The sequence below is a fragment of the Sarcophilus harrisii genome, chromosome 2, assembly GCF_902635505.1.
Source record: "Sarcophilus harrisii chromosome 2, mSarHar1.11, whole genome shotgun sequence".
NCBI lineage: Eukaryota > Metazoa > Chordata > Mammalia > Dasyuromorphia > Dasyuridae > Sarcophilus > Sarcophilus harrisii.
In genome coordinates this window covers 594908818-594980906 of record NC_045427.1, presented here as the reverse complement: position 1 = coordinate 594980906, position 72089 = coordinate 594908818, and the positions used below count along the sequence as shown (strand labels likewise).

General features: G+C 36.0%; 1 protein-coding gene across 1 annotated transcript; it reads right to left on the bottom strand.

Moving 5' to 3' along the window:
* Positions 1–20816: 20816 nt before the first annotated feature.
* Positions 20817–67011, bottom strand: TMEM273 (transmembrane protein 273). The gene is made up of 6 exons (XM_012539677.3): positions 66882–67011; positions 43716–43769; positions 41659–41769; positions 36530–36560; positions 22943–22966; positions 20817–21774 (listed from the first exon to the last, which is right to left on the bottom strand). Exons 1-6 carry the CDS (start codon positions 66922–66924, stop codon positions 21750–21752), a joined length of 288 nt encoding a protein of 95 aa, XP_012395131.1. The 5' UTR covers positions 66925–67011; the 3' UTR covers positions 20817–21749.
* Positions 67012–72089: the final 5078 nt, after the last annotated feature.

Below are 72089 nucleotides of genomic sequence, written 5' to 3'. Positions count from 1 at the left end.
GCTGCATCAGTAGTTCTGATCTATCTCTAGTCACTGGATCTAGATGGCTCTGGAAAAGAAAATGAGACTGGTAAATTTTCAGAGCTCTTCCTCACTTGAATCCATCTCACTTGCTTCACATGGCTTCACTCCCTGATCTTCTTTGAGAAAGAAGGACAAACAATAACAATCTCCAAAATGACAAATCATCCCCACTTGACCCATTATTATTGAATAAGTACCATATTGAGCCTCAGGCTGTACAAACTTCCAGCTTCTACTTCTCTGGCTCGGTGAACTGGACTTATTATAACCTAATCTGAACCTAAACACTTGAAACAACAGCTTCAGAGACGTTATTTTAAAAAATCCGCTCTCCCATCTACTCCTAATAAACCCATATTTTGTTCCCAGATCACCTAGTAGATGCAAAGGTGTTCCATCTCTGGTTCTATGGAGTAGAGTAAAATGTTTCCCCACACATTACTATTTGAGATGGGACAGAGTGACTTAGAATGAACAAATATAGATGGATTTTAATCTATTTAGTTTATTTCTGCCCTCCACCCAAAGCTACCCCTTTTTCAACCTTTCCTATTACTGTCAAGACCACTACCCTTCTTCCATTCCCCAAGTTCAACCTCAGTGTCAGTTGGACTCCGAAACTTGGGTGGCTCAAATGACATAATAGATATAAAATACTTTGCAAAGTTTAAAAAGCTTTATAAATGCCAATTACTATCATCGTCACCACCACAATTATCATCACTATCAGTACTAGTATTTAGCCTAAAATCAGCATGCCTCCAATGATGACAATTCCTCAAGCCTTCTGCACTCTTGAATTCAAACAAAGTTTTTAGATCAACATGGGGAGGTGGGTGCCAGTAAATGTTAAACAACATGACTGTGGAAGGGTTGTCCTATGCACAAACACTTTTAAGCTTAGTCTGTATTAATAACACTTTTTAAAACCTAGATTTAAATCAACACAATTGTATATCAATCTTTGATTTGTATTCATTGTTGATTTCAAAGTGTGAAGGATGCATAAGCCAGTTCCAACAAACCTCTTCTTTCTCTCCTCACTTAGAGACTCTGTTGCCGAGCTTTCCTTTTCTGCTATATTTTTAACATCTGTCCTTTTCCTCTGAGCATACAACCACTGTCTTATAGTAGGTCATCATTACTTTTCTTCTAGACTATCACCTCCTAATTGGTCTCTGGGCTTCAAGTCTCTCTCCTTCCGATCCATCCTTGTCTGCCAGTGGGTTTTTTTTTTAAAGAGCACATCTAACAATGTTAACTCCTCTACTCAATAAATTCTAGTGGCTCCCTATTGATTGTAGAATCAGTTCTTCTTCCCTTTTAGTTCAACCTTTTAAAATATCTATTGGGGAAATATTTTATCAAGGATATAATTATTACAATGTACAATAATTAGTACAATTAGCACAATCAAGTATATAATACTTGTTAAATAGCTACCTACAAAGAGCTTCTTTTGGAGACAGAAATGGCAAGAATTGGCAAATTAATATATACACAGGATAAAAAGGGTGAAGAATGGAAGATAGTGCCATAGTCATGTACTTGGAACACTCCTAGAATGTGGTGGGTCACTCAGCAGAAGTAGGAATACTTGAAAGAGTTTTGAAAGAAAGATAGTAAGTTGTGTTTTGAATGTGTTAAATTTGCAATGTCTCCATTGTTTTCATTGAGATTTTTATATATGAAACTTTGTGCACAGTTATATTTAAATTGCATTGTCTTCTCATAGTGGATAGAAATCTGTCTCACCTTGAAGTTAGAAAGGATTGACTCAGAAGTACCCCACACAACTCTAATACCATGTTACAGATAAATAGCTACACTGTGATTTTGAGGAACAATTTGATATAGTTGATATATATGCAATCATGGAAGACATATTTCCATATTAATCAGAGTTGTGAAAGAAGAAACAGACCAAAAGAAAAAAAGCACATGCAAAAATAAAGTGAAGAAAGCATGCTTTGACCCACATTTAGAGTCCATTGGTTCTTTCTCTGGATGTGGAAAGCATTCTCCATCATGAGCTCTTTGTATTTGTCTTGGATCATTGGATTAATGAGAAGAGCTGAATCATATACTTGATCATCACACAATATTGCTGTTACATTGTACAATGTTCTCCTGGTTCTGCTCATTTCACTTTATATCAGTTCACATAAGTCCTTTCAGGATTTTTCTGAAATTTTCCTGCTCATCATTTTTTATTGCTCAACAGTATTCCAAATATTCATATAAAATAGTTTGTTCGATTATTCCCTATTTGATGGGCATCTCCTTAATTTCCAATTCTTTGTGACCACAAAAAGAAATGCTATAAATAGTTGTACATATAGGTCCTGTTTCCATTTTAATGATCTCTTCAAGATACAGACCTAGTAGTGGTATTGCTAAATCAAAATGTCTGCACAATTTGGTTGCCCTTTGGGCATAGTTCTAAATTCCCTTCTAAAATGGAGGAAAGAGAAGAAAACCATCTTCTTGTTTAAAATTTATGTAGAAAATATAAATAGCTGTTTATCTATAGTTAAATCATGCATTTGGAAAATTCTCTATGTATAATAGCTACCATTTATAGATGAATAAATTGGATTAAATTAGTTATGACAAATATACCAAGTGTATTATAGCCTTAATGAACTGTACTGTTGGTCTGAATATAAGTTGCAACTTTCCCCCAATTCCTGCTTGTTTAAAATGTCAGTAAAACTTATAATCAGTTACTCTGTGTGTCTGTATTGCTTTCAAAGAGATCTTATTTTATCTATCTACCAATATTAGGATCCATATTATAATTACTTCAAGTACCGATCTCTTCTTTTCTCTCCTTTCTTCTTTTCTTGTTCCTTTTTCATCACCCTGATCCTCCACTGCAATTGACTCCAATCTCCTCTCCTCTTCTCTTCTATTAACTTTTCTACTTTCTTGATGTTGTTATCAGTAATAAGAGAACATCATTCAAATGTTATTTGGAACATTCATTATTTTGTCAAGATTTTTAATTTCATTTAATTATTGTCAGCTTTTCTAAAATTCTTTTTCCATACTTTTATATTTATCAACATTTCATTCAATTTACAGCCAATCTATTTATCTTGTCTGAATCCAGTTTTTCTTTTATGATTTATAAGTCCTTGTGATGCTATAAAAATAAAAATGAAACTATAAGGATTTTGAAGTACCTTCTGAATCATCAAAGAGAGATCACATTGTGTTCAGCATAGTTTTGGTGTCAAATAACATTTTATTGTATTCTAATTATATATTTTTAATTATTAAATACTTACAGTAGTCAAATGTACTATGTTCAAATAACACCTTTTACAGCAAGCCTTTTCTGACTCCCTCTCCTGCTTTCTTTCTGAGATTACTTGGCTATGTAGTAACTACATGATTTGGGGTTTCTCTCTCAGTCATGCTGCCACATCTTCCTCTCAGGGTTCTAGAGTTACTCTGAAGATTTGGGGTGTTTCTTTTCTATTGATTTGAGCCTTCATTGATTGTGTTCTTCCCACTGTTAGCACCCTGTAACTAGTGACCTGGTTCTATTTAACCACATAATCTCAATTACCTTTTATCCAAAAAAGGGATATTTACATCAAAGATATAACAAGGACAAAAGTAGAAACATTTCCCCCCAATTCCCTGGGAGCATATTGTTCCCTATATCAAAGTTTCTTAAATTGTGGGTCATAACCCCATATGGGATCATATAACTGAATGTGGGGTCACAGATTTATCAGTAAATTGATAAATTTACTGTAAAATACAAATTGATTTGTATACCAATTTTATATACCTATATATTCAGGGTTATTGATTTCTCGACTAAAAAGAAGTTATAAGTAGAAAAAATTTGAGAAACCCTACCTGTAGCACCCAGTCTTTGAGAAGAACAGACTTAGAGTTAACACAATTTCTACAGAGCTTCAGTACCACAAACTTTCAGGTTCAAATGCATATTGAGGATAAATCCTCAACTAAGCTGCTGCTGGGATGGGTCCTGAAGGTTTAGCCCAACACTTCCAAAAAAAAAAATAATGCTGCTGGGAGGGCTTTTAAATCCCCAAATGGGTTAGACTCCTGGATTTCTGGCTGCTGAACACTAAGATGATTTAGCTTTTTTGCTAAATTCACAGGGTCACAATTTTTGATCCGTTCATGTGAAATGAAGGAACAAATAAAGGCAAAGAACCAAGACCCATGAATGGTGGTGGGATTAAGCCCACTCTCTTTATTTCATTGTCCTTCATTGGATACTGCCATCGAAACAAGAACAAAGGTCCCCAAGAGAAGCAAGACTACCTGCCTTTTGAAGGCATCTGGATTTCTGGATTTACAACTACAGTCAATCAAAGAAGCTTCTGTCCATCACTTGGTGAGTAGGCTGGAACCAGTTACAGAATGTCCACGCCTGGTCCCAATGACTCTCCAAGGTGCTTCCTTTAAGAGACACTAGGTGGCACCATAGTGCACAGAGAGCCAGTCCTAGAGTCAATCTGACCTCAGACCAGAACCAGAAATGTCACTCTAGGCAGGTTCCTTAATCTCTGTCTACCTCAGTTTTCTCATCAGTAAAATGGGGATAATAGCATCCACTTCCCAGGGTTGTTAAAAGGTTACAATGAGGCAGTATTTGGAAAGTGCTTAGCAAGCCCTAAAATGTTATATCAGAGTTGGCTATTATTCCATGACATTCATTATGGGATCTGTATCCCAAAGAGAGCATAAAAGGAAGAAAAGGACCCCCATGTGGAAGAATGTTTGTGGCAGCCCTTTTTGTAGTGGCCAGAAATTGGAAACTGAGTGGATGCCCATCAGTTAGAGAATGGCTGAATAAGTTGTGGTATATGAATGTCATGGAATATTATTGTTCTGTAAGAAACGAACAGCAGGATGAATACAGAGAGGCTTGGAGAGACTTACACGAACTGATGCTAAGTGAAATGAGCAGGACCAGAAAACATTGTATACAATAACAGCAAGATTATGTGATGATCAGCTATGATGGACGTGGCTCTTCTCAGCAATGCAGTGATCCAAGAAAATTCCAAAAGACTTGAGACAGAAAATATCATCAACATGCAGAGGGAGAACTATGGAGACCGAATGTAGACCAAAGCATACTATTTTCATCTTTTTTTGTTTGCGTTTTCTTTCTTGTGTTTTTTCTTTTTGTTCTGATTTTTCTTTCACAATATGATTAATATGGAAATATGTTTAAAATGATTGTACATGTGTAACCTATGTCAGATTGCTTGCTGTCTTGGGGGGAAAAAAACAATTTGGAACTCAAAATCTTACAAAAATGAATGTTGAAAACTATCTTTGAATGTTATTGGAATTATTCTACAACATCTCATCATATCTCTCTCAGAATCAGGGTCTGTGACGTCTTCCAAATAGGAATTAGTGTCAGAGGTGCTTGAACATGTGCCAGTCTCCATTACAGATGTAAATACTTGCATATTGTCCTCCCAGTTCCAAATCCTTTGGAGCAAGGAAGTTGGAGAGAGAAAATATTCTTACTTTGGCTCCAATCTTGTGGGCAAAGCTCACAGGGAAGTGTCCAACTCACAAAGCCAAGCCTTTGACACCCTTTTCTAAGACACCTTCTAAGTAGGACTGGAATATTGCTTTATTAAAATTTCTCATTGCTTGCTGCATTGGGGAATTAAAATTCAGTGGAAGTACCATGTCACATAAAAAAAGAAAGGACTGCTAGGAACTACCTGCCCAAAAGGACTTCCTGGAGCAAATTTAGATCCCCGACTTGCCCCAGTCCTTGGAGACTCTCCAGGAAGACATAGACGTAAGTCTAAATTCCAACAATCTTGTTTTAAGATTTAAGCCTGCTGGAGTAAATCCATGTTGCTTGGATTTACTATGAAATGTGGAATGGAAGAAAAAGAAAGGTTATGGTAGGAGAGCATGGCCACAAAGTTCATTATCACTTATCCAACATTAGCCACTGTGGCTTGATGAGTGAGAAGAGGCAGTTGTCAAACTAGTCCTGCTCAGGGTTTGGAGGCTCTCTAACACCCTCTACCATATCAGCACTCACTTTATTACTATTCTGCTCCAAGTCAACACCAGCATCAACACCTATTCTCCATCAATGAACCAGAGCTCAGAAATCCTTCTCTCTGAATACCGCTACTTATCCTTCCATCTTTCCCTTTTCTAAACCTGTTCTTTCTTACCACAGCTTCCCACCACTCCACTTCTTCCTGCTCCTCCAGCTCATCATCCCCACTTTGGCTCTTCTACAATACTCATCCCCACACACCCTTATCTTCAATCTTTCCTCATTTATTGACTCTTGTGTGTCACCTACAAACATTTTCATCTATAACCTTTTCATCTATAAAAGAAATACCTTCCCTTGAACCTATCATCCCTCCAAGTAATTATAACAAAATCATAGCTTTAGAACTGGGGGGAAGCTTAGAGGTTATTTGCAACCGTGTCCTGATTTTCTAGATAAAGAAACAGAATCCCATAAAAGGTTAAGGGACATTTCTAAGGTCACACTGGTACCAAGTTTCAGAGGTAGGACTTCAGCCAAAATCCTATGGTCCCAATCCCAGCATTCTTGATGGTTTTTTCCCTATAATTCTTCTTCCTTTTAAAAATTCCTATAATATGCCATCTCCTCTGTTTGCCTCTACTTTTCACTGCCCATTTATTTCTCAACTATTTTGTAATTTATTTTCTACTCTATAACTTACTCAAAACTACTCCCTCAAAGATCAACAATGATCTTTGATAGGTTTGATGACCTTATCACATTTCCTGATCTGTCTGTAATTTTGACATTTCTAACCCCACTCTACTTCCTGGATACTTTATCCTCCAGTCTTCGTGATAGTATTCTTCTCTGTTTCTCATCATCATCATCTGACTATTTCTTCTGTTTTCCCTGGAGGATCATCATTCATGTTCAAACTAAATATGGATGACCTCTAAATTTCTGCCCTATCATTTCTTCTCCTTCGCCTTTTCCTTCTCCTCTCCCCTCCTTTCCCCTCTTCTCTTTATCTCTTCTTCCTGCCCCCTCCTTCACTTCTTCTCCCTCCCTCCCTCCCTCTTTTTTTTCTACCTCCTTCTCTCTCTCTCTCTCTCTCTCTCTCTCTCTCTCTCTATGAGCTTTTATGAGTTCAATAATCATGTGAAGTAGAGGATTTCTAGATCTTTACATGTAGTGTAATCTTTTTCCTAAATCATATCACCGACTTTCTTTTAAATACCAATACCTTGATGCTTTGAGAGACCTCCCAAACTTAATGAAAATGAAATCATTGTCATGCCCTAAACATAGTTATCCCTCTTCCAAAGTTCCATATTTATCTTTTTTGCTCTACCACATTTTATTTTGTTTTAATTTTCAATAGTATTTTATTTTAAAAATACATGTAAAGAGTTTTTAATATTCATTTTTGTAAGACTTTGTGTTTCAAAATTTCTCTTCCAAAAAAGAAAATTAAAAAATTTTTCACTCCTTACCTCCTCCTTCCCCAAGACAGAGAGTAATTATATATAGGTTAAACACATGAGATTCTTTTAAAATATTTTTTATATTTGTCATGTTGAACAAAGAAAATCAAACCAAAAGAGAAAAAAAACATGAAAAACAAACAACAAAAAGTCAAAATACTATGCTTTGATCCATATTCAGGCTCCATAGTTCTCTCTCTAGATGGCATTTTCCATTCCAAATCTATTGGAATTTCCTTAAGTCACACTTTCAATACGAAAATCAACATCCATTACATTTGATCATCACCTAATCATATTATCACTGTGAATAATATTCTCTTGACTCTGCTCATTTCACTCAGCATCAGTTCCTGTAAGTCTCTCCAATCTGTTCTGAAATCAGCCTGCTCATCATTTCTTATAGAACAATATTCCATTACATTCATGTACCATAACTTATTCATTCAACCATTTCTCAGTTGATGGGCTTCCACTCAATTTCCAATTTCTCGTCACTATAGAAATGATTGCTACAAACATTTTTGGACATGCGGGTCCTTTTCCCTCTCAAATTTTCATATTTATAGAACAAAAGTTCATGACCAAACAAAAGCGAGGTTCACAAGAGGCAAAATAGATAATTCAGACTACATAAAATATGAAGTTTTTACACAAACAAAACCAATACAGCAAAAATACAAAGACAAGCAGGAAAATGTGAAAAATCTTTGCAGTAAGTTTCTCCAATAAAGGCCTCATTTCTAAAGAAATCAGTTATGTTTTCAAGAATAAAAGTCATCCCCAATGGCTAAGTAGTCAAAAAGCATGAATAAATAATTTTCAGATGAAGAAATCAAAACTACCAATAGCCATATTAAAATTTTCTAAATCATTACATAGAGAAGTGTAAATTAAGGCTACTCTGAGGTACCATTTTACATCTATTAGATTGGCTAAGATGGTAAAGGAAAAAGAAAAATAATGAAGAAGCTATAGGAAAACAGGAACAATCATGTATTGCTGGTGAAGCTATGAATCACTCCAACCATTCTGGAGAACAATTTGGAACTATGCCCAAAAAGCTATTAAACTGTGTAGTATACCCTTTGACCCAATAATAACTCTATTAGGGATATACCCTAAGGAGATCAAAGAAGGAGGAAACAGACCCATCTGCACAAAAATTGTTGTTCTTGTTGTTTATTTGTTTCAATAATGCCTGATTCTTTGTGATACCATTTGCTATCTTCTTGGCAAAGATACTGGAATGGTTTGTCATTTCTTTCTCCAGCTCATTTTATAGGTGAGGAAACTGAGGCAAACAGGGATAAGTGACTTGCCCAAGGTCACACAGCTAAGTGTCTGGGGCCCCACTTGAACTCAGGAAGATATCTTCCTGACTTCAGACCCACCACTATACCACCCACCTAAAAATATTTAAAGCAGCTCTTTTTGTGATGGCAAAGAATTGGAAGCTGGGAGTATGGGATACAATGCAGATTCCTCAGCTTAGCATTTAAAGTCCTTCAGAATCAGGCTCCCATTTATCTTTCCTGAATTTCCACTGGTATTCTTCATAATCTCAGTATTTTAGCCAAATAGCTGGCTTGCTTTTCCCAGAACTCAGCATTCCATTTCCCATCTCCATGATGTTGTCCAGGTTGCCCTGCATACCTAGAATATACACCCTTCTTGCCTCTATTTCTTAGTATCCTTAGCTTCCTTCAAGGTTCAACTCAGATGCTGCCATCCCTTCCATCACAAAGTGTGAAAAACACCAACATCATATATAAAATACCTAATTTTTTCTGGGCACTCCTTTGTTCATATCAATATCTACTTTATATTATATTTATATCCCTGCTGTGTATTCAGTAAAATACACTTCTCTACTTATCTCCTTGAGAAACATTTTTTGTCTTTGAATTCCCAGAACCTAACACAATGCCTTGAACACAGTAGGTGATTAATGATTGTTAAATTCAATTCAACTAATTGCATAAGTGCTATTCATATTCATAATCAAAATTTTCAGATCCTTTACCTGCTACTCACTGCCTACTAAACAAAGTTCAAACAATTTAGCTTAGCATTCAAAGACTTACTACTTCATTTCATCCAAACTTTATTTCACTACTACTAATAACTCACTACTAATAATTCACTACTACTACTACTACCAACTCACTACTACTACTCTACTAACTCACCTTTATCTAATGATCAGAAGTTTAAAAGCTCAGTAATGGAGATCATGCAAACATGGTACCCATTTTAAAGATGAGGAAATAGAGTTTTTAAAAATGTATTATTTCAACCTTTTAAAAGTATCAAAGGCAAGATTTGAAGCCTGGTCTTCTGGAGCTCACAGACAGTGGCCTTTGCCACATATGACATCTCTTCATGACTCCTTCGTGTACCCCATAGTCCTTCCAAATTATTCATCATTCCCAGTAGGAGTCATTGGAGGTGTGAACATAACCTGTACCTACAGCATTGATCTTACTTCCATAGCCTCTCAGTGGCTGCTATGATAGTACATAGATTTGCTCAGGAAAGAAAAATAATGAGGAAGAATGACCAAGTTATTTCCGAGCCCAGCTATTTCCCACGTGGTTATCAGTACACATATGGTGTTTGACTTGGCTAAAGGGCAGACCCCAGATCTAGCTGCTGAGTGACTAACAGTCACCACTGAGCTGTAATGTAAACTCTAGCTCTGTGTGTACAAATCATTTTCTAAACACCCTGCACTCACTTTCGACTTGACCAGGCTCAATGGCTTTACAAGGAAATGGAGGCAAGATGACTATCTCTTTTTAAAAAACAGCATGTGGTACATATTCTAAAATATACACACTATTATGTGGTCTAATTTGAGGGCAGGAGACTTTTCATTGAAAGTGAGTGATTTTTCCTGGTTATGGGTAATCACAACATTTGGCTTCTCAGCTGCAAATACCAACAATCAAAACACATGTTTGGGATAAAATATGGGAGCAGCTTTCTCCCTTGTGATCTGTTAGCATCGCTCCAACTGTGCATTCCTCCTATAAGAAATAACTCCAGCTTTCAACTCTGAAAAGTCCATAAAACCAGGACCATATTTAACATCCTGACTCATAGGCTGTATGAACTCATGAAAAGTGACATACAGGATTGAGCCAATTATCCATGAAATTCAGAACACATGAACACATTATCCTGAGCTATCCAGCTCATGGGATCATAGATTCAGCGCTGGAAGGAAACTTATAGATCACCTTTTACATCTCCTCATTTTGCAGATGAGGAAAGGAAGTGACCCAATTATTAGTGCTTGCCCTCCCTCAGCTCTTGAAAATTACTTTAGCGGGGCAGCGAGGTGGGACAGTAGATAGAGCACCAGGCCTGAAGTCAGGAGGACCTGAGTTCAAATCTGATCTCAGACACTTAATACTTATTAGCTGGGTGACCCTGGGCAAGTCATTTAACCCCAATTGCCTCAGGGGAAAAATATATATATATACATATATATATATATTGCATTTATTTATCTGTATACATGCTATATCTTCTCTAGGAATGAGAAGTCCTTGAGAGCAAAGCCTCTTTATACCTTTTTATTCCCCTTATATTTTGCCTTCCCCGATATACTGTAATTCAGCAATGTTAGCTCCCATCCTGTGTTCCTCATCATGATGCTCTCTCTCCCATCTTTGCACTGGCTGTTCCCCAGGTCTGGAATACTGTCTCTCTTCCTCTTGACTCCACTTTTTGATTTTCCAGATTAACTTTAAAGTTTAGCTCAATCTACCTAAGTGCCTCCCCCATCTACAATGTAAATATTTTGAATGAGCATCATTGTTGGCATGGTATCTCCCCATTAGATTGTGAGCTCCTCGAGAGCAGGGCAGACTGTATTTCTGACTTTCTTTGTAACCCATGGATGGGGCACAGTACCTGGAACATGATTAGAATTTAATAAAAGCTGGCTGGCTAACTGACTTTGTACCTCTAGGGCCCAGCACAAAACCTGTAAATTCCTCAGGACTTCTCAGACATGTCCCCCTGCCCTCAGTTTCCTTCAGTGTTCTTTTTCTATTATAGTATAAACACCTTGAAAGCAGGTATTGCCTTTCCTACTAGCACAGTGCCTGGCACATAATAGGTACTTAAATGTTTATTATCTAGTTGAATGATGGCTTTTGCTTGAGATGAACTGAGGAAATCAAAATCCAACAAGATTGAACAACTGGGCCAAAGTCAAGGACTAATAAATGATAGAATTGGAATTGAGGCAAATCTAACTTCAGATCCAATACTTTTTCCACTAAACCATACTAAAGAATTAAGGCAAAAAAAGAGAATTAAAGCAAAACGATGACCTTGTCATCTTGATGCTTATTTTAATCCCTGCCATTTCTCTGCTGGCACAGAGACATCCATAATTTTGCAGAGCTAAATGTTTCTGCCAATGTTATGCTTATGTAAATCTCTGTATATGTATAAATATATATTAGTAATTACCATTAAGCTAATACAAATGCTTGTTACACAATGAAATGTAAGCATCCTACTAATTAGAAACATCTGCTTAGCTTTATTAAAAAATGATGTTTCCCTGTGGGTGATAGTGTCTACACATTACAAAACAAAATGGAGATTTGACAATTATCTGCTGATTTTTTTGATCATGGTAGACAGCCCAAGTGAATTAATGTCTATTTCTGGTGTGATTGAAACCTCAATTTTATTAGAGGATATTTAAAATAGAATCTCTCCAGGTAGAAATGATAACTATGAAGGGAAGCTAGGTGATACAAGGGATAGAGTTATGGGCTGCAGTCAAGAAGACTTGTCTTCCTGAGTTCAAATCTGGCTTCAGACACTTACTAAGTGTGTGACCCTGGGCAAGTGACTTATTTTGGTTTGCCTCAGTTTCCTCATCTGTAAAATGAGCTGGAGAAGGAAAGTAAATACATTGGAAAGTAAAAATACTCTTTTTAAGGCAGAAACTCCAAGCAAAAGCCACTTCTTTTACAAGAACATGACTTGATACATACAGAAATAATGCATTGTATTCCCCTCTCATCTGGATTACTTAGAACAGTTGCACTAAGTCTATTATATATTTCTGACTCTGTGTCAGTGAGACATGAAGGAAGGAAAGCCGCAGAGACAGAAGAGACAGGAATATGACCAAAGTTTTGAGATGTCTAACCACTAGACCACACTCACTCCTTCTGGCAAGATGAAATGAAGTAAGTTGAAGGATGGTAATAGGCAGGTTTATAATCCTTCCTCTTGAAAATGACTACCTGAGGTGAACCACTAACTGTGGGTATCAACAATTAGCCTCTAGTTATATTGTTCTTTTAACAAATGAGTTTCCCAATGGAAAGAAAGCAGAATGTTTTTCTTTAAAAATGATAAATTAATCCAAGGGCCCACTGAGGAATGCTCTGCAATAATATCTCTCAAAACTCCTTCCCTTAGGCTTCTCACATCTTATAATTTCCACACACACAGTCCGCAACAATTCAGAAAAATGTTAAAAAATAAAAATCCATTTTGTTCTATCCCATATCCATGGTCTTTATTCTAGCATCTTCTATCCAGAAGTGGCTTTTCAGCCCAAGGAGGATAATTCATTTTGAGGATCTATGACGATCTGAATAGAAAATGTACAATGGCCACAAGGGAAAGAAAAAATTTGAAAAATATTAGTGTAGTAGAAGTTTGCTATAAAGAGCCGCCACCACATAGCATGGTTGTCTTAGATGCTATCCAAAACCCAGTACTGGAAGCAAAGCCATAACTAAGTCAGGGCAACTGAAGCTGTGACCCAGAGTATCAAAATTTACAGGCTTTCATTTCCACCTTGATGATCTGTCTTCCCAGTGTCTTAAAAGTCTTTTCTAAATCCTTCTGGAGCCACAGTGTATTCCCCACTCTTACTGGGGTAGAAGTGAATAAAATACTGTTTAAGTTCAATTCTGGCCTCAGATGATTATTAGCTATGTGATCCTGGGCAAGTCATGTAATTTTTTTCTTTTGCCTCAGTTTCCTCATGTGCAAAATGGGTATAATAACAAGACTTACTTCACAGGGTTATTGTGAGAATCAAATGAAGTAATAATTATAAAGCACTTAGCATAATGCCTAATAGTAAGCACTCTAAAAAATTTAACTGTTACTTTTATACTACTATCCTCTATTATAGCCAGTCCTTCTCCCAAGCCAGTGGCCCATTTTTGCAACTAGGTTAGGTTATGTTTTAGTTACTGATGTGACCCAGGAAGATGACCACTGTTGGCTGCCCATTGGGGGTCGGCTCCTGGGGTCTTATGGTTACCTTGGCTGAGTTCTTCCCCAGTTCTTCCCCAATTCCCTCCCTCTGCTGATGGAACACTCCTTAGGAGCAGCCTTTTACTATTCCCTGTTGTTCACTTTCTTCCACTCCTCCTACTTGATTCTAGGGACCAGAATGACACTTAGAGCTGTGATTAGAAGGAGCTGGGTAATGGTCTCCAACATCTCTGCCCCTATTCCACTACACAGACTTGAAGAAAATGCTAGAGTCTCTGTAAAATACCCCATGCACAGAACAAGACAGAACATCATGTTAAGACCTTCAGACCCAATAGCAGCTGTTCCTTGTTTTCAGGTTCCTCCTGCTGACTAATCTATTATCTCTTTCCATGTCATTTGTCATAATCTTTGATTCGTCAGGCAAATTAATCATTCTTCAGTAAGGAGAAATTTTTTAGAAAGATATCATCAAGGTATGACAAATGAGCAATAATAATTCAATTTCTCTAGGTCTATATGAACAAAGTGAAGGGGGAGAATTAAACAGTCATCTGAATAATCCATGAAAATGCTTTTAACCTCAATGATGTGCTGTGTGACTAAGGGCCTATCATTTAAACTCTCTGAGCCGCAGTTTGCTCATCTATAAAGTAGAAATGATAATCTCTGGAATATCTAAAGTATAGGATTTCTGGGAGGATCAGATGAGATAATGTATGTAAAAAAGTTTTGCAAACTTTAAAGTGCAATATAAATGTTAGCTAACATCATCATCCTCATCGCTAAAACATTTCAGGCTCAAGGCACTAAAATAAGACTTTGAATATTCCCACCATTGTCTCATTTTTCCAATTCTCTTTTCTGATACAAAACTGGATTAAAGAACAACTTCTACCATTAATGAACTCTCCCTTACTATTGTTGTTCAGTCATTTTCCAGTTGTGTTCAGCTCTTCATGCCCCCACTTGAGATTTTCTTGGCAAAGATCCTGGGAGGGATTAGAGGAGAAAGTGATGAAATGATTTGAAAGTTGACAAATAAAAATTTGGAATGATAACTGAACCTTTCCTCTCTTTCACCAGATTTCTGAAGCCCCAATTTGTGTCATTCAAGAGACAGAGACAGGTATGGAAAAACTGGGATATTAATACATTGTTGGTGGAGTTGTGAACTCATCCAACCATTCTGGAGAACAATATGGAACTATGCCCAAAAGGCTATAAAACTGAGCATACTCTTTGATCCAGCAGTCTCACTACCAGGCCTGCATCTCAAAGAGATCATAAAGAAGAGAAAGGGACCCACATGTGCAAAAATGTTTGTGGCAGCCCTTTTTATAGTGGCAAAGAAAGTGGGGGAATGGCTGAATAAGTTATGGTATATGAATGTAATAGAATATTATTGTTCTGTAAGAAATGATCAGCAGAATGATATCAGAGAGGCCTAGGGAGAATTATATGAACTGGTGCTGAGTCATATGAGCAGAACCAGGAAAACATTGTACATGGCAACAAGATTATGTGATGACCTATTCTGACGAACGTGACTCTTTCCAGCAATGAGGTGATTCAGGCCAATCCCAATAGACCTGTGATGGAGAGAGCCATCTACATCTAGAAAGAGGAATATGGGGACTGAATGTGGATCACAATATAATATTTTCACATTTTTGTTGTTTGCTTTTTGTTTTCTTTTTCATTTTTTTTCCTTTTTTCTTAAGCTCCATGATAATTTGGAAATATATATATATAAAAGAATTGCACATGTTTAACATATATTGGATTACTTGCCATCTAGGGAAGGTAGTAGGGGAGAAGGGAGGGAAAAAATTGGAACACAAGGTTTTGCAATGGTGAATGTTGAAAATTATCTATGCATATGTTTTGAAAATAAAAAGCTTTAATCAAAAAAAAGTCAGAGACAGAGAGCTAATATGGGCTTCTAGTCTAGGGCTATTGAAGAGCCAATGGTTTCTCCTTTGTCTGTCTCTGTCTTGGAGGGCAAATGTTTACTCAGAAACCCCAAAAAAATGATCTTGCCTTTATTTGGAAATAGAAACCATTATAAAGATATAGACAGAAAAGAAAACTTTTAAGAGAACAGAAATCCTGAGAGTAAACAATACCATTCACCTTATAACAATGAGGCAAGGGAGAGAGAAGTAGAAAAAGGATAAATTTATCACATCCCAGTACAATAGATTCTATCCAAGTACACTTCTTACACAGAAGATTGAGCTGGACAAGCCTTCAATTAATCATGGTTATATTTATTTGAGGTACCTTACCTGCAGATCCCTCTGACCGTAGGCACCTGTACCTGAAGGCCCCAGAGTACTCTGGCTTCTTCATCCTGTTTTCACCTCCCACAGTCCTTCTAAGTAGCAAAAGTCACACTTTTCATCACCTGATTTGCTGATAAGGGGCCACATATCCAAATTCTGAAAGCACTAGAGATCTCACAACATAAATCAATATAATTAGCCTTCTAAACATGTCCTCAAACATGTCTTCTGTGAACTAAAGAAACAAATTTAATACATATTTTCTCATACATTGTTCAAATGTACATAGATAGTATTGTAATAAACAAAATACATATTCATTTAAAATTAATTATTAAATTCATAGCACCATTTTATCATTGAGTGTTTTCTCAATCACACTGAATTGTGATTCCTGTGTGTCTTATAACACACATAAAAATAAAAAAATAGTTTGACATTAAATTTAAGATGGTTATAAATTCTTCAAAAGGAGACCTGCCTAGAGGTCCTTAAAAAATAGAAAGCTTTATTTTTGATTTCCTTCACAGATTACTTGTACATTATTTCTAAGTTCAATTCTTCTTGTGCAGCAAAATAATTGTATGGACATGTATACATATATTGTATTTAACATATACTTTAATATATTTAACATGTATTGGTCAACCTGCCATCTGGGGGAGGGGGTTGGGGGAAGGAGAGGAAAAATTGGAACAAAAGGTTTTGCAAGAGTCAGTGATGAAAAATTGCCCATCCATATATTTTGTAAATAAAAAGTTATTTTAAAAATAGATAGCTTTGAATCAAAGGGGGATTGTCAGGGAAATAATAAGAGCTGAAGCAATTTTTTCATTAGTGTATGTAGCTCTATAGTCAGTGGTTGCGGACCTTGGAAATGAAATTTTAAATACAGATGGTAGTGCTGAGATTGGAAATTCAGTGTTGGGCTTTCTGTAAAATGGGAATAATGACTTTCTGAGATAGTCTTTACCAGCCACAAAATGCTATATAAATTTTAACAATTATCATTATCATTATTGATATCGTGGATAGAGTGCTGGCTCTGAAGTCAGGAATACCTGCATCCAATTCCATATTCATTCACTTACCAGCTGTGTGACCCTGGATAAGTCACCTTAGCTATTTGCCTCAGTCATTCTGCAAAATGGGTACAATAATAACATCTACCTTTCATTATTGTGAGAATTACATAAAGTAATAATTATAAAAGCACTTAGCACAGTGCATGGCACACAGTAAGTATTATACAAATGTTATCCATTCTCATCTTTTAGACCAAAAGCATGATTTAATTGGTTAAAAACAAAAAGAAGGAAAATTCCTCCACCAATACAGAAGGTACCTGTTCTACAATTTTCAAGCTAAAGTCACCTATGGCACTAAAGATTACCTGCATTGCCTACGGTCACATAGTCATCATGTTCCAGAAGCAGGGCTCAACAGTCTCCTGTCCACAACTACATGCTTTCTCTTTTTTATTGTACATGGTGGGTGAGCCTCTCCACAATTCAGATGAAACAGTCATAGATGGTTCAGAATATAATTACAAATTGTTGTTACAGTCAAATAAAATAAACCAAATTACAAATTTCCAAGCATAATCTGTTTATTAGTAAAGTGTGAATTTATCAGTAAGTTGAATCTAAGCTTACTCAGAGAAGCTAAGACTCCAGAATGAGGGAGACAGCTTTCAGGAGACAGTTTTGGGGATTATAGAATAGAGAACAAGATTTTGTAGGTGGGGAATTGGTGATGAACTCAACATCGATCAGAAGCATGGGGTACAATGTTATTGGTTGGAAATTGGAAATGAGAGGCTAGCAACAAATCTCCGCCTCCTTCCACCAAGAAATGTGTTTTGGGGTTGTTTTTTAAAATCCATCTGCAAGATGAGAAATAGTAAATCAGACTTCTTTTGATAACAAAGCAGACATCCTTGAAGAACAACATGATGGTGTACCAGACTCCCTGGTGTTCACTGGCAACCCTCAAGGATAACGGATCTCCTTCGGTCAAGAATAAGATAGTAATCAGTAAAAGAACTGAACTTAATTTTGCTCATTTCAGGCCAGCTTAGTTTCTGAATAAAATTCAGAGCCAAGGGACTATGACTTAGGCTGTTACAGAATAAAGCCAATTAAGTGTAAATCAGATCAATTAAAAAAGACACAATCATTCTGGTCATTTTAATGTAAAAGAGTTATTAAATTTTTCAACAACCCTGAAGCAATGTGTGAATTAGTTCCTTAATCAATTAAAGGGCATTATAGGGGCTTAGCCTTTGGTGAAGATAATTGATATAAGAAACATTTTGTGATTGGTTAATTGAATCAGACATGCCCCTTGGGCCTGTACATGGCCTGTACACTAAATATCTTTGTCTTATTTTAAGATTCTTTAAAGTTGAATCTTTTGTCTTTTCCACCAGACTTCTAAAGTCCATCTTTGTGTCAAGCAAGAGAGATAAGAGAGGCTGAGAACACCTTAAGCTTTAAACTTAAAACTGTACTGACTTTTGGGATACTCTGCATTTAATTAAAAAATAAAACTTTCATTAGGCAAGGAGTTCAAGTTCTGAGCTTGGAGATAGTTAAGGAGGAGACTCCTTTATCCCTACCAGAAGTTACAAGACTCTAATATATTTTGGCTGTGTGGCTTTAGTCAATTCATTGTCTCCAATCAATTCCTTAAAGTATAAAGGCAATAGATCAAATATCAAATTTGTATTGACAGCTCCCTGATTGGGAGGTTTTGTATCAATGAAATACAAAATTTAGTTCAAAAATATTGTTTACATAGTAGTGCATTTTTACTGGTTTACCTTCCACTTGATGACCTTGGCATCCTTTGAAACATTCTCCTATCTCATCTCCCAAAGGAAAAACCACATAGGAGAGAAAAGTTCTTCACCCCTCGCCAGGAAGAACAAAGTGATTGAATAAATGTAGTTTGGGTAATTCTGCTCTTAGTTTGTGCTAAAACCAAGTCACCTGGCAGTTTTTGATATATGTAGATTTTTTAAAAATCCATTTTCCAAAAACAGTGAACATGTGTCCTCCTTTAAAAGTATACATCTCTTGCTCACAACCCAGAGATCTTAATTAAAATGCTGCTAAAGGAAGCAAATCAATTAACAGATATCTTACAAGATGGTTTATTTTATCTTACACGGAGAAAATTACTTATAAGTATCACATTACCGCTTTAGGTGATGCGTTAACAAAGGCTGCTGCCGAATTACATCGTTATCAAGTCAGATAAAAGACACCTTGGGAATCCCAGAGAATTATTATCATAGAACACTTTGCCTTGAAATACAGCTCATCTTTCATCCTTCATGAGGAGGACGTAGGCTCACAGAGGCAGGAACGCCCCATGGAGGATGGCTTTGTCCGTGTCGAAGTCTCCAGATTTCTCAGGCTGGTCGGGTAAGTAGGAGATTTGTAAGTTGTTGAACACACCAGAGTTAATGTCATGGGAAGAGGAAAAAATTCTGGCAGGAGACATTTTACAGTGAGAAGACCATGGTCAATAACCTTGGGTTCGGACTGGTTCTTCAAGCTCTTCTTTTTCTTTCCACATTCCACACTCAAATAAGTCCATGCATTTTGGGATGGAGCCTTCTGCCATTTTTGAAAGAAGATTGAAAAGACTCTCGTAATAGCTTTTATCTTTTTCCTATCATTGTCTGGTCACAGGGTACAGGAAAGAATATCAGATTTGAAGTCTGCGATGCTGGGTCTGCATCCTGGTTTTGTTAAATTGCCTCTAAGGTCCATTCTATCTCTATCTATAATTTTATGATCCTACTGTATGTATCATCCTTGGCAAGTCATTTCTCCTCTCTTGGGCCCTCTTTCCTTATCTGTAAAATGAGCAGGACTAATTAATTTATTAGACCTTCGTCAACTCTAATTCTGGGATACTACATTTCTCCTCCATTCATTTGCCTAGTACTTTTTTGGGTAAAATTTACCCCACTTCTAAGGCCCTTGCCACCTTCCTCTATTTCTCTTTTTTTCTTAAAATAATGGTCAAATATATTTCTACCGTGTTTAACGTGTATTGGACTTTATTTGCCATCTAGGGCAGGGTGTGGGGGAAGGAAGGGAAAAATTGGAACACAAGGTCTTTTCAAGGACTAATGTTGAAGAATTGTCCATACATATGTTTTGAAAAATTAAACGTTTTAATTAAAAGAAAATAATGATCAAGTGGGACAGCTAGATGGCACAATAGAGCTCCAGCCCTGAAGTCAGGAGGGCCTGAGTTCAAATCCAGCCTCAGACATTTAACACTTCTTTGCTCTATGACCCTGGGCAAGTCACTTAACCCCAACTGCCTCAGTAAAAAATTAAAAAAAAAAAAAAGGTCATACTTTTCAGTTCAATATCAATTACTTTCCATTCTGTCTTAGCCTCCATGTTCTGCAGGGTTAAGAACTCTGAATATGCCTGAAATATAGACATAGTATCCAGCAGGCTGCAAAAATTTTTTGAGCCAAAACTAGAATTGTTTGAAGTAAGGATTAGTTTCACAAACTGTGCTTTGGATAAACTGTGTGGAGCAAGGCTTCAGATGAGCAGGATGAAGAAGAGAACTGGATATCCTGTAGCTAAGGCATGAGGAAGTAGGGATAGGCAATAGGCAGAAGCTCACCTGCTCTCTCCCCTCTCTCACCTTCTGAGAGTTTTTCATTTATTCACTTCATATATTCACTTATTAATCTTACTAGCTTACTTACTTAGCTTAGTTATTAATCTAACTAGCTAGTTAATCTAACTAGCCTTGTTGTTTCAGTTATGCTAAAGAACTAAAAGATGTTGCAGTGCCCTCTAAATATATTTCCCTAAGGCACAACCCCTGTGCATCTCACCCTAGTTATATCTCTGGGGTTTTGTGAGAAGTATAATAGTATTGGAAGTGGCCAGCAATGCTGTATAGTAAAAAGAGGAGTAACTCTGTATTCAATGAACCCAGGTGCAAATCTCATCCCTAATACTATTTGTGTGAACTTAAGTAAGTCCATTAACTTCTCTGTGCCTGTTACCTCATCTGCAAATTGAGGAAATTAGACTATATGGTCTTAGAAGTCCCTTGCAGTTCTAGGTTAATAATCCAGTGGTCCCATGAAATATATGTACAGTGTCCAGAAGGCTGCAGGAATGAGGAAGGTGGCTGATGAGGCAAATGGGAATGCTATTAGTTAGACCCACAATGCTAATGAAGCTCAGCTCGCAGCTTCATACTTGAGAGAATTGGTTGATTTTTTTTTTAATGTTCCATAGCAATGGTCTGTAGTCCCCTGATCCACCTAGCAAATGTAAGCTGGTGGTTATAAAAGGAACTGAATATTATGTGCACAGGTCAGTGTAAATCCATCCCCATTAATAACAGAACAACTCAATCTCTTGCCCTGCTAAAAGTAGGCCACATCCTCATCTAGAAAAGAAAGTACTTCCTCTTTTTAAGAACAGATGCACTTAGGAATCTCTTCCTCTCTTCATTTGTTTCCATCAGTAAACAGGTTGTCTTTGATTCCTGGTGAATTAACAGCTTTGAATGTTAAACTTCTGTACGGATTCAGCAGCACCCCTGGGAATGGTCGTAGCATGTCTTGTCCAAGCCAATCGCACACCGTCGGAAACCAGCCACCAGTTAGAGTTCAATCACTTGAGCATCTCTGGAAAAGAAGAAAAGTATTCAGGGAATTTTTGCTTCATAATTCTTTGGCTGGTGGGGCAGAAAGAGGGGAGGGATGGGGAGTGGGAAGGACTCATCTCTGTGTAAACAGATTTTCTCAGGCATAAAAAGGGGAACTAAAATTCTGCAGCTGAAAATGCAAGGGAAGAATTCTGGACTCAGCCGTGAGTTAAAGAGGTTTGGTGTCTTTGCTGATAGGTCTGAAGGTGGTAGATTTTGTTCAGGCCAAATTCCCTCTGATTTTATTGGACTGCAGGCTCTGGGCTCTGTGTCATAACAGCAGCATGCATACTGAATACTCCTCATTACCCATTATTACTAAGGGATTCCCAATATCAATAAACCTGTAGCCAGTAAGAAAGAGACATAGAATGGCAATCAGTGAGTGAGATAATGGCCAATCCAGATAGCATACCCGTCACCTTCTTGGGAGGCAGACTTTTAATTCAGTACTTGTTAAGCTCCTATTCATTCCCATGGTTGACACAAAAGATAAAGGAAGGAGAATAATAATAAAGTGTTTGCTTTCAAGAGTCTTACAATCTGATTTTTACCTAATAGTAATGTTGACCATCTTCAAGTAAAATGAATTTTTGAACTCCTTGAGGGCAGCAACTATTTTTGCCTCCTTTTGTATACCCAACAATTACTATAGTGTAGGCAAATAGTAGGTGCTTAATAAATGTTTATTAATTGTATAGAAGGTTAAACCTGAGACACTTAACACTTCCTAGTTGTGTGACCCTGGGCAAGTCACTTAACCCCAACTGTCTCAGCAAAAAACAAAACAAAACAGAACAAAAAACCTTAAATATTAATTATCCCCTGAAGTGATCACAGGGTATTATTGCATGCCCTGAAGTGACTTTAGGCTGGATACTCTATCCACATTGCCACTTTGCTAATCAAATAGGAAAGGATCATAAACTTCCTAAAATAATCCAGGAAGCTTTTGACTCCTTATTCTAGCAACATTTTGGACCAAAAAGAGTTTCCAGCAAAATGGTCAAAAATGTTAGAAGTTTACATGGAGACTCTGAAAGTAGTTCATGAAAGCATGATGTGGCTGGAATCATCATTTATCCTTGGGATAACTCTTGCTTCCTTGAAATACATCACTGCTTTATTTTAACTGATGTCAGACTCACCTGTCAGAGGAATTCAAGTTGGATCTGCAAAGGAAAAGAAATAAGAATTGGAATTTGAACATTCATTGAGTAATGTATTAAGTATAGGAAATGCATTAAGAGTTTGGCCAATCTACAAAATTCCATTGCTTGCTCCTGGCTTTTTCTAATGAACTTTCTTTCTTATTGATCTTTCATTCAACTTTACTCCATCTAGTGTCAGTTCCTGGTACCTTGAATTATGCCTCCTTTCCCCTCAAGATCATTTCAGACATTAGTAGTTATGAAAGAGAACTTTGTGGCTTTAATTTTATTCATTCTTCCATTCACTCAAACACTCAAATGAGTATTTATTGTATTAAGGCAATTAATTCACTATGTGCAAAATAATTGGTGCTATGAAGAGACTCACAAGACTGCCACTACTTAGTATATATTGTTATCATTTTTAATAAGAATATTTTAACTTGATCATTTTAGAATCTTAATTGTTTCTTTTGGGTACCATCTGACCCATGACTCAGTTTTTCCACAAAAACTCTTCTTAGATTAACACAACACAATGTGCAAATTAAAAGTAGCATTCCTATTTTTGTTTAATCCAGTGATTTCAAAGCATTTTGTTATTAATAATGATGATTCTCATAATAACTTATTTTATATGGTACATTAAATTTTGGAAAGCATTTTACATAAACTATCTTATTTTATACTCAATCCTATGAAATAAGTGTTATTATTATCATCTTCTGTTTCACAGAATTATTAAAATTCAGTTGAGTTAAATGATTTGCCCATAGTAACACAAATAATAAAGGTCTAAGACAAGAGTCAAAATCAAGTTTGTCTGACTCAAGTCCAGAATATTAGCCATTATTCTGTCTACTTTTCAGTTGAGGAAAACACAGTAAATTTTATTATTCTTACTTTTCTAAAAAGAGTGTTGGCCCAGGAATGTCAGTGATAATATGCTTTCTTTTTATTTTACATCAGGGTTTCTTAACCCAGTAGTTCATGAACCTATCTTTTAAGAATATTTTAATAGCTATATATATTTATGAAATTAGTTTCCTTTGAAATCTATTTTTTTTCTGTACATAAAAGCATCATTCTGAAACCCCTCGGTTTCACCAGATTGTCAAAAGAATCCATGACACACACACACACAGAAAAAATTAAGAATGCTTAAAAAAACAAATAGGATGACTAGAAAAAGAATTATTTCAAAATTCTTCTAAAACATGTCCTTAGACAAAGAAACATGTGTTCCTTGAAACACTTTCTATAATACATGTTTCTGTTTTTTTTCTGTTATTGATGATTTCTTTCTAATGGCTACAACTGAAGCATTGTCTCTTCTTCCCTTTAATCTCTTCTCTTTCCTACCTTCTTCAGCCATCACCCACATAATTTTCTTTTTCTCTTCTCCTGCTCTCTGCAGGTAAATCCTGATAAATACCCTGATAAAATGAAGATATCCTGATAAATCTAGGAAAATTAGTGGACTTGGACTCTTCACTTGTTAATACTTTAAATGTGACTCTTTGAGTTAGACAATAATAAATCCTATCAGCCTCCTAGGAAGAGCAGAGGAGATAGCAGAGGAAGCAAAGACTTATCAGACACTGGGGAAGTCAGGAAGGAATCCAAGTTGATACTCAAACATTTTAACTGCAAAAGAAATCTCTCTCTGGAGTCTGCTGTTCTAGCTTTCCAGCTGCCAAGCTTTCTCCTGAAAGGAGAGAGCCATCAATTAGGACAAACTCTAAGGGACAGGACCAATTCTTTTCTTGTTAGGTCAACTATGACTTGAAATAAGTGGATGTCAGGCTAGAGCTCAAAAATTTCTTTGTTAATCAGAGACAGGATGGTAATCAGTTTTGTTGCAATGACATTTGAACTGTCCTTTTAAAAAACATTCATCATGGAAAGATAAACATTTCTGATGACAACCCATTAGAAGATGAAAGTGATGGAGCAGAAAAACAGACACTGAGAAAGCATGTCTATTCTGGTACATCATCTAACCCTAACCCTAACCCTAACCCTAAATTCGCACAGGATATGAAGCTAGAAGTCCTGGGTTTGAATCTCACCTTGGGCAGTGACCGAGAATCAAAATGACTTAAATTTATTTATCTATTCATTCATTTATTTTTGCTGAGAATTCATTAATTTTGGGATTAAGTGACTTGTCCAGGGTCACACAGCTAGGAAGTGTTAAGTGTCTAAGGTCAGATTTGAACTCAGGTCCTCCTCATTTCAGGGCTGGGTCTCAACTATAAAATTATCTCTGAAATCCTTTCTGACTCTAAAACTGATCATCTGCCTATTTTTATGTTTTTGTAATTACTTTGAACTCACATAATTTTTGCATTGGTTTTAGAGTATGTTTTCTCCAGTACACTTTCTTTGCCACAATGAAATCTTTTTTTTCTGTGTTTGTCTAGGATTTTCTTAGACTCATTGAATTCTGGAGTTAGAAAGGATCTGAGAGGTCATGTAATTCAACCTTTATCTGAAAAGGCATCCCCTCGCCAACATTTTTCCAAACCACCCACCTATCCTCTGTCTGAATGTCTTTATTAATATGAAACCCAATGTATTCTGAAGCCACCTATGCTTACTTTGGACAGTTTGAGTGATTTGGAAGCTTTTTCTTAACATTAGTCCAAAAATATCTCTTCTTTGTGCTCCCATTTCTGTCCTCTGAGGTTAACAGAAAAAACCTAACCTTTATCCTTTGACTATTATTGTTTCCCCCTCTTTCCCTTTCACATATAAAATTTTATGAAAAATTAGTTCATCTGGGTTTTTGTTCAAGGGTTGCCAGAATTTATAGACTCAGAACTGAAGACCTAGAAGACAGACCCGGAGACCATTTATCCAACAATAATATACAAACAACATCCTTTAAAAAAAAGGAAAAGAAAAAAATATAGGATTTGGGGGATAACCACTATAGGGGAGCAATGACCTCCAAATTCAGGGGAAAGTGGACATTTGTATAGATGGATTTATCTACTGTACATCCTGAAACGACCCTTTCTACTGGCTTCATTTATGTCTCAACTAAAATCCTATCTGCAAGAAGCTTTACCCAACTCCTCTTAATTCTAGTGTCTTCCCTGTTATTTCCTATTTATCCTATATATTTTGTTTGAATAGATGTCTTTGTCTGTTCTCTCCCATTGATTTTGAGCTCCTTGAAGTTAGTATTTTTTGCCTCTTTCTGTATTCCTAGCACTTAGCACAATTCCTGTAATATTATTGTTCAGCCATTTTTTTCAGTCACGTCCAACTCTTTTTGACCCCATTTGGGTTTTTGTTGGCAAAAGTACTGGAGTGATTTACCATTTCTTTCTCCTAGTCATTTTTACAGATGAGGAACTGAGGATTAAGTGGCTTGTCCAGGGTCACACAACCAGTAAGTATCTAAAGCTAGATATAAATTTATAAAGATGAGTATTCTTGATTTCAAGCCCAGTGCTCTATCCATTGTACTACCTAGCTGCTCCATCTGGCACATACTAGGTGTTTAATAAATGCTTGTTGATTTAAAATGATTGATGCAACAATTTGACCTCCACTTTCTTTTACCATATTTTGCCTTTGAAATAGCTATTCTATCTCTATAAAATATATTGTATATGATATGTTCATAGCTCATTTTTTAGTTTTTGGCAAAAATCAAACTAAGAACACTTAGTCCTATTTATTGAAAGATGAAGGGAGGTTAGAGAGATGGAAAAGGTCCAGACTTATGATTTCATGAGAATGCCTGTAGTCTTTGAAACTAAATTTACTATCTCCTAAGGTCATTGCTCACAAAATTCTTATAAATTCTCATAATTGTGGTAAGCATTTATGTATTATGCTTTAAAGTTTTCAAAACACTTCCCTTACATTATCTATTTTGATCTTCACAATAAAACCATGAGGTGGATAGTGTAGTCATTATTATTTTCCACTTTCAAGATAAAGAAACTCAAGTTCAAAAAAATCATAAATAAAAAGAAACTGAGATTTAATTTAATCTAATAAACATTTATAGGTTTATGGCCCCAAAATACATGGTGGCTCATTTACGGTCATATACATAGGGAGGATAAAAAGCAGAGCTCAAATCCAGCTCCTTTTTATTCTAAGACCAAAGCTTCATTCATTGTATTTTTTCTGTCTTCTATGAATATATCACCAGATAATTCTCAAGACTTTAGAAATATGACTTCAAGAAGTAGCTCCCATATCTCAATCTAATCCCCTAAGGACTCATTCACCAGTCTTGTAATATTCAACCAAAGTGCTCCTTCCCAGGCATCCCTCTCCTCAGGGTATTGCTTTGCCTTTTTAAAAAAGTAAGTTCCTTGAAGTCAGGGACTTTATTTTGATTTTTTTACTTGCATTCCACAGCACTTTGGACACTATGGTAGCTCATGGTAAGTGTTTAAAGAATATTGTTTTCTTTCATTTATTCATCTCCTTCATAACATTAAGCAATCTTGATTTTCCAACTCCTAGTTCAGGGCTATTTATTATGTACATCCTTTAAAAAATGTAAGTAGTTGCAAGAATTTGGAAAAGCAATTATTATTCTGGAGTAATCTCTGCAGAGAATTTTTAAACAAGTAAACCCAAAATGTGGAGAGAAAAATTTGGTACATGTCATGATGAAAAGTTCTCAGTAGAAGGAAACTATCTTTGTCTTGGAACTCTGGTTGTTAATCACAAAATAATTTTAAAAATACAAGTAACATTGACTTTAGCATATCTGTTAGTGTCGTTGGAGCCAAAAAATAATAGAACAATCTGCCTTTATGTCTTTATGTATTGAAGTCCTGGTCTTTAGTGAGAGGTGGGAAAGGTCAAGTCTCAGTTTGAATAGCTGGTCATCTTATTAATTTCCTCATCTAATTCACTTTATCAGGGAGTGAACCTGGGAAGTATAGTTTAAACCTATAAAAATATGAACTCTTAGAAATCTTAACTAACTGTGTGACCCTGTGTGGCCTCCACTTCTTTTTCTGTAAAATGACAGGATAAAATGAGATCATGCTTTTGTTCTCTAATATTCCATGTGTTTATTTAATAAGATGTTTCATCACTGTCTTCTAAAACTAATTTGACAAGCTCAAACCAAGCTAACATTTGATGAAATTGTTATCAGATACTTTTATACCTTGACAACAAGAAATTTTAATCAGCATTTTAGTGATTATATCATATGCAAATGTGTTACTACCAATTAATATTTATATAGTGTCCAATAAAGTAAATGCTTAATAAATGTGTTAATCTCTTCTATTATTATATATGATTTATTGAATGGGAAATTTATTGTTACATATTTTGAATCCTCTTTGATATTCTTCTGAGCACATGACAATGTTTTGTTTTGTTTCTTATTTTCCTTTTCTGTCTTTTTTTTATTCTGTTCTTTCATGTTTTGTATTTAGTTTAATATTAAATATGTGCATACATGTGTTTTTAAAAGTAAAAATAAATGTGTTGAATACAATTTAAAAGATAATTTTATATGAATAAACTTCTGAATAAGATAATCATCAGCAAATGGGCACTTCCTCATTTCTAACAGAAAGATAGAGAATAACAGAGTGGTAATGTGATGAAAAAAGCAGATACTGACAGATATTTGCAGAATAGCGTTGCATACATTATCTCATTTGCTAGAAGCCTAGCTTTAGATCTAGAATGAGTGTAACTAACTGATTCATTTAACTGAATCCCTTCATTTTACAGATGAGGAAAATGAGTCCCAGAGTTCCATGAGTTGCATAGAAAATGAGTTCTAACAACAGGATTGGAACCCAAGTCTTTTGACTCCATATCCAGACCTCCTTTCATTATAACATGCACTTCATTGCCTCCCCTTATTGTTATTTTTTTAAATCTTATCCCTCAGAAGGTATTCAAGTGTTCTCTTCTCATGTCCAACTCAGAGTCAAGCAGCTCTACTGAATCACTAGTTATCATTAGTAAATCATTCATCCTCCTTCTGGGTCAAGTATTTTAATGTTTCCTTCTCCCTGGAGAACTGGCCCCCTCTCCTTTCCTAGTACTTTACCTTTCTCCTGCCTCAGGATCTCCCTACAACAAGTATCTATCCCTTTCTCCTAGATAGCTAATTTGTATTTCATATCTGCTCATCACTGCTAAGCTTAATAAATAATAGAGGGAACTCTGGTGTCCGTCAGCCAAAAAAGCACTTATTAAACACCTACTATGTGCTGGGCATTGTGCTAAGTTCTGGGATGCAAAAAAGGCAAAAAAAGTTCCCTGATTTTAAATAGCTCACTATCTAATAAAGGAGACAGCATGTAAAGAGTTAAGCATAAACAGGCTACATACAGAGAGAGCTGGAGATAATTTCAGAGAGAAGGTAGTGAGATTAAGCAGAACTAGGGAAGATTTCTTGTAAAAGGTGTGATGCAAAAAGCTGTGGCCCAAAAATGAGGTGGGTATTTCAATTGGCTCTTGCTTTCGTGATTTCCTGTTCTGACTACTAACCCTCAGACTTTCAGATTCTCATCTGTACAATGTCGACAATAGCACTTGCCCTGCCTATGGCAGGAATGGGATGTATTTTATATGAGCCAATATAGAAAAAGCCACTTTTAATCTCTGAAGTGTTATTTGAAAATAAACTATAACTAAAGCTTTTGTATATAAAAGATTTAAGTATGATCTCTTCAGGAGGTATTTGTATTTTAAGAGAGGATTCTAAGACCCAAAGCCAAGTATAAGACTCTAAGATCCAAGCCAAGGTTGGGGAAACAGTCCCTATTCTCAAAGAAACTATAAAGTTGTAATGAAGGCAGAAGAGTTAGTGGTTGGAGCAAAAAGGATATGCTTAGAATCTCTAAAATCAAACACGGCTGTGTTGGAGACACTCAAGAACCTATTCTTCAATTTTCAGTGTGAATATTTATACCTCAGATCAGCAAATACTAGTACCAGGGGTTGATTTATTATTTTTCTGATGATTTAGACTCAAAAATGTGATGGAGAAAAATCTAGGTAATGCAGATTCAAATAAAAAATTTAAAAGTATCTATCCTGTTTCCCCCCCGACCAAGAAAGTCAGTTGTTTAACATTTACTATCATACTCCTGCATGCAGGCGACTGCCTGTCTGCACTTCTGGGTGGGTGTGAGGAATTTCCCTTCTCTTGGTGTTCTGTTTTGATATGAACATGCATTTCCAATGAATTAGGTTTTAAGCTGGAACCTTTCCACTTTGCTAACTATTCTGATTCACTGGGGAGGTAATTGGAGGAGAAAAGTTGAGTGTTCTGCCAGATCCTTTTGAAAAATTCAGATGAAGATTGTACTGATTGGTCATGAAATACTGTAGTAATGAGTAATATTTGAAGGTGCAACGATGAGATCAGCAGTAGTCATAGTTGTAGTAGCAGTTACTTATGTCTTTCTAGATCAAAGTTTGTAAAGTGTTTTAGACTCATTAGCTCATCTGAAGTTGGAAAATTTGTGAAAACTCCCTGCGGTGGGGTATTATGTCTGACTTCATCCTTGCCTTATTAATGCCAACTCAGAGCTTTGCACTTGATACATGCTTTATAAACAATGGTTGTTGAACTGAGCTGTATTATAACCCCTTTGCCAATGTACTAGAGCAGGAAAGGAATAAAGGGGGAATATAATGGGTGCTGTTTATCTTATCTATAAGATGGACACTGCAAGTCAAAGAATATGGTGTGAAAGTTTCAAGACCTGGCTTTCAACTCTCATGTATTTGAGTAGACACTGAGGAAGAAGATATTCCCTTAAAACTTTCCCTACAGGAAGCATTGAACTGATGATTAGGAGATCTGTATTAACACTTGGGTCTACCTTAATTTTTCTGGTTGACCTTGACTGAGCAACTCATTCAACCTTTGCTGATTTATTATCCTCATCTGCAAAATAAGGATAATAAAGAGCAAGATACTCATAGAAGATATTGAAAGGAGATCCTCCTTTTTCAGATGAGGAAATGGAAGCCCCCATGAGTTGCTTCCAATGACATAACTAATTTGTGGAAGCATGAGACTAGAAGCAATGCCCAAGCTGCCCATCTTACAAAGTTAAAATTTAAAAGCACTGGAGTTAAGGTTCTTTCTCGAATTAAGCTGCAGAGAGTGCAACTCCATTGGGCTGGCCATGTTGTTCAAATACCAAATGTATGCTTGCCAAAATGACTATTTTATGGAGAACTCACACAGGGCAAACTACTCATAAGATGATCAGAAAAAGTGATATAAGAACACTCTGAAGGTATCCCTTAAGAACTTTAAAATGATTATATGACACTGTAACCTCTTTAACATGTATAGGACTGCTTGCCATCTGGGGGAGGAAGTGGAGAGAGGGAGGGGAAAACTCGGAACAGAAGTGAGTGCAAGAGATAATGTAAAAAATTACCCTGGCATGGGTTCTGTCAATAAAAAGTGATTAAAAAAATGATTATATGATATAGGAGACACTACCTAACATGATGCTCCTTCATCAGAAAAGGTTCTGTGCTCTATGAACAAAGCAGAATTGAATTAGCTCAGAAGAAACACAAGGTGCACAAAGTTGTAGAATTCACCCCAAATGTTCATAGGGACTATTTGTCCCTGACCTGTGGCAGAGTGTCCCAAGCTCGTACTGGTCTGATCAGCCACAGTCAGACACACTAACTGGACTCTAACATAGGGATGTCATTTTGATCCTCTTTAAGAATGAAGGATATCAACGAAATCAAATCTAACATATTAACATGTCCCATAGACTTGACATATATTTGTCTAATTTGTGGAGAAGAAGCCTTCCATCCCTCTCAGGTCAACCAAATTCTCTCAACATTCTTAGCAACCTGAGGGAAGGGACAACCAATTTTCAGTACAATGTCAGAATGAGATCTACCATCATCATCATCATCAACAGCATTTATTAAGTACCCATTGTATGCCAAATACTGGAGAAATCAAAATAAAAATGGGCAAAACATGGTCTCTCCCTGGGGGCTCAGTCTAATAAAGGAAGCAACATCCAAACAATTATGTACATATAAGATGTGTACATTGTAAGTGGCAGGATGTCTAGCGGGGCATCCTGGAGCCATGTACCCTATAGCCATGAAGTAAATACATGAAGTAAATGATATAATCATGGATTTAGAACTGGATTAGACACTAGAAGCCATTAAAGTCAACTCTCTCATTTTATAAATGAGGCAAATTATGAACAGAAAAGTTGAGTGATTTGCTTGTGGTCACATGAAGTGAGATTTTAACTCATGTCCTTTGACTAAAAGCAGGTGTGTTTTCTTTTATTCCAGAAGTCATGTCTCTGAAGTGATAGCCAAATATAGCCTAATGACCAGGGGAAATATTCCCAGAGTGTAAGAGTGGGATGATGGAGTTCCCCTGTCAGAATCTGCAAAAAACATCAGTCTCATGTTGACATTTGCCTGAGGAAGCATGGGAGGCCTTCTGTCAGATGGTGGGGTCCCTTTTGATGTCGTGTTACCCCTGTGGAAGCTGTAGCCCAGTGCCTGGAGAATGTTAACAGCTGGCTGGCCAGGCAATGAGGAGGAGGGATGCCGTGCAGCTGGAAAGGGGAGAGAAGAGAAGGAACCCCAGAACCTGAACCCAGGACACAACATACTACAGGAAGAGTCCCACTGCTGCCCTCCCAGGAACTGTGAGAAACCTGCCCCCCACCTTCTGCCTCTCTGCGTTATTCAGGTATGTAAAGAGAAAATCCTCCTGGAGTTAGAATTATCCAAACAATTAATCTCCTAAATTCATTCCTGAGAACTTCTCTTCTGTCACCGATTTCTGTTGACAAGTAGAAATGCTGTTATTGAGCTCATGTGGACAAAGAATCAGAAATGAGGTGGACTTAATGACTGTCCTCTAAAGGGGAGTGATGTCTCCTCTCTCTTCTTCCCTATGTTAAATGAGGAAAATGAAGGGTTTGTCACTGTTCTATCAAGTGACTTCTCAAATTTAAGCCCCACTGATCTGCCCAGCAGAGAGCACAATCTTCAGAAAAAAAAAACATATATATTATTAAACTTGTTAAGTCATTTTCAATCCTGCCTCACTCTTCATGACCCCATTTGGGGGTTTTCTTGGCAAAGATACTGGAGTCGTTTGCCATTTCCTTCTGCAAATCATTTTGCAGATGAGGAACTGAGGCACATAGGATGAAGTGACTTGCTGAAGGTCACTTGGTATGTGTCTGAAGCCACATTTGAATACAAGAAGTCCTAACTTCAGGACCAGCTCTATCTACTGTGCCAAAAGTTTGTAAGCATATATGTGTATATTCCCAAAGAAGATTACTATATGATTACTTCTTAATATAAGATATTAATATAAGACATATAAGATTACTTCCTCTCTCTGTCTGTCTCTGTCTCTGTCTCTCTCCCTATCTCTCTCTCTCTCTCTCTCTCTCTCTCTCTCTCTCTCTCTCTCTCTGTGTGTGTGTGTGTGTGTGTGTGTGTGTGTCTCTTTCTCTCTGTCTGTCTCTCTCTGTGTCTCTCTACCTCTGTCTTTCTCTGTCTCTCTCTGTGTGTCTCTCTGTCTCTCTCTCTTTCTCTCTGTCTCTCTCTGTCTCTCTCTCTCTGCCCCTCTCTGTCTCTTTATCTTTGTCTCTCTCTGTGTCTCTGTCTCTGTCTGTCTCTCTGTCTCTCTCTCCATATATATATATATATATATATATATATATATATACACATACATACACAAATGTATATATGTGTGTGTGATTACATATGAGCATGCATAGATGCATACATACATATACTGTGTACATATGTACATAGATTGTATTATACACATATGTATTCACTTGCAGAAGAAAAACTAGGATGGGATAATCAGAGCTTTTCCTCAAGGCACCACAATTTAGAAGGTGCAAAAACATTAAAGAATTAGCATTTTAAAAGTTTATTGTGGCTACGTTTTGAAGCACTTTTGAGCCATCAGCAATATAGACATAACTGAGCTTTGCAGCTAGTGACCAAGAAAAAGTAAAGTCAGAAGCCTCCAAACTATGCGCTTTCTCCTCCCTACAGTCATAGTCTAGATGAGTTCTTCCCCAGACTCCCTCACTCTGCTTCTTCCCCTCAATTACAGTCTCACAGAGCCCTGGGATATCTCCCTCTAAGGCCTGGCATTGTTGTCACCACAAAACTCTGCCCATTAACTGAATTTCCTTAGTCACTTCTTGTATTATTTTGAGAACATGAATTATAAAACTGGTTTCAGGGCACTTTGCCCCAGGTGCTAAAATTGCCAGTTACCGTTCTGCTTATCTGATAAAGACGCCCTAGATCCTTAGAACCAAAAATTAGTTCAGGAAGAGAAGCCAATGAAAGAATTCCCAAGAACTATCATGGAGCCAACAGTACACACTGAGCACCATTGTAAGGCAGCAGGTGCCACCTGCAGCGTGGAAAGATATTTCCCTGGGCTTGCCACCGGGGAGCCATGGAGTTTTTGCTCAGAGTCAGACAGGAATATGGCCACAAATATTGGTTCTTCATGTCTAGGGAAGTGTTGCTTCCTGCAATATTGCCACAGTATTCCAGGAGGAAATTAGGTGAAATGAAAGAGAGAGTATGGTGGTAAGATTATCTATTGCATTTATACTGAAAAGTGGAGGTGCAGCTATGAATTTCTGAAACTTCTGAAAATTCCGTGAGATGCTGCCAAAATTGGTTCTTTGCCCATTTCCTAGCCCCGAATTACAGAACTGAACAATGAAGAGATGATTGAGGAGAGCTAGAAAGAAACTCGGAAGTCGCCAAGACTATATTCAACCCAAGACAAGAATTCTCTCAAGAATTATTTTCTTGTGTTATAAAATATCAAAGTTTAGTCAATAAACATTTATTGTATTTATTTTGTGTCTAGAAAGATGAGCATTGAGGATGGGTATAAGATAATGAATTTTAGAGGTCATCAATTTCACCCCTTCATTTTGCAATTTAGGGAAACAGATTTCTTCAGGGTGACACAGTATTTGATATAGGATTTTAACCCAGATTTTCTGGATTCCAAATCTAGTAACCAGTTCACTATGTCTTGCAAAAGAAATAGAGGAATCTTCACAGACAAGGTAATGGACAATGGAGGGATATAAGTTGATGAAAACTACAGGACTCCTTACCAGTGATGTGTCCTGTGCAGCCATACACCTTGCAAGTGTCTGATTACACCATCTTTGATGAAATGTCTTTATTGCTCTGGTTAGATTGGAGGAACAAGATCTTGGTTCCTGAATCTATCTTAGAAACAGCTTCCCTCTTCTGTTCTACTTGCTCAAGGGGTGACTTTTTTGGAGACTTACTGTAGCTGAAAAACTCATCCATTTTACAACCAATCCAGAACTGAGCCTCTTTAAACTTAGCTGGGCTATTCCTTAGATGGCAGGTGATAGACTAGTCATTGAGCCAGTATTTAAAGCCTTCCCAATATGTTAGGGAATATTTAATGCCCCGAATCTTTGACAACTCAGAATATATCAGTATCTCACTAACATGAGGATTGAATAGATCATTAGTGGAAGGGTTTGAGATTACAGGCAGGTAGATGGGCTATGGTCAGAGTGATGGAGTTTAAGTGGGGAAGACCAAAGTTTGAATCCTGTTTAGCCATGTGACCTGACTGAGTCACTTAATCTGTGTTGTCCTTAGTTTTTCCACCTATAAAATGGGAATAATATTACCTATTTCTTACATTCAAATGAGATAACAAAGAAAATGCTTCAAGTACCATATGAATGTTGGATATTTTTATCTTAGATCTGGAAGAGATATAAAGGCCATCTTGTCCAACCCTCTCATATAATGAGGAAAGTGAAGCCCCAGAATGCTGTGACTTGTGCAAGGTGAGACAAGGAGTAAGTATTAGAGGCACAACTGAACTGAGGTACCACAGGACCAAGTATACATTTCCCTTTACCTTGATACATTCAGGTCCAATTTCACATCAGATCAATAGCTAAAGGATTCCTAATTCCTCAGATAGGCCAAATGCACTGAGTGTCCCTCCTCTCCATCAAATCTTATCTCCTTGTTTATTACGTTGAAACTATTTACACTCGAATTATTTTTAATATACACAATGAAATTATGATTTTTCAATTATTCCCACTTTTTCCATATTTGTTTTTTAATTTTTAAAATTTTTCCTTTATAAGGTTGTTGTTAGTATGTAATTTCTCCTGCCAATCCTGATTTTTTTTTTACTTTACATTATATTCATATATTCATCCATACATTTATTAACTGCCAATGTCCCAGGCCCCATACTTAATGCTGGGAATATAAATGCATTCCTAAAAGTCTTTCCAGATTTCTTTGTTTCATATGCCTGCCAGTATTAATTACATGATAGAATCCTATTGTAATGTTTTACAATTTATAAAGTCAATTTATTGCATGGTCAACAATTTATTGTTGTACCAGTTGTTTTCCTACAGAGGACAACCTCCTTACCCCAGGAGAATTTAATCTGTAATTCCTTTGGTGTCAAATATAAGGATGAGGACAATAAATTAAGTGCTATAACCTAAAAGCAATCCTTACCTTGTGTTGCTCTTTCTTCGGATAGATGTGTCTAAAAAGAGGATTATAGGGCATTAGATAAGCAACATCTACAATTTGCATTACATTGCATTCTCAGTCTGCTGAGCCCCTTGTGTCTCTTGGGACCAGTGCTCACCATTATGGGAATATAAAGTATTATGGAACTCAATATGGATTTGGCGAATTCTGGGATTTAACACTTTGAAAAGGGTTGTTGGGGTGGGGAAGAAGAGGAAGCAAGTGTAGAGGCAAAAGAAACTATAAAAGGAATGAAGAATTCTGACTTTAAGGCAGCTTGCTATCTCCTGCCTGTTGGATTTGGTGATGACTAATTTCAGGATCTAAATTCCATAGCCTTGCTGGGTGGAATGATATTTTGGAATTTTAAAAAGCCAAGGTCATACTATTTGTTTTCTTTCTATTTTCCTTTCCAACTTTTCCCTCCCCTCTTTCATTTAAAATAGCTAATCTGGCTTGTGTGTGATGAAGAGGCTGTTTTGCTCTCCCCCTTATTTATGTGGATGCAAAATTAATAGTTAATTACCTGTGCAACTATGACAAATTATGTTCCACATGAATTTAGATATGCAAATGGATCAAGCAGATGCATCAAGGTAGCAGAGCATCCTAGGTCTGCTCAGGTATCTGTCTCCTCCTCTTTGCTTTTTATATGCAATAGTCTCATTTTCCAGAGATGTGAACATCTTTCATCAACATTTTCATGATTACATTTTTAAAAGATATATCATTATTTCATTATGTAATTGAATACAATAGAAGGAGAGTTTCATAGATTGTGATATTGATTGAAATTCTTTAAAAAGAAGTAAAAATCAATGTTTTCTCATCCTGTGAGAGTATAAACCTACTTAGAAGTATCTGGGATTATAAGACATAACATTTTACATGCACCAGATGAAATATAGTGTTATATGACTATTTATAGAGCTAGAGAGGGAGAGTGACAATGAATACAGAGCCCACTAGCTTTGGAATTAGAAAGACGGGGATTCAAGTTCTGTCTCCAATATAGACCAATTGTATGACTATAGATGAGTTAATTAATCTCTCAGTGCCTTAGAAAATCCTCTAAAATTATCAATTACAGAGCAGATATTGATCTGTATTAGTAGAGGGATTTTCCATACTAAAGGTTCGTTCATTGAAGAAATCATAGTGACAGACATGGACAAAGATGGAGATGGAGATATAGACATGGACATGGACATGGACATAGGCACAAATAGACACAGGCACAGACAAAGACAAAAAAGACAGATATAGATACAGACATAACTAAATCTATTTTTTTCTCTTCATTGCTTCTTACTGATTTATGAGACAATTCTGCCTTGTGATTTCCTATCACCCCTCTTCTGAAGGTATATATATATATATATATATATATAGTTATATTCTAAAATCAGTTTTGTCTTTGGCCATAGTATCTTTCCACTTATCAAGAATATAAAATATTTGCTGACTGAGGTAACTTCTAAGCTCTTTTGATTTCCTTTTTGTGAAACTGACTTTAGATTCTCCCTGATATATTTTCCTATATAAGAAAATATGTTAAAGCAAGAGGTAAAATACCTCCTCCTTCCAAATATTTTCATATATATACATGCATATTTATCTATAGCTAGACACATATATTATGTATGTATATATCTTTTGTACATATATGTAATGCATATATGTATATGTGTATGCATCTATATACATGTACATATAGAAAGTATGTATAATATTTACATGCTACTTATTTAGAGAAACAAAATTTTTGACTGATACTGTTACTTCCTCAGTACAGAAAGCTCCTGTTGAACTTTTCTTTACTAATACAGACTAGCACCTTCTCTGCAATGTAGATTCTTGCCAAATTGCCTGAGGGAGGTATTAAGAGATTGAGTGATTTGCCCAGTGGAAAGGAATGGAGGATAAAAAGTAGATTTGCAGAAAGTTTACATTTAAGCAAGATTATCCAAAAGCAATTAAAGATGAAACTGAATAAAGAACAACAAACACCCCCTCCCCAAAAAAGATGAAAAAAAATTATCAATATTTTACAGCTAATGTTTTTCTCTCTTATTGACAGCTGGGCCACTAATGTTTTGATTTTAATGTTAGAGTCTTTCATGTGCTATTGAGTGAGAAAAGGCAATAGAGAAAAGAATGATGGGAAGCGCATCTAGACCAAACAAAGAATATACTGAAGAGGTCTGTGCTCAAGGTATTAACAGATTTTTACATTTAGAGGGCTCCTTCATCAGATACCTGAAAGGAAGAAAAAACACTGAACCATAAATGTTCTCAATATTGAAAGAGGAATTTGGGATACATCAAGAACTACTATTTTATGTTTACTATGTGCCGAGGAGAGTGATAAAAGAGACAGAGAGCCAGTCTCTAGTCCTAAATTTAAGTTATTCCTCTATCATGAACTGGCCCTGGGAAAGTAATTTAATATCTCTTTGTGTCATACTAAGGTTAGGACTATGAGATGCTATAGCAATAAAACATAGGTCTAGTGCCTATTGCTGCCATGTGATAGACACTGTGGCTACAAAATAAAACAAAACAAAAAAAAGCAAAAACAGTCCCTGCCCTCAAAGAGCTTATATGTAAAGCAGATTCTGAAGATGGTCACTGAACCAAACCCAAAAATAAACAGAAGGAAAGGAAAATGGACTGGAAAATCCCACAGCCTTTTCGATGAATTCTATGCTTCTGATGTTGTTACATAGCTATACATCACTGAATACCACTTCTGCATAACTGTAATTGTGGGTGGCCCAAAGGGCAATAGGGTAATACATCCTGAGTTTAAATAGGCTGGTGATATTAACAATGAATTATCCAAACAAATAGAGTAAAAATTATCAAGAAGCTGAGGAGGAAAAAAGAGAAGGAAGAGAATTTAGAAGAACAAGAACAAGAACAAGAAAAACAAGGCCAAGAAGAACAAGAACAAGAAAAACAAGTATAAGAACAAGAACAAAGAGGAGAAGGAGAAGGAAGTGGAGGAGGAGAAAGAGAAAGAGAAGGAGAAGAAGGAAGAGGAGGAGAAAAAAAAGGAGGAGAAGAAAGAGGAGAAGGAGGAGGAGGAGGACAAGAAGGATGAGGAGGACAAAGAGGACAAGGAGGAGGAGGAGAAGGAAGAAGAAGAGGAGAATAACAATAGCAAGAACAAGAAGGTAAAGAAGAAAAAAGAAGAATAAGGAAGAACAAGAAGAAGAAGAGGGAAGAGAGAAAGGAAGGAACAAAGCAAGGAAGCAAGGAAGGAAAGGGAGGAGGGAGGGAAGATGGGAGAAAGGGAGGAAAAGAATTTTATTGAAATATTTTTAAAGTGTATAGAAGAAAAGAGAAGGAAATTCAGAGGGAGGCAAAAAGAGGATGCAAGATAGTTTTAAAACTAATATGTTAAATGTATTAGTTTATAAAAGCAAACTATATTTAATAGAGACTCATGATTTCGTGTACAATCAGTCTTTTCTGTTCTTTATATGTGATAATGTCTCCACGTATTTTTTGGTGTTTTTCAAAATCAAAATGACAAAAAAATTTAACTTGTTTTAAATAATATTTAAACCTTAAGAAAAATAAATCACCACAGAGATATACAAATAACAAAGTTCTGTCAGTCATATAACAAAAGCAAAGCAAACAGATATGGTAGCATATGTTCCACTGATACCCATTCAAGATTAAAAGAATCTGAGGCAAGAAATCACATCCAAAGTCTACCTTCTCCATCTTCTATACTGAGTGTACTTGCTGTAAAGGATCTGTGAAATGGCATGGATGATACTGTAAGAGTGATTTTAGTGTGTGGTACTCAATTTAGGATACTTCATTTTAAGAAGGGCATTGATAAACTGAAGCACATCCAGGTAAATGAATGGATTAATGAATGAAAGTATAAAAGATCATTGATTAAATGCTTAGTATCTGCCAAGCGCCAAATTCTAGGGTACAAATAGAAAAAGCTAGAAAATTTCTACTATTAAGGATTTCACAGTTTAAGGGATCAAGCATAATAAAAAAGGTAGATAGAAAAGCCTCAAGTTTTTAAAAAGTTATACAAAGGAGCAGATGGTTAAGGACCTTCAAATGGTTAAGGGTCTTCAAATTGCTCAACTAAGTCCAAAGACAGTGGAAGAGGAGTCTGTAGGGCATAAAAGGAAGGTGGTAAATCTTTGAAGACCTTATGGGTCAGTGACAAAGCAGACTGTAAAGTTTACTAGTCCTTAGGTTAATCATTAGATGCAATTGTGGGAGTGGGGAAAGATCTTCAGGAAAGATAAAGTTTTTTGGTTCCACATCCCACAGGAAAGAATTGAGGATTTGACTTTTATCTCATCTAAGCTATATGAGCAATCAAGTAGCCTTAGGGGTGCAGAGATGGTCTGTGACTGGGTGAAAGTGGGGAGAAAAGGTTGCTACTTGGTGGTGATGGGTAGATGACAAGCAGAGTGCTGGTAACTTTTTAACTTTATCATATGAGGATGATTAGAATATGGCATGGGAATGTTTAACCTAAAAAAAGAAAAGATTTGGGAAGAGGGGGAGGATATCTATCTTATAGTGTTTGAAAGACTGTCATGTGGAAAAGATATTAACTTTAATCTGTTTGACCTCAGCAAATAGAGCTAGAACCATTGGAGAAAATTATTAGGAAGACCGATTTCCACTCAAAATAAGGAAAATGACTGAATGATTATAAATGGAGGGAAAAGTAAACTGTCTTGTAAGGTAGTGAATTCTACACACTGGAGCTTTATTTAAGCAGAATGAATGGGTCCTTGACATGGATATTCTAAAACAATGCCATGCTTCATGGAGGGATTGGATCTCAAAGAAGAAATACTCTGATTTTCACTCAAGATTCAACCCTGAAGAGAACAATATTGTGTCCCCAGAAGACTTTGGGAGACATGGCACCAAAATGTTTTTGAAATAGGGAAAGCCTCTTTAAAAGGAAGCTTGGAGGAAAATATTTCCTTAAAACCAAATGGTTCCCATATTCTCTTCTTATAAATACAGTTATAGAACCTACAGTGGTTCTCTGTAGGCATGCAACAGAGAAACTCCCCCTTGAGTAAAACAAAATCTTGTATTTTTCCTACCTGAGGAATCATTATCAAACATATGTTTTCGGATCATACAGATCTTCAGTGCTAGAAAACCAGCCGAGATAATGATTCCCAGTATAATTCCAATGATGGCATATTTGATTTCTGAAAATAGAAAATAAAAAGATTGCTCAGAATTGCTATTAACACATTAACCCCTGCCCAAAATTCTTCAGTGGTTCCCATCAGTTAAAGACTAAGTCTTTAAATCTTAGTCTTTAAACTAAACTGTTAAAGGTCTTAGTCTTTAAACCTGAACCTTAAAATCCTTAGTATGGCATCTTCAAGACCCTCCATAGTCTAGTCCCAACATACCCTAAAATTTTTTCAATTGATATGTGTCCACTATATGACAGCCACTCCACTTAGTAATGAGAATACAAGGGCAAAAGCTAAAGCAATTCTAATTTTCATGGACTGCAATTCTGTTAATGGAAATTATGTATATATTTATGTAGATGTAGATGTTGATACACATATATGTACATATAGATATACCCATATGTATCTATCTACACATATTTTAATTGAAAATCTATAAAAATACAATATATAATTTACATATACAAATATATGCATGTGCATATATGCTTGTATACAACATATATAATATATAATTTAGATATACATTTTTATTTATATATACACAGACAAGTTGTCTCCCTTGGCAGAATTTGTATTGCTTACTCCCTCTAATATTAGAATACCAGTGGAATTGGACTACTGTCCCATTTATCATCCCTCCCCCTTGTCATATGACCAGTACATCTCTTTCTATCATGAGAAGGCAAGGAGGTAGCTAGTGTAGTAGATAAAATGTTATTCTTGGAATCAGAAAAGCTTCAGTTCAGATTTTGACTTTAATGCTTACTAGCTGTGTGACTCTTGTCTAACGATCTAATGTGTCTCAGCCTCAGTTTTTCCCTATCTGTAGAATAGAGACAATAACATCTACTTTGTAGAATTGTTGGGAAGATCAAATGAGAAACAATATTAAGGCATTTTATAGATGTTAACTATTTTTTATTATTCGTTTTAATCTTTTCAAGCAAACTTAGAAACAGGTTAGTAATTTTCCCTTGGTTCTTTGATATCCTTATGACTTATAATTATTATTTAGTACTTTTTCTACATATATCCTTTATTTTCTGCATTCCCTTCATCTATTGTCTAGGCCTAGTGCTAGCTGGGGAAAAAAAATCTGTTCCACTAAGAATAAGGAATAGTATGGTACATGGTTCTTTTAAAAGATGTTAAAACAAAAAGATATCTTCTTAAATTCAAAATAAACATGTATTTTATATCTACTACCTACAAAACATTATTAGGCCCTAGGGAACACAAAGTTTAAAAACAAAAGTTTACAATTTAGTAAGGGAGATGAGACTTGTATACAAATAATCATGTTCAAAGGAGAGGTTCAGAGAGAGGGTTATTAAAAATCTGAAGAAAGAGGGAATCACTTACAGATGAGAGCAGGGGACATACAGAAAGACTTTAAGGAGAAAGTGACTTCTAGACAAGATCCTCAAGGATCTTGGTTCAATAAGGGAAGGAAGGGTTCAATAAATAGAGATGTAAGAAGCCAATATATTAATAAGGACATGGAAAAGGGTAAGCAAAGGCATAGATTCAATTCAATTAAGCAAGCATATTGAGCAAAAAAAGAAGAAAAGTCTTATTGGATGGTTACAAAGAAAAGAGCTATTCCCTGCCCCCAAAGAGCTCACATTTTGACTCACTGCTGAAGAAGATAGGATAAGGGCAGACACAGTGATACCTTCTCAGAAGCAACTTTCCCCTTCTTTGCTTCAACTTTATCTAAATTTCTAGTATCATTCCCAATAACATTTCCCCAAATCTTTTCTACATATATTTCAGATCACAGATTGCATCCTTAAATTCATAACATTTTGTGTCCTTGTTTGAGAGAAACAAGCCCCAAATCACTCCACTGTGTTTGTTTCACAATGATTTCAGTGTTTGTTTACTTTAATTTTTCCTATTCTTGTTTTCCACTGATAACAAAAACACCTGGGTCAGGGACCTACCTATTTCCACACCAGTAGATTTTCCTTTTGCCAGCACCTGAACTCCACCAAAATCTGCAAAAGAAGATAGTAATTTAATCTAATTATTTTATGGATTTTTAGAATATAGTTTTGGACAGATTCTAGGGCAAACCACCTTAAAACCAGTCCTACCCATATTTATTATAAATATCTGATACAATATGGTGAGCTGGTTTTATGGATATTAGTCTTGTCTCCTGTTTCCCTTGATTCTCCATCCTGGATGTTAATGTTATAAATAGGTTTCACTATTTACACAGTGGAGAAGATTGTATATTATATGGCTAACTCAAATTGAAGTATTCTCATAAAAGAAAAACAAGAAGCCCAGTGAATCAATTCATTTTAAAATTCATTCAAGATGCATGTCAGACATCCTAAAGCCCAAACAACTTGCTGGTTAAATAAATTTTTCTTTCCTTTCAACTGGTTGTTTTGACATTTTATTAATTAATCCACTGGGAATGGGTTCTTTGCTTGCATAATTTCTCCATTATAATCATTAATTCAATAGCCTAAGGCTTTCCTATTTTTCTTTTCTGGCCACCATGATTTTCCACAATTTTTGATATATGAAGATAATGGAATACAATACTGTCATTAGAATTTATGAAAGAAATGATTTGAAATAAACCTAGGAAGATTTGTATGAAATGATGCAATTAAGGGAACAGGAGTAGGAAAATAATTATATCAATAGCTACAACATTGTAGACTTTAGCTTTGAAAGACTTAAAGAAATCTGATTAGCATAATATCCAAGCAAAATTCCAGAAGACCCTTAATGAGCTATACAATATGTCAGCCTTCCTAAAGCTCAGTCCTAATCCCTGTGCTCTCCAAATTAAGTGTGTGACTTCCCACAAGCCATCCCACTGTCCTAAACTCCTGTTTCTTCCCTTATAAGATGGAAAAGGAGACTAACAGATCTCTGAGGTTCTTTCCAGCTCTAAAACCTATGATCCTATATCTCTTAATAGGAGGTAATAGCATCTAGCAGTATAACATACATTACCACTTGCTACTGCCTTCTAAAGAACAATGTAAGGAGTATTTATTAAACACTTCCTCAGAAGTGAGAGAGTAATAGTAGATTTAGCATTGGCCATGGAATCAAAAGAACATGAGATTAAATCCAACCCCAGATACTTATTAGTTGTTTAACTGGAATTAATTGCCTCCGAAAAATAAACAAAACAAACCAACCAACCATCATGCAAAGCCTTGGGTTTGGTCCTGGAAATGTGAAAGGAACTAAAAAAAAAAAAAAAAAAAAAAAAAGATAGTTTCTTTCTTCAAAAATGTGCACAATTAATTGTATCCTCCTAAGAAATTTGAAGAGAGAGAAAATACTGTTGTAGGAAGAATGGAGAGAATCCTAGATGGAAATGACATTTCCGAGCTAAAATATGAAGGAAGAAAAATTACTAAGAAATGAGACAAGAGTTATGTTTCAAGTACTAAGATTGACTTCTATGAATGCAAGGGAGTGGAAGGTATGTACTATTGTACCCTGATTATTTCATGTCTTATTTCTCTAGCTGGATTGTAGAGTTCTAGAAAGTAGAGACAGCAATATCTTTTGCTGATTTTGTGTTTTCAACATACCTAGCACATAGTAGGTGCTCGATTGAATACAGTAATTGTTTCAGTCAATCAACAAGTATTTATTCAGCAACTTCTCAGTGCCAGGTACTATACTTGGCACCGGAAATATAAGTTCGGTTGATTGATTGACTGATGGCAGAGAATCATAACCTTCCACAATAAAACTTAGATCAGCATTTCTCAAAGTCTAGACCAGAAGGATACCTGAGATTCTTTCAGGGAATCTGTAAAATCAAAAGTATTTCATAATAATACTAATGTGCTTCAGTTCAAATAAGAAAATATTAACACATGTAACCCAATTAAACAAAAGCTCTTTTGAAACCTGAGACCAAAAGAGTTGGGAATCACTGACTTAGTCACTGATTCATAAATTTAAAACTGGAAAGGATTTCAAAAACCACTAATTTCAGTCCTCTCATTTTACAGATGAGGAAACTGATAAACTGATAAAAGAAAAGGGGACATTAGAAAGATATTTTAGGCTCTATATCATGGGGTCTGATTCAATAAAGCAGTTGCTTTCTTCTTATGTAGAAAGTTGGGGGAAAATATTTTCATTACTACTTGTTCAATTGTACATAGAGATATTGCTCATTCTTGTAATTCCACCATTAGTCCAGTAACACCATCCATTAAGACATCCTTTCTCCTCCTCTGGGAGGGAAATCCCCAAATGCAACTGTCCTCATAACCTTCTTTTTAAAAATCTGGGTTCAGAAAATCTGACCCCTGGAGTTGTAATGAGACTCTGGATAACAATCAATTATGCAGATACTAGAGCCATCCTCACAACCCCAGGTCATTCTATTTGGATTCATTAGTTGTGTGGGAGTCCCTTCTGTGCTATATAACCCAAGGCACTTATTTCCCCTGGCACCGCAAAGTAGTAGCAAAATGTATAGGCACTAACAAATTGGTCAGCAGAACATACAACATGCTGTCCCCCAAACAGTCCAGGAGTTAAAGTCCTTATAAATGCTGCCGAATTTTGGCATTGGTGCAGAAGATGTGAGTGTGATTCCAAGTCCAAAACTTAATAATGTTTTATGATCCTAACTCTCTGAGCTGTAGTTTACTCAAATGTAAAATGGACATGATAATATTCATGTTCATTCCCTCTTTCTTCTTTCATTCAATATTTATGGAATGAGCAAGACATTGTAGGTAAAGTAGACAGGTGTTGTGTTGCAATGAAAACATGGTAGACTTGGAGCCAGGAAGACCTGCATTCCAATTGTGTTTCAGCCATTTACTAGCTATATAATCCTGCATTTCATATCTGCCAGTCTCTGTTTCCATATCTGTAAAATAAGGAGATTAGATTTGATGAACTTTAAATTCAGTACTAAATTTGTGATTTTATAATGTGACCATAAAAACACTAAAGGTAAAGGGATTCAAGAATTATGGCAAAAACAAATTAACACTACATGGTGACTAATTAAATGAGGGGAGAAAGAAAGGGTTAGAGTCAAAGTTGAGTTTGAGGCTATCAAGATGGATTCCCAAAAAAGGGTGGAAATGCAATTGGAAACAGGGAAGTAAGCAAAAGAAGTAGCTTTCAGAGAAAAGGTTTTGTTGTTTGTTTGTTTGTTTTAGATCTACTAAGCTTGGAGTGGAATTGACCTAAAATGATGTAAAGTCATTTATTGATCTGGCAAAGCTGAAGACTTTTCTTACTTATTTAATTGACTATTTAATGAGGGAAGAATGAGAATTATTATCTGGAAGAAGGAGAGAATGAAATGCAAATCTGTATGACAAGTGGCTGGATTCAACCATGTTGGTTGTTCAAGATATTATTATGGATTTTTTTTTCTGGAGGAAAGGCAAGCTAAAAATCCAAATTTCTTTTCCTGGTATTTAAAACTTTCCATGTATGGTTTCTATCTTACTGACTTACTTCATATTGTATACTTTATGTTATAGCCAATCTTTCTTAGCAACTTCACATAGATAGGAAGCCTTTATAAGCAATGTTCCATATATGGACTACCAACTCACTACATTTATACAAACACATACACACACACACACCCTTGCCTCTTAGAATAATTAATTTTCTTAAGGCCCACCTCAGGTATCATCCTCTATTTAATGTCTTTCCTAATTTCCCCTATTCTTTTACCTCTTTCTCCCCAGTGCAATTTAAATTTTATTTTTACTCTCCTTTACAATTCATCTTGTCTTTTTTCAACCCTTATCAAGAAAACCTGGTGAGGTATCCAAAAAAACCCTGGTGCAAACAAACAATGCTTTGTGCACATGGAGTAAAGGGTAGTCCGAGAATGTACATAGGAACTTTTGGTCACAATTCACTAATGTTGGAAGGAATCCTATCTTAGTAATAGAAAAAAGAAGTGTGAATTAAAAAGACAAAGATATTCTATTCAGAAATTATAACTATAGAATTAGAGATGGAAAGGACTTCAGAGAACATCTATTCCAAAGGGTTCTGTGACACTAAAAAGTCTTTGGCAATCTACTGAAACCTATAGATGCTTTATCAAACTATCTTTAAATGCATTTTATACATATGTATTACTTTATTTATATACATATATATGTCACATATATAAAAATACATAAGCACAAATACACAAATAATATATATATTAGTATGAAAAAAAAACAATGACTGATATACAGATTATAAATATAAAGAAGAAGATTGTGAGCATGTGTTATCTAGTCAAAACAATAAGCATAACAATTTCTAGGTAGTAATGACCACAAAAAAATATTTCAAGATAAGTACAGCAACGGAAGTGTGATAAGAAAATAGCTGCAACTTCTATCACAAGAAATTCACCAATCCTGCCAACACCTTTGTAATTTGTTGCCTACATTCATAATTGAAGGAAAGACTAAATTTCAGTTAGAGGTTAGTGAAAATAGAAATGCAATTTTCTTCCCCATCCAATTTCATGGACGTCCTGAAATTTATCATATGTTAAGAGTTTATGATTTAATCTGACCTCATTTCACAGATGAAGAAATCGAAAATATCTAGGTGATTTGTTCAAGGTTATGCAATTAATAAACAATATTGGCAGAATTTGGATTCAGAGTCTCTGATTCCAAATCCAGCATTTTTTCCAATACACCCAATTGGCTTCTATTATAATGCAATAACAAATGATACCTAGCCAATAGCTCAGGTCCTCCTGAGTTCAAATCGAGTGTCAGTCATTTATTAGCTACATGACTCTGGGCAAGTCACTTAACCCTATTTGCCTCAGTTTCCTCATCTGCAAAATCAGCTGGAGAAAGAAATGGTAAATCGCTCCAGTATCTTTGCCAAGAAAATCCCGAATGGGGCCACACAGTCAGACATGAGTAAACAATATCAAAGGAAGAAAGAAGTGGGTTACAACGTTACAATGTCAATCATTTGACAGCAACACTCGATGATAAATGGGAATCATTCATGTTTGAAATTTTCCCCACATATATAGTGAACATATGCTTAGTTTAGTATCTACTGCCTACCCTTTGTTTATCCTTATTTGGTTGAAATCAGAATGAGATTCAGATACATAAAGAAGGATGTACTCGCAGAAATATATTTCTATAAATATCCTAGCTAAAAACTATTGTTTTTAAAAGTCTATAACTGAGCAATTTACATCCAGCCAGGATGAATTTAAAAGAAAACACTTAAGAAAGTGAATTCTAAATATTAGATTACAAACATTTCCAACTTCTAAATTTCAAACAAAATAGTTTTGAGAATCCAGGATTAGTCCAAAGGGCTACAATTAGTATTTCTTTTTATTATAGTCATAGGATAGTAGATTTGGAGATGGAAACCCCCTTTTTTTACAGATGAAGAAACTGAAGCCCAGAGAATTTTAAGTGATGTGCCCAAAATTACACAGATAGTAAAATGAAGGTGGAATTTAAATACAAGGCCGCTAACTCCAAATCCAGAATTCTTCCCCCTACATTTTTCCATGGTAGTCAAGCCAGCATTTATTTAATTATTAAGTAATTACCATTTGTTCACATTAGATTAGATCATGTAAAAAAATAGAAAAAAATTGGAAAATGAGGTTTTTGCTATTAAGGAACTTACAACTTGTTTGGGGAGATAAGGCATATAACTAGAGAATAATAGAAGGAAGTAAAAAAAAAATCACATTTTCGATGGTGTGGCTCTGCCTTAGGCCTTTGGAGAAAGGAGAGGTCATTTAGATCAGAATAGTGAGGGAATGCTTTATGGAGATTTGTGTATAGGTTTTGAATAGGTTGAAATGGAGGATGGGAAAATTTCTAGACACAGCAACACACAAGAAAGCACTGATGTACTAATGGCCATAGTGTGTTCGAGGCAGTATAAATAAACAATACAGGAAATGGCCTGATGAGAGTGGAGAGTTAATGGTAGGGAATCCAGAATGTGAGGTTAAAGATGTCAGATGAGACAATGAATTAAGGGCCTTAAGCATTATGTATGGCCTTCAGCTTTATGTATACCACAGTACACAAATTCATAGTATTAGTCAAATAGATTAAAACTAAGGAATTAAAGTGATTACTTATATTTGATTTTGTTTGAAATATTCAGTTTATTTGTGTGTGTTCATAGGACACACCAACATCAATGATAGAAAAACAAACAAACAAAAAAAAAACAAAGACCTCAAACTCTTGGCTCTAAAAAATAGAGTTCTTTGAGTTTATTTATTTATATTTTTAATCTGAATTAATCCAAAGAAATCCTATTGAAGACAGCAATCTGGGAGACACATTCTTACTTTGTTTTTGCTGTTCTATCAAAAAAAAAGCATAGTACCACACGCTTAGAGCTGGAAAGGACCTTTGAAGCCACAAAGACAACCTTCTCTTTTCCCAATGAGGAATCTGAGGCTCAGGGAGAGTAAGATCACTTGCCCAGGAGCACAAAGGAGGTAAGTGACAGAAGTAAGATTCAACCTACTCCTCTAATGTGAGCTCCAATGTTCTTGCCACTATCCCTTATTTCCCAAATCCTTCTCTCAAACTTAAGTGCACAGGCATACAAAGAAACAGAATTAGTTTTACCTGCCCCTGTTTTCTTTCATTACTCAGTTTCTTCATCTGTCCAATAAAGGGATTAGACTAGATGGCCTCTCTGGTCCTTTCTAACTTCATCTCTAAAATTCTATATGACTAATCACACAAGAACCAAGTTGCCCTTACTAGAGCAAGTTTCTTAGAAACAGGGATCACACCTTAAAATTACTACAATTTTTTTACCAGGCATTGGTCACAGTAGACACTCAGTAAATTAATAAATAAATCCCTATCAAAGTCTATGATACAAGACAGTGCTTAGCACAGAGTAGTCATTTAATAAATGTTTTTAATCTAGTATTCTCACTTACCTACAGTTTAGAGGATTAATCATTCAATCAATCACAAGCATTTATTAGGTGCATGTTACATATTAGGAATTTTGGTAGGTGCTAGGAATAAAAAGACAAAAAAAGAAGCTGTGCCTTTGAAAAGCTTATATTCTCTCAAGGAAAACAATAGGTCCTGGGCCAAGCCTCAGTTGGTCATTATTTGGACCCTTATTGACTCAGAATGAATGCAAATAGCAGTTATTTCTATGTTGGCCAAAAACCTTTCCATATGGATTTTTTTCTTTTTGACTAAATAAAACAGATCATTCTTTGCCTCAATCCTTCCCTAGTCTTCACCACTAAATGTGCCTTGGTGAAACTGAAATCTGTTAAAGACCTTAGCTTAAAAAGACCAGATCTTCCATTGAATCCAGGGCCATCTCCAGTTTTCCTGAGCTATATCTGGCCACTGTGCCCAGCTAGTTTTGAAAGAGAAACTGAGGCTGGTGACTTTGTACAGCTCATCTTCACTTAAATACTTTCAAGTCATGGCTCACTTCCCTGATGTCATGGTCCTCTTTGAGAATAAAGAACAGACAACAACAACAACAACAAAAAAACAAGATGTACTGAGACTTTTGGGACACCCAATATAAAAACATATACAAAACAATGGAAGGAAAATTTTTAAGGAAAGTCACTAGTAGTTGGGAGGATTGGGGAGATCCTCCTGGAAAATGTGGAAGTTGAGATGAACTTTTGAGGAAACTAAATATAAGAAGAAAATACAGTTAATGTGGGACAATGTGAGCAAAGACTGGAATGCTTGCTATGCAAAAGGGAGCAATGTGACAGTGCCTATAAAGACAGCTGAGCAGGCTGTGAAGGCTTTTAAATGCCAACATATATCTTCCTCTATCTATGCTCTATTTTTGAGGATGATATTATAACCGAAAAACAACAAGAAGACATTGAAACTTTTTGAGCAAGAGTGAGATGGAATTATATATTTAGAATTGGAATAACTTTTAACATGTTATCTAATCCAACTCCCTTATTTTAACTGGTGGGAAAATGAATGACTCTTAGAAAATCCCTCCAATAATATGGAAGGGTTACAGATCAAATTTGTACTCAGGTCCTCCAACTTCAATCCCACTATTATCTACCATGCTGAAGGATGGAAGCATCATTAATCAGTAATTCAAGAAGGAAAGGCCAAAATACTGGAAATGAAATGAAAACCTTCCACCAATTTCTCTCCTTAGTCCTCAAGTCTCCAGTGTTACCATTAAGAGAATGCTGATACAGCTAGTTGAAGGGAACTGAAAACGCAGTAAAACTCAGATCTTGCCAGAAGAGCGAAGAATAGATATGAAAGGATAAATAAACTAGTTCCTAATAGGGAGCTCAGCAGTCCTCTTACAGAATAGTCAGATAAGAAGCTTAAGTAAGGAGAAGTTGAAAGAGGAAGGTCAAAGAGGTGGGGTTTTTTGCCTTCTTTGAGACCTCTCCCATATATGTATGCTATTTTAGGCATCTTTTCATAAGGGCATTTGTTCTTTTTCCAAGTTTGAATTTGCCAGAAGCTAAAAACAATTTTAAAAGAAAATCACAGAGCAAGTAAAGAGGTGTCTATGGCATGTAACTCCCTGGCACCAACATGGCTGGCCAATCCTGCAGGTTTTGAAATAAGAAATGCATCTCTACTTCCTAAGTGAAAGGCTGGAGAACTCTGCAGGATCTCATTAATAATGAAAATGTTCTCCCATCCAAAGCCTGTCTGGTTTTCATGGTGTTCTCTCAGTGGTTGAGGACTGCTTTTCTCTTTATATTGTTTCCATCTGTAATGACCACACAGCCAAGTGGGCCAAAGGGCCCCAAGAAGTGCTACTCATTGACTTTTCTCCTTAGCTCACATGACTACAAAGAGATAGTTTAAATTTCAGAATTCCAAGGCAATAGGATATTGTGTTAACTATGTTCAGAAATTTCTTCTTATTATTCTTCTTTTCTTTCTTCTTCTTCTTCTTCTTCTTCTTCTTCTTTTCTTTCTTCTTCTTCTTCTTCTTCTTCTTCTTCTTTTTCTTCTTCTTCTTTCTTTTCTTCCTTAGTTGTGTAACTCTGGGCCAGACCTAGCTCTTTAAAATTAAAATTAGGATAATAAGCATATTTCTTTCACAAGATTGTTCAAGGACATCAAATGAGATAACATATATCAAGTGCTTTGCAAACTTTGAACTTTCTTATAAATAATAGTTATTATTATTACATACATTATCTCATTTGATCCTAATAACAACCCTATAAGTAAGTGTTAAAACAGGCTAATGCCAGGTTAATACCTGGGAACAATAAACTTGTTTTTAAAACATTTTGATAACTTTAAATATTGCTATATTCTTGTATTATTGTACATAACTGTTACTTTCCTGAGAAAAGATCCATCAGCTTCATCAGATTGCTGAAGAGGTCCCTAGCATAACAAAAATTAAAAATAATTATGGCAAACATTTATATTTACAAAAAAACTTTTAAAATATTATTTTATTTTATCCTCATAACAATCCTGGATAGTAGGTGTTCCATTTTCTAGATGAGGAAAATAAAACAAGTAAGAATTAAATGACTTAGAGTCATACAGCTACTAAATATCTGAAGGCAGATTTAAACTTGGGGCTTCCTGAATCCAGGCCCTGTACTCTATCTATTGAGGTACCTTGGTCTCTGAGGCAGAGAATCACAGAATCTCAGTTTTAGAAAGGTCCTCAAAGGATGTCTAGTCCAATTTACTCATGAATAAGGTTCTCCTGTATAATATATCTAGCAAATGATTATCCAGGGTTTGCTTGAAATTCTTCAATAAGGAGGTTTCCTGTGGCAGCCCATTTCCCTTCTGGAGAGCTCTAATTGTTAAAATGTTTTTCTCCCAGCAGCTAGATGGCACAATGGAAAGAACAATTGGACCTTTAATCAGGAAAACCTGAGTTCAAATCCAGCTTCAGACACTTACTAGCCATGTGACCCTGGGCAAGTCACTTAACCCCAATTGCCTCCCTTGTCCCCCACCAAAAAAATCCTTCTCAAATCAAGCTTAAATTTGTTACTTTACAACTTGCAACCATAATTCCTTGTACTTCTCTACAATATGAACCAACAATGTGATAAGGCAGCCCAATAGGCTAATGTGATCTTAGGCTAGAAGTATCATTATAGAATAGATTAAAAAAAAAAAAAAAGCTAAGTGATTTGCTCAAGACTATACAACTAATAGATTATAGGTAGGATTTAAACTCATATCTTCTTGCAAAGACCAAACTCACTGTAACTATACAGATCTGAGAAAGGGAAAAGATTAGAACAGATTTTATCAACTGTTCTTATCCAAATTTAGAAAAGTCACTTTTTTATTAGATTGTGATAAAAATTTGTTGTATCCAGCATGTCAATGAATCAATAAATCCATGATCAAGTATTTGTTAAGTTTGTATTATGTTCCAGACACTGTCCTAAGCCCTAAAAACCAAGACAAAGTGAAAATTCTGACAACTCCTGCCCTCAAGAAACATATTCTAATGAATAATGCTAGAAATATATTTATATATATGTAAATTTGTATACAAATTATTAGAAAGAGAATAGAGATGAATATATATATATATATATATATACACACACACATGCCATACTTACATATATAAGATATATGAGACAAAATGGAAGGCACTGTAGTTGGAATGGGACAGGAAAAGATCTCATATAAAAGAAAACACTTCAGATGAGTCTTGAAAGAAGCCAGGAATTTTAGAAGATGAAAGGCATAGAAGGCATTCCTGTGATGGGATACAGCCTGTGCAAAAGCATGGAAGAAAGAGGTAGAGCATTGTATGAGGAAAAGCAAAAAGTATGAATAGATCATAGAATATGTGAAGGGCAATAATGTGTAAGAACCTTGGAAAGATAGGAAGGGAATAGTTCTGTGAAGAGTTTTAAATATCAAATAGAAATTTATCTAGTTCTCGTCTCTTCTTTGAGTTTTTTAGAGAGTCTCTATTTGGTTTCATTTAACTGATATTCAATCTTTAATATTTAAAATTTATAAAACTTAAAATTTAATTATTTTAAAAGCATTTAAGCTATTCTATAGTATGAAAAGGATAAGATACAAACATGAAGGGTTCTTTTCTTCAGAGGGTTTATATTCCATCACATTGAACATATAACCATTCTGAAGTAGGCAAAACATGAGCTCCAAAGGCTATTTCAGTGTTCTGAAATACTGGACAGAAGAGTCTTAGCCTAGGAGCATCTAGATGGCACCGGCTCTGAAGTTAGAAGGACCTGAGTTCAAATCTGATCTCAGACACTTAATACTTCCTAGCTGTGACCCTGGGCAATAGCTTAACCCCAACTGCCTCAGGAAAAAAAATTCTTAGCCCAAACTCAACAATAATTTTCAACCTCCTGGTCATCCTACCTTCACCAAGAATATCTAAAACTTAAGCTTGGGAAGAGAGAAGAAGTATTTTCTTATAGCAGCACTGGAAAGGCCAATCTAGTGGAAGAAGTATCTTCTAAAGTTATTAGTCACTAAGAAAAATAAAGGACTACATCAATTAGAGAATGGCTGAATAAGTTATGGTGTATATGAATGCAATGGAATATCACTGTTCTGTAAAAAACAATCGGCAGGATGACTTTAGAGAGGCCTGGAGAGACTCACATGAACTGATACTGAGTGAAATGAGCAGAACCAGGAGATTATTATACACGGCAACATGAAGATACACAATGATCAGTTCTGACAGATGTGGCTCTCTTCAACAATGTGATGATTCAGGCCAGTTCCAATGGTCTTGTGATGAAGAGAGCCATCTGTCCCCAGAGAGAGGATGGTGGGAACTGAGTGTGGATCACAGCATGGCATTTTCACTCTTTTTGTTGTTGTTTGCTTGCAGTTTTTTTTTCTGATTTTTTTCCCTTTTTGATCTGATTTTTCTTATGCTGCAAAATAATTGTATAACCATGTATACATATATAAAATTTAACATATATTTTAACATATATTATATTACTTGCCATCTAGGGGGAGGAGACGGGGAAAGGGGGGAAATTTGGAACACAGAGTTTTGCAAGAGATAATGTTGAAAAATTATCCATGCATGTGTTTTGAAAATAAAAAGCTTTAATAAAAAAAAGAAAAAGAAAAAAAGGGGACTAGAAATCTCACCCTTCCCAGTATTCTCTCCTAGTCTGTATTTAGGCCAATGATAGGAAAATCTGTTTTATCATCCACGATACTTTGAAAATGTGTTGGTATATAACCCGTCAATATCTGCCAAGGAGCTAACATGGCAAAGGGGATTGTTCAAGGCGTCTTGTGTGCCAGACTCCACTAACTCTGGAGCCCTTAGAATGCCGGCCTGAGATTTCAGTCCGAAGTGCATAAGATAAGCATCCCTAGGGGTCTGGAGCACATTGAATTGTTATTTTCACCATAACATATAAATGAGGCTCAGAGAGATAAGTTAAGGGATTTGACTAAGGTCCCTGATAGTAAGCAATGAAAGCATTTATTAAATACCATTCATGTGTCAGTCATTACAATAGGCATTGGAGATACAAATATAAACATGAGACAGACCTTGCCTTCAAGGAGTTTATGTTTTACTGGAGGAAAGATAATGTATGCAAATAATTCAAAATCTATATTTTGGTGGTGGGAATCCGGATTTCAACTTTTGGAAACTTTTGGAAAAAAAAATCTTGATCAAAATGGGCCATTTAGATCAGATCCAGTCCAGAGAGGCAAATTTAAAAATATCTCTTTGGAAGCTACATAGAGACCAAGCCAAGTTTCGACTTCTCTATCATGTAGCTAATGGTAGAGGTTTATACACACACACACATACATGTGCATGTGTACACACACATATATATGTATATATATATGTATGTATGTATATTTATGTATATACCCTGGCAGGGTTGAGGCTTGATCCATCTGGAGTCTCCACTGCTTGGTTTAACTCTGAAAGTTAGCCTTGAGGTTATTAGGAATTCCATCTCATTAATCACGGGCCAAACAGGAAGATCTTAAAACAAACCCCTCACTTTTAATTAACATTAAAACATTCTGTCTCTTTTTCCTACCTGACCCCCAACATTACAGGTTTTTTTGTAGCCTCCTTCTTCATTAGTCATAGTTTAAAAAAAGAAATAGGAGGGTATAGTAGGTACTTCGGTTCTAATGAATCATGGTGGGTGCCTCGGGATGAATAAGGGTTTGGGTGAGCTTTACAAACTGCAAAGCAAGTAGTTTACTTTAGGTGGCAGGAGCTATCAAGGAGAAGACTCTTAAATTGACTAGGGAGACACAATGTGACAAGGAAGAATGGAAGCCTGTGCTAAACAAGGAAAAGGAGAATTTAAAATTAGGAAGAAAAAGTCCCAGAGTCAGGCTGGAAAATTTACAGTGTTTGCAAACCAAAGAGAACATGGCCATGAACCAGCCAGTCAGGGTGTTTTAGGACAAATGTAATGCGATCATTTTTTGATTTGGGGCCTAAAAAACAAACATGACTTCACACAAAGAGGGAAAGGGGATAAGAAAAGAAATTGAAGTTTTTACTTGTATTTATGTTCCCAGTTGCAACATGAGCATAATAGAGTGGTAAAAGAGCACTAAATATGGAGTAAAAAGAGCTTTAGTACAATCCTGGCTGTTATTTGCTACTCATATGACCCACCTCTCTGGGCCTCAGTTTCCCTATCTGTAAAATGAGTAGACTGAATTTGGTGATAGTCAGTATCTCTTCCTTTTTTAAATTCACTTGTAATCCTTTGATCTAGCTTCATTTCTCTGAGTTCCTCGTCCTCTTCTGTCAAAAAGCTCTCTTACACTGACAGGTTGCACTGAACATAAAAGAATAAGAAGTTCCTTAATTTTTTCCTTAAAGAGTGATGCAAATAACAGGGATCCTTCAGTATGCAATGGCCCTCAGGAAATTCAGGCGGGTTCTGAAGTTTAAGAAAGTTGAAAATCCAGATTGGGGAAGTCTGAGGCTATGAATTACCTTCACCTCTCAAAGTCTCAGTTCCCTATACATAAAATGGGTGTAATAACAAAGAACAATACCTCTAATACTTATCTCTTTGGAGAGGTGAGGATTAAACAAGATAATGTATACAAAATACTTTGTGAAATTCTAAGTATTGGGCTGGGTATCCCACAAGTCTTGCATTCAAGCTTAAGCAATAAAGCTTGATACTTTGATAATATTATGTATCTAAGTACTTAACAATTTTAATAAATTCTACTTTAAATGAAAGCAATACTCTTTAATCAATAAAATTTAAGTACTGAATTGTATTAAAACTCATTGAAACTTAAAGCTTAGATAGTATTAATGTTGTAAGTAGTAATTTTGAAGTATTGAAGCTTAAAACTTTGACAGTATTATTATTTAAGCAATAAGCACTTAAGTAGTAAATTATAAATTAAATTAAATATATAAATTAAAGCAATTAGTATTATTTAAGTACTAAAAGTGTTAGTACTTAAGTTATTAAAACTTAAAATTTCAGAGTCCTTTAGGGTGTCCTGTATTAGTCTATCACCATCATCATTACCAATATTATTCCAAAATTTAGGAAACAATTTCATTCTGTAAAGAATTTAACATTTAGAAAAGTACAATAGTTGGCTATCACATTGTATCAGAACTTCTGTTCACTCTTTCTGCCTGAGAAATCTTTATTAATTAATTCTTAAAGAGTCACACAACAGTATTAAGATGCTCAAAAGCTCACATAATGCAAGTGGATCAATATATTTTTCAGCCTAATGAATCAGTATGAGGAGAGCTCTGTGGTGTTTCCGTAGCAGCCAATCCAAATGGGGATTCTCAATGGAATGAGTTCTAAGCCTAAATCACCTTCATACTGGATAAATGGTCTAAGAAGGGAAGGGTTAATCTAGATGGGTTTGTGGATAACCGTTTAGACAATTGTGGGTTTTCTTGCCAAAGAGATTTAGATGGCTCCTTCTACACTGGAGCTTCATGTAGAACTCGATCTCCCTCATTTATAGTGATCATAAAATTGGAAGGGATTTCAGAGACTATCTAAGCCAAACTCTTTATTTCACAGATAATAAATGAAGCTTAGAAAAGATGATTCATTTGCCAGAAGTTGCACAGGTAGAAAATAGATGGTTTGGGATTTGAACCAGTGAACTCTTGATTCAGAACCCAATATTCTATCCATTACAACCCAGCTTCTTAAACTGTGGATTATGATTCCATTTAGAGTCTCATTATAGAGTTGTGAATTTATGATTTATTATCAATCGATGTTTGATTTGTATTCGTATTTTATATCCCTATATAGTTGGAATCAGGTAAAAAATTTCTTGGAGAAGTTTTAAGGGTTTTAAGGGAGAAAAGTTTAAGAAATCCTGGAGGACAGGACATTGTTTCCCATAAATTAAGGGTGATTTTATGACATTTTTGATTATGCCTGTGGCCATTTACATGTGTATTTGTGAAAAAGGTCAAGATTTACACTGCAGGTAACATTAACAGGGAAGGCTACAAGTCCTTTAATAGAACTTTAATAGAAGTAAGCATCCAACAACTCTAGTTTGGAAGGGCCTACCTTGTGGAGAATATGTAACCTTTCTGTTTGAAAACTGAAGCTTTGCTATCTATCCACATGTTGAACTAAATAAGTGCTCTGGAGCTGGAGCCCTCATAAGCAACATCTCGACAGAGCAATCAGATTCAGACCACAGATAAAAAGCCAAAAGGCTTAGTCCTTGTAGAGTTTCCAAACTTTTCCCTGTTTCTCTTAGAAAGAAGCACTAGAGAACTAGAGATCATTATTGATCACAAAATAGAAAAATTTGAGTATATCAAATTGAAAAGTTTTTGTATAAACAAAACTAATGCAGTCAAGATTAGAAGGGAAGTAATAAACTGGGAAAACATTTTTACAGTCAAAGGTTCTATTAAAGGCCTCAGTTCCAAAATATATAGAGAATTGACTCTAATTTATAAGAAATCAAGCCATTCTCCAATTGACAAATGGTCAAAGGATATGAACAGACAATTCTTAGATGAAGAAGTTGAAACTATTTCTAGCCATATGAAAAGATGCTCCAAGTCATTATTAATCAGAGAAATGCAAATTAAGACAACACTGAGATACCACTACACACCTGTCAGATTGGCTAGAATGACAGGGAAAGATAATGTGGAATGTTGGAGGGGATGTGGGAAAACAGGGACACTAATATTGTTGGTGGAATTGTGAACACATCCAGCCATTCTGGAGAGCAGTTTGGAACTATGTTCAAAATGTTATCAAACTGTGCATACCCTTTGATCCAGCAGTGTTTCTACTGGGCTTATATCCCAAAGAGATATTAAAGTAGGGAAAGGCACCTGTATGTGCAAGAATGTTGAGTGGCCAGAAACTGGAAACTGAGTAGATGCCCATTAATTGGAGATTGGCTGAATAAATTGTGATATATGAATATTATGGAATATTATTGTTCGGTAAGAAATGACCAACAGGATGATTTCAGAAAGACCTGGAGAGACTTACACGAACTGATGCTGAGTGAAATGAGCAGAACCAGGCGATCATTATCTACTTCAACAACAATACTGTATGATGATCAATTCTGATGGATGTGGCTCTCTTCAACAATGAGATGAACCAAATCAGTTCCAATAGAGCAGTAATGAATTGAACCAGCTACACTCAGCGAAAGAACTCTGGGAGAAGACTATGAATCACTACATAGAATTCTCAATCCCTCTATTTTTGTCCGCCTACATTTTTGATTTCCTTTACAGGTTAATTGTACACTATTTCAAAGTCTGATTCTTTTTGTACAGCAAAATAACTGTTTGGACATGTATACTTATATCGTATCTAATTTATACTTTAACATATTTAACATGTATTGGTCAACCTGCCATCTGGGGGAAGGGATGAGGGGAAGGAGGGGAAAAATTGGAACAAACGGTTTGGCAATTGTCAATGCTGTAAAATTACCCATACATACAACTTGTAAATAAAAAGCTATAATTAAAAAAGAAAGAAAGAAAGAAGCACCAGATGTGAACCAAGCAAAGAACTCCTTTCACCCGTCAGTATACAGGGAAGCTCCTATATAAAGGACAATCAACTCTGGCTCTGATCATGTTGGAAAAAGAGGTGGCTTATCTCTCAAATTATCTAGTATCAACCCCATAACACAGTTAACTGTCCTAGACTCTGGGGAGGAAGGAGAAGTGGAGAGAAAATAGGAGGAAAGGGAAGAAGGAGGAAGGAGGGAAGGAGAGGAAGAAGGAGAGTCCTAAGAGAGGAATGATATAGAAATAGGATGGAAGGCAAGGATTAGAAACCCAAGACCTGGTAAGAAAGTGAGGACAGGAAGCACCCTAAAACAAAGCCCTATCACCCCACTCTAATTATAATTCTAACTTCTTTTTTTCACTTAATAGCATTTTATTTTTCTCCCAAATACATGTAAAGATAATTTTAAACTTTCATCTTTGTAAGATTTTGATTTCCATTTCCCTCCTTCCTTCCCTTATGTCATCCCTCCCCAAAACAACAAGCAATATAATATTTATTATACAATCATGCTTAATTTTTTCTATATTTGTCATGTTGTGAAAGAAAAATCAGAACGGGGGTGGGGTGGGGGGTGGGAGTGGAATTAAGTGAAAATAGTAAGCTCCAATCTACATTCAGTCTCTATAGCTCTTTCTCTGGATGTGGATGGTATCCCAAGTCTATTGGAATTATCTTGGATCATAGTATTGTATGGTTCATTGTCATCCTTCTGCAGTCTAACTAATTTACATCCTATACATCCTTGGATTGAAGTGCATTTCAACCTTTAAGTTAAATCCCCAAAATAGTTCTTCTCCTTACAGAAATAATAATAGTATCCTTCTTGTGTGGAGGAAGAGGGAGAGAGGAGTTTTGCGGAATAATTTAATAATGATTGTAAAGCACTGTGGAAAGAGAAAGTGTTACATAAATGCTAAGTAGATGGTTATTGTTATTCATACAATATTCATACCCTTCTCTAGCCTCTGGGAGATTTTGCATTGAAGTCCATGGAGACTTCCTGGAGGGTAATCACTTGACTTCTAAAAGGATGGAGGGTAGAATACTGACTGCTCGGAATTAGAAGATCTTTCCTCAGGATCCAGTGAAAAGTAAACATTCACTCTCACCTTTCTTCCGTCTTTAAGTAGAAGGAGAAAGGGGAATAGTTGTGCAAAGCCTTGGAGGAATACACTGAACAGCTCTCCAGGGTTTTATTAAAAGCTGGATAAGCTCCCCAGGTGCTAAGGATGATGGAAAGTTTTAAGAATAGTGTGAAACCATCCTGTAACAAATCCTTTGAAGTGCAATTGTTTTAAGAATATAGATTTTAAACCAGAGGTCTTTGGAGGTTATTAACTTCCATTTTACAACTTAATGATTTGCCCAAAGTCACAGATGTTTGGAGTTTGGATTCTGCTCCCCAAATTTCAGGTCCAGAATTCTGACCATTGCACCATATGACCTTATTGAGAACATTTTAAAAATTTCCATTTAATCATCTCACCTGAAGGATTGAAAGATTTGGACCCTACCTTGACCATTCACCCCCAAGTTTCCAGAAATTCCTATAAGGTTTCTCAGAATCAGCTTAGACATCCATAGGTTTTTGTATAATTCTCCATCATAGAAGTAACTGCCTTCAAAGTCATTTATCCCTACTTATAGCTTGTAGGGAAGACAAGCATGGAACAACAAAAAAGAATAAAAGTCCCAAAGATTAAAAATTAGTTCGAAAACATGCATTTGTGTAGATAAAATATGTCGGAAGCAATTAATAAAGGAGTTAGTTTGATCATTAAAAAATAAGTCGTTTTTTTTAAAGTAAAGAATTTTTTGTTCTTTGTATTTATACCCCCAACTAGTACAACAAAGTAGTGAGGTGGATTGACCTAAGTCTGGCTGGAGTCAGGAAGATCTGAATTCAAATCTAGCCACAGATACTTATAGTACAGATGACTCTGGATAAGTCACTTTACTGGTTCCTGCCTTGGTTTCCTCATTTGAGGAATTTACATGAGGAAATTACAAATGAGGAATTTACAAATAATATTTGTAAAGCATTTAGCACAGTGCCTGGCACATAGTAGGTGTTTAATAAATGCTTGTTCACTTCTTATTCTCCGTGTTTTGCAAAAAATAAGACAATAATTACTGTTTGATTGATTCATAAATTAATGAGGTTTCTCTTATGGTTTCTGGGCTAACCTAAGTAAGTGATCTAGGGTATTTATTACAAACAAATCTGTCTAGTGCAGTTTCTGCCTATAAAAGTTGACCCTATGTTGGGAGTTATAGACTAAATACTGAAAATTGTCAAAAAAAAAAAAAAAAAAAAAAAAAAAGCAAAAAACCACTAAATGCCACTAGCGAATTTATGCCACTAAACAAACCACTTCTCTCTCCTGTTTCTAGTGATGACCTTTTAAGTATTTGGGATTCCTATCTGGAAAGTATCTGGGTTGTCCATATATTTTATTTAGACAATCTTGAAAGATGAAATCAGGCTTGTCTTTCTGGGAACCATAAGTAAGCCATTTGAATGAACCAAAATTTAATCAAAGGTATAGCAATTCTGTCTAGTGTGGATTCTGGGAGTCTGGGCAAAAGAGAAAATATTTTTTGTGGCTTTAATTATTAAAGCAGATGTGATCGAATTTGGGAATCATTGAAGAAAAATCTGTTGGACCATGTGTTCAGGTACAAGAGGCTTCTTAATTGGGGATCTGTATGTTATAGTTATCCTGGTTTCTTTAACATGACAGAATCTACTTTTTGCAGAAATTAAAATTACCAAGTGTGACTTGATGTTATCAAGTGATGGCCAGAGATCTGAAGCCAGGGGAAAGTTCAGAAGTCACTCAGTCCAGCTCTCTCATTTTGCATATGAGGAAGTTCCATCTCAGACACATTATGTAATTTACCCAAGATCACATCAATAGTACTGGGTACATCAACCAAAATCTCTTCCCACTAGTAAAAGGGAATGATACTAGTGTATATGCCTTTCAAAGAATCTACAGTCCTCGGGTGTTATATAGGCAGAGTTTTTAAGTTATAAAAGCTTTGCCCCTTCATTTGTTTCAGTTTTCTGGATCAGATTTGTATGACAGAGACTATAAACTGAGCACCAAAAAGTCAGATGAAATATAGAAAAATATTGGGCATGGTAGAACTCCCCAAAGGTACTCACTGATCCTGATCACCCAGTCATATGTACAAATTGTTGTGCCCAAGACAAAGGATAAAATGTATATTATACCCTGAGTTAAAATGGTAGGAGGGAATAGGGACTCACCTCAAGCTGGTCATCTAGTATTTTCTCATTTTACTTAATTATTATTGCTAACTAGGTGCAAAACTTTTTATCAACTTTACAAAGTCTCTCTTGAAAAAATCTGCACTAAGATTTTTGGGACAATATTTATTCTTTATGTTGTTTTAAGTATTTGTTGTCTCCTCCATTAGAATGTGAGATCATTATGAATCAATGTTTCATTATTTGTGTTGGTAAACCCATCACCTAGTACTCTGTCTGGAACACAGTAGGTGTTTTACAAAATGTATTGATTATTTTTATAATGTTGAAGGGTCACAAATGCTGTCAGCACCACTTAAAATTAGTACAAAGTTGAGCTGGTCCCATTTTCCTTATATCTCTGCAAATCCTTCTCTTCTCCCATCTCTTGACTCCAGCAGAATTTCTTCCAATGAAAACATGAGTACATGCACACAAAATGGGTACTTACTACTAGAAAGTCTGAGATTTTATATTCTGTTCAATAAGTCATAACTTCAGAAACATATAACTGAGCTCACTCAGAGGGTTCTTTCCTGGCCTAAAACAAATACCTAAATTCAGCTTTCAGACTCCCCAATAACTGGGACACAAACAACTTCTCAGAATTAAAAACTGCTTTATATTTTTTCTTTGGTTCTTGATTTTGTTGTTGGGCTGTTGTTTTGTTTTCCCCTGAAAATGTTAAAAAAAAAAAAAAAAACAAAACAACCTTCAGATGTTGACTTGAAAGGAAAAGTGAGGAAGAGGTAATAAGGATGAAAAGAACATTTACTAAGAGTAGAGGAAACTTGAGGACAGTAAGATCTCTTGTGTTCATAAGATTACAAAAGGCTAAAATAAGTATTTCTTCTGTGCTTATAAGGGGAAGGAACTGTCAGAAAATCTCTTCATTTGCCAAGACTAATAATCTAAGAATAAAAGTGATGATTTTTGGCTTTTAACATAAAAATGAATTTAATTCTCTTTTCTGCTGCTTCCATCTTTTCATTGTTAAAACAACAACTTCCTAACAGATCTTTTGGTTTGCTTTTTTTTCCCCCTGGAAAGAATAGAGGGAAAGAAAAGCCTTTGGGAGAGGATAGTAAGGGGCAGGATCAATTACAGACTTCTTTATGGAACAGGCTAGGAGCAAACAGTTTGCCATTTGTTCTCTCCATACCCAACAAGAACCTATATATTTTCTCTTCTCTGGTCTTGAAGTCTAGAGAAGTAATGTGACTCTTACCTAACTTATCTGACTTACCACATAACTAACAAGAAGTACTGTAAGGATTTGAACCAGGCAAGCACTAGCAGGATCTTAGACCCAAAGCTATTAACTAGGGATAGGGTGGTCAGGGGTTGTTTCTATGGTGCTAGCCTTGATATTTTCCCCCACTTTCTCACCTACAACTGAAATAGTACCCTTCCTCCAGAGTGTTGGAGGCAGCGTGGTTAAATGGAAAGAAGTAGAGCTTTCATGTGCTCGTGCATGTCTGTTCCCCAGTAACTGCAAAATTGAGATCGGATTCAAGTTCAAGTATCCTGAGTTTCAATGGGCTACATTAATCAGGTGTTTACGCCAAATCCAAAATCAATATGGTGAGCTCCTGAAAGTAGAAGACCACCATAATGCCTAAGGAGGAGTAAACGTATTCAGTTTGGAAGAAGGGAGGCAAAAGTTCCAATGCTAATCAGTATTGCAATTAGGCTTATGAGTGTTCATTTTTTAGCCTCAGTGAGACAGAGAGATCTAGGAAAGGAAGAAACAAACAAGCAAACAAAGAAATGGGAAAAAAACAGAATGAAAGAAAGAGAAAGAAATGAAGAAGTAGAAAAGGGAAGGAGGGAAGAGAGAAAGGAAGGAAGAGAGGAAGGAAAGGAAAGAAAGAGGGAGGAAAGGAAAGAAAGAGGGAGGAAAGGGAGGAAGGAAGAAAGGAAGAGAGGGAAGAAAGAAGGGAGGGAGGAGGGAAGGAGGAAAGACGAGAGGGAAGGAGGGAGGGAAGACGAGAGGAAGGGAAGGAGGGAGGGAGAAAGAAAGAGAGGGAGGGAAGAAGAGAGGGAGAGAAGGAGGAAAGGAGAAAGAGAGTAAAAGAGGGAGGGAGAAAGAAGGGAAGGAGGGAGAAGGGAAAGTAGAAGCTTCTACTCTGCAGGAGTGCATGGGTTAAATTTTTGTACCCTCTAAATATCCTAACCTGGGGTAAAGCCTCAGTTACCTTCCTTGCTAAAACTCTTCCAATGGGTCCTTCTCTAATTTAATAATCTATAATTCTATTTTAAACAAATGTTTCAATAAGCCTAGCTTTCACATTTCTTGGTAAATACTCCATGCAAACTAGGACTAGTTTATGAAAAGTGGGCAACTATGGACATTGTACAGCTTCCCAGACTTCATAAGTGTGCAAACTGAACCTCATAACAACCTTGAATTCTGTATTTGGCAGCTCAAGCTAAATCTGAAAAACAACAACAACAACAACAACAACAAAACCCCCAGGATATAATGAATTTATATGTCAACTGAAAACTTCAGGAGTCATAAATGAGAACAAGCATCCAACCCTCCCTTCATCCTATGAAGAGTCCCACCCCCAATCCCAGGCTCACCTGCCTTCAAGCAAATTAACACAGTTAGACCTTAGTTAAGTTACATCAAGAGCCTTTTTTCAGAAAACAGGAAGAAGTGGGATTGTGGTAGAATTAATCTGAAGCAAACCAGCAAGAATCAAACTGACTTTTTGGAAACAACCTTCTGCAGAAGAGGCAAGCAACGCTATTACTGCTGCTACTTACTTAAGAAAAGAAGAATCTTCAGGATTCCAGAACCCAAGGCCATCCCGGCTGCCCAGCTGGGCTGGGTGGCTCACCCACCGCCACTGAGTTAATGCAAGATTGCACAAACTGTCATCAAAAAGAGCTGGGGCCAAACCACATCATATGACTGGGGACGGAAACAAAAAGCAGCCACATCCTGGGAGGGAGATGCTCGCTCTCTCTGGGGTCCTCTCTTTGTAATGGGTAGCCTTTCCAAGGAAGAGATTATAAACATCACGACATGGCTTTTCTAGAATCTACGAAGATAGACGCTGATTTTTTTTAATGACTTCCAGCTTTGACATCAGTGATTAAAGCGTAGAATCAATTAGGTGACATTGGAAATAGGTCATGGGACTTTGAGTCCTGCCCCCCCTTCCCAGACATTTAATGAGTGATTCTGTGCAAGTCATTTCACTCCTCTCAGCCTCAGTTTCCTCATATGTAAAATGGGGATAATAATAACACGCTCCCTTTAATTATGATAATCAAATAAAATAAGTGTTTTGTAAACTTTAAAGTGGTTTATAAAGTCAGCTATTATTATTACCTAAACCAAACATGCAGAAAATATTGGGAAAATGTAAATATAATCAATATATGGCAAATGGGGTGTAGCAGCTCCATCCAAATTTATAGAAAGGATTATTGTTAAGATAAATGAGACAATAACCTATGTTTATACAAATGTTTTCTTTGAGGCAGCTAGGTGGTGCAGTGGATAGAGCACCACCCCTGAAGTCAGGAGGACCTGAGTTCAAATATGGTCTCAGGCACTTAACACTTCCTAGCTGTGTGACCTTGGACAAGTCACTTGACCCCAATTGCCTCAGCAATAAATTAAAAAAAAAAATGTTTTCTTCTCTGAAGCTTAGATAGGTTATTTGTTCATGGGTCACATAGGTAATATGTGTCAGAGAGAGGATCTAGGACTCTTGACTCCAAGTCCAAATTGAGCTCCCTTACAAATGAGCTGTCATTAGATAACATGGATTTTGTTTTTTTCTTTTCTGTTTTAAATAATAGCTTTTTAAATTTGAAAACATTGGCAAAGATAGTTTTCAACATTCACCCTTGCAAAAACCTTGTGTTAATTTTTTTCTCCCTTCCTTTCCCCCACCTTTCCCCTAGGCAGAGAGCCAATATATATTAAACATGTACAATTCTTCTATACAAATTTCCACAGTTTTCATTCTGCCCAAGAAAAATCAGATCAAAAGGGGGAAAAAAAGAGAGAAAAGGAAGAAAACAACAAAAAAGATGAAAATACTATGTTGTGATCCACATTCAGGCCCCACAGTCCTCCTTCTGGATGCAGATGGCTCTCTCCATCACAAGTTTATTGGAACTGGACTGAATTACCTCACCATTGAAAAGAATTGATCACATACTCTTTATGCTGTGTACAATGTTCTCTTGTTTCTACTCACTTCGCTTAAAATCAGTTCATATAAGTCTTTCCAGGCCTTTCTGAAATTAGCCTGTGATAATTTCTTACAGAAAAATAATATTCCATTACATTCATATACCGTAACTTATTCAGCCATTCCCCAGCTATTGGACATTCATTCAAAAAGGGCTGCTACAAACATTTTTGAACATGTAGATCCTTTTTCCTTTTTTATGATTTCTTTGGGATACAAACCCAAGAGAGACACTGCTGGATCAAAGGGTATGTACAATTTGATATCCCTTAGGGCATAATAATGGATTTAATTTTTTTTCAAAATAACTTTATAATCTTAGAAGGAATGACATTCTATACATGTAAAGAATTGTATGACTCAGTTCAAGCTTCCATTTTTTCTTTAGAGCTCAACATGTTCCATCAAGTTATCCATTTATCCATGAAATATCAATGCTTTCAGCACTGACACAGGACCAAAAATACTATTGATCATATTGTCACACAGGAAAAGGGATTGCTTTCTCCAACAGAATCATTTTCAAAAGTTTTAAGAAATTCTGAAAGTAAGACATAGAGAAGAAGCTCATTTGCCATTTTTCAGATAGCAAAGTCCAAAGCAGTGGAATTCATCAAGTACCTTTTCTGAGTAAAAGGAAAAGCTTTCCCTAAGAGAAGCTCGAAAGTCCCATTCAACTCTCATATTCCATACTTTATAACTCTGTGGTTCTTCTGAACTCAGATAATTAGAATGGGGGAACCCATGGTCAAGATAGGATCCCTGTATTATATGCTCCTGCTTTTGCTTACAACAAATTTTCTCTTTGCCATTTATTCCTCCAGCTCTTTTTATATAGGGAATGGACTTGATCTGGATCATAACTCGCAAGTGTCTAAGGCCAGATTTGAATTAATGAAGATGAATCTTCTCAATTTCAAGTGCTCTATCCATTGCCTCATCTAGTGTCCCAATAGGGAAGCCTGGAGGCCAATATTAAGCTTTTATTTTTTAATGTATTTCATCTTCCTTGAGTCTCACAACAACTTTGTCAAGCAGAGCTTTCCTGTATTATGATTTTATACTGAGTTAGGGAGCTGTCTAGCCCAAGCATGTGAAGACTTTCCCCAGTGGACATGAAGGTGACTGAAATACAGTCTATGGAATACTTAGAGCTTGGTCAGACATTAAGAATATCCACTGCCTCCCAAACCATCATCATCATCCTGGGTTTTGTCTTGTCACTAGACTTGACTGACTCTGGAAAAGAGAATGAGGCTGATGACTTTAGGCAACCGGCTCATTTAAATCTAATTCATCTGAAAATCAAAACACTGCTCCATGAAGTCACTGGTCTTTAGAAACACAAAGGTATGAACTTAAATGACAATAACATTCATGATACAACAAACTCATAAAAAAATCACAAAACAAAGTTCTGTGAGATCTGAGGTAATAAACATTGATTTGGGATTGGAGAATCCCAATAAGCTTAATTCCAATAAAAAAATCAATCCATGTGCTCTGGCACATGCTAAGTACTAAGAATATAAATACAAAGAATGAAAACATTCATCTCTCTAACAGTCTTAGGATGTGAAATCCTACAAAGAATAGTTCTGAGGGTATCTCTTTGTTCCCTCGGTATTGATCCTTGATGAAGGAGCCTTAGAATCCATTTTTCCTAGAAGTGAGGAATATAGGAATCTAGGGACTCTGAAATTCAGAACCAGATTTAGACGTCATGGCAACAGAAATTGCTGAAGACATGGGACTGAATGAGACTAGTAAGGGGAAGAATATTGAAAGAGAAAAGGGTCAAGCATTCACCCCTGGGAAAGTACACATTTAAACATCTTTGAACATTGAAAAACATGTCAATGGTGAGTAAAATCAAAGGAATTCTACTTTATAGGGTGTTGAGTGAAAAAGATATATTCAGACACCATAAAGACAGATCAGAGGCAGGTAAATTTAAAATTCTTTGATGTCAACAAGCACTGCTGAATTTCTATAGCCTAGCAACTACATGAAGGTCAAAGAGAGATGAAAGATTAGAGACAATGATGTCTTAGATAATATTGCCCAGAACTGTGAAATGTAGGCCATGAATAAATACATTTTGTAAACAGATGTAGACAAAAAATAGTTCATCTTTTTTATTACTGATTTTAGATACTTATTCTTAGACTAATTTTTATGTCATATAGAACCAAAAAACATAATCAATCCTCAGTGTACCCTGGAATCTCATATTTCATAAAAGTACCATAACATAGGGGAACACAAATAAGGTAAATTTAGGGTGGACAAAAACTCATTTGGAGAAAACAACTATCTTCCCTGAAGGACTTTTACTCTATATTCAAACCAAAAGTAATTCATCTGGATGTCTTGCACATAGAGGATGATTCCGGCCTGTAAGACTCCCAGCACTTTACTGATATTAATGAGGTCTCCTGACACAGTTGGGAGGGAGTAGATCTGTGCCCAACACATAGTGAGTAAGTGGGAAGCAAAGAGATAAATGTGGGCAGGAATCCTGAAAGTGAGGATCTTCTTTTATCATTGAGCCAAAGTCTTTCATCCCCAAATTTGTCATTACAATCTCAGTGAAATTCATCTGGAAATCTCACTTCCCTTGATGATGGCCATCTTGTCAATTAGTCAATCAATCTAGAAATATTTATTACAGAAAGAAACAGTTACCTAGTGGGTCCCTGTGGTCGTGGAAAGAGGCCCTTTACTTATAAGCATTTTATAATGAGTCAAAGGATGCATTGCAAATGGGGAAATAATTCTCTCCAGAGGCTTATGAGACAAACAGAGGGCAAAGCAGAAGGCACAATAGGTAGATATATGTTGCAACCCTAATTTGTAGATATTCAAGGAGAATCTGATATCCTGATTCTTCTTCATCTTCCTTTTTCCTCAGTTTTTCTCTCTTCCTTCGGGTTATTGCCAAAGCTTGTGAATAAAGAAAGACTACATAGGAAATAGCCCCACCATAGTCTATTTCTGGGACATCTAGAGTAAAGAAATGACAAATTACTCCAGGCTCAAATGGGCTTACAAAGAGTCAGATGTAACAGAAATGACTTGAACAACAATGGATCCCTAGAAAATGATGCAATATACCCAATCTAACATATGAAAGTATTGAATTTGGCAAATGAAACTGTTGTAAAGGGAATGTCCATAGTTGTCACAAGAGTTGTGAACTACTTGTCCAAGGAGTTTGACAATGAAAGGCAAAAGATAAAGGACGGTGGCTAGAAGGAGAAACAAAGAATATCAAAAGATTGTTAAAGTAGCAAAGAAATTTCTTTTAAGATGGAAAGAAAAGTGCTATAATAGAGAAATCAAACAATCTCTTCCATGTGGGTACTCCTTTGCACAATCCTCTGTGATATGGTGGATGGTACTCAAGGTATGTTGTCGTAAAAAAAAAATCATTGACCAGAAAGTTATATAGTAATTGTGGGCATTTCTGAACTTAGAAATAAGGTTGTCTATGGAAAAGTGATTTGTATATATACCTCAGAGTTAACACAGGAAAGTTTACTATTGGTACAATATTAACCATGAATCTCAATAGTAACTACAAGTCTGTGTGGTATAGGAAACAACACTGAATTAGGAGATTTTAGTTCTAGTTATACTAGTTAGCTAGATAGTTTTATCATAATCATTCTGTGTTTCATTGTCATCATCTGTGAAATTAATAGTATGAATTGGATGGTCACAAAGTCTCTGACTTCTATACATGTATGTATATATGGAT

What these genes read in the sequence shown, in the direction of transcription:
- TMEM273 (XM_012539677.3), bottom strand. Translation starts at nt 66,924, where the DNA reads ATGGCCTTGGGTTCTGGAATCCTGAAGATTCTTCTTTTCTTAA. An exon ending in CGAAGAAAGAGCAACACAAG is followed by an intron (nt 22,967 to 36,529) that starts GTAAGGATTGCT and finishes TTTCCTTTGCAG; the next exon opens with ATCCAACTTGAATTCCTCTG. An exon ending in AACTTGAATTCCTCTGACAG is followed by an intron (nt 21,775 to 22,942) that starts GTGAGTCTGACA and finishes CTTCTTTTCCAG; the next exon opens with AGATGCTCAAGTGATTGAAC.